The sequence below is a fragment of the Aotus nancymaae genome, unplaced genomic scaffold, assembly GCF_030222135.1.
Source record: "Aotus nancymaae isolate 86718 unplaced genomic scaffold, 86718_ANA_hifiasm-v0.15.2.pri h1tg000002l, whole genome shotgun sequence".
NCBI lineage: Eukaryota > Metazoa > Chordata > Mammalia > Primates > Aotidae > Aotus > Aotus nancymaae.
In genome coordinates this window covers 6367236-6439083 of record NW_026988413.1, presented here as the reverse complement: position 1 = coordinate 6439083, position 71848 = coordinate 6367236, and the positions used below count along the sequence as shown (strand labels likewise).

General features: G+C 46.6%; 1 long non-coding RNA gene and 1 other non-coding gene across 2 annotated transcripts; one reads left to right on the top strand and one right to left on the bottom strand.

Moving 5' to 3' along the window:
* Window positions 1–40909: 40909 nt before the first annotated feature.
* Window positions 40910–58980, bottom strand: LOC135271579 (uncharacterized). Its single transcript, XR_010339710.1, has 4 exons — window positions 58795–58980; window positions 44742–44815; window positions 43723–43900; window positions 40910–40973 (listed from the first exon to the last, which is right to left on the bottom strand). It is a non-coding gene; the product is annotated as an uncharacterized LOC135271579 (long non-coding RNA).
* On the top strand, window positions 40993–41099 carry LOC135274268 (U6 spliceosomal RNA). The gene has a single exon (XR_010342109.1). It is a non-coding gene; the product is annotated as a U6 spliceosomal RNA (small nuclear RNA).
* Window positions 58981–71848: the final 12868 nt, after the last annotated feature.

Here is a 71848-nt window from a genome sequence, read left to right as displayed (position 1 = left end):
TGGGGTTTCGGGGCCTGGCGCAATGTGGCTCACACCTGTAATCCCAGCACTTTGGGAGGCCGAGACAGGCAGATCATGAGGTCAGGAGATTGACAGCATCCAGCCCAACATGGTGAAACTCCATCTCTACTAAAAATACAAAAAAATTAGCTGGTCGTGGTGGCAGGCACCTGTAGTCCCAGCTACACAGGAGGCCGAGGCAGGAGAATTGTAAGAGGTGGAGGTTGCAGTGAGCCGAGATCGAGTCACTGCACTCCAGCCTGGAGACAGAGTGAAACTCTATCTTAAAAAAAAAAAAAAGTCAAAAAAAAAAAAAGAGAAAACTGGGGCTTCCTTTCTGAGGTCCTGATTTCAGGGAGAAAATGCAAAAGGCTAACAGGGACAACCAAGATCAGCCAGAACGACTTCGCTACCACGTTCATTTCCCCCTCATTTACATACTCATGAATATTTGCAGGGTGCATCGCCTGAGGACTAGAAGCATGTGACTGATTTGTATTGCAGCTGACACCATGGAAAGAGGGTGGAGGGGGACCGGGGGAACGTTTTTAGGTGTGATGTTATAAAACTCATCCAGAATGTTGGGCACAACTGAAAAACACCATCAGGCAGGCACAGGGGCTCATGCCTGTAATCCCAGCACTTTTAGAGGCTGAGGTGGACAGATCACTTGAGGTCAGGAGTTCGAGACCAGCCTAACCAACATGGTGAAACCCCATCTCTACTAAAAATACAAAAATTAGCTGGGCATGGTGGCAGGCGCCTGTAGTCCCAGCTACTCAGGAGGCTGAGACAGGAGAATTGCTTGAACCCAGGAGGCTGAGGTTGCAGTGAGCCAAGTGGAGTGCACCACTGTACTCCAGCCTGGGCAACAGAGAGAGACTCCATCTCACAAATCAAAAACCAAAACCAAAAAACACCACCACCACCACCACCACCTGCCCTGGGATGAGAAAGGTGATTGTAATCCAGGTTTAGGAGGTGGCCATTGCCGGGATGCCTGGGTGGCTGGAGGTGAGGCCGATACTAGTAAGCCTGCACTCTACTGCATACAAAAGTATTTAACTACATCTCTACCAGTCTTTAAATAGATGCTGCTCCATCTCTCCCCACACCCCAAAAGCTGTCTCTTCTGGCCCCCTTCTAGGGACCTCCTGGAACTTCTTAAAATCCAGCTGCTAAAGGGCTAAGTTTGGCATAGCTGGGGTCCAGGACCTTGTTTCAGAGTTAAATCTGGTATCCGTTGTTAGACATTTTGAATATTGCCCCTGCTTATACCAATGACTGTAATATGTGTTGGCAGAGGCATCTGGAAGGAGCTTTGCTATGGCAATGCTTGAAGGCTGATCCACTGAATCTGAGTGAGTTCTGGTACATGGGAGGGGGGGCCATGGCATGAAACCCGTTCCTAGACATCGAAATTTGATTTATTAACTTTGGCAACAGATACAGGCCATCTTGCCAACAAACTTTCTGAAATTGAAATCGCATGAAACTTTCCTAGTTCCTCCTGCTAGTGCCACATACGCCCTTTTCTTTCTAAGGCAGCAAATTCACTTAAAAATAATTAAAAAAAGATTGATGGGATTTTGGAATTGTAATGAAAAATATGATCTCATTAGTAAGTCATGAGTCAGGGCCAGGCACTCTGTCAGATGTACGCACTTCTGCATAATTAGAAGCTGATGCGGGGAGAGCTAATAATGGCATGAATTAAAAAATTAAAATGATTTCCCTTTATACTTTTTTGGCTGTGGTAAAATTCTTCCTTTTGCAAAGATTCAGAAAGAGATCTCTTTCAAAAGACCCTATCACATGCAACTGAGTTGATGACAAAGAAAATGGTGGTGAAAGAATTCAAAGGGTGGCTGGGCGCGATGGCTCAAGTCTGTAATCCCAGCACTTTGGGAGGCTGAGGCAGCTGGATCACCTGAGGTTAGGAGTTCAAAATCAGCCTGATCGATATGGTGAAACCCTGTCTCTACTAAAATTACAAAAGTTAGCAGGGTGTGGTGGCGTGTGCTTGTAGTCCCAGCTATTCAGGAAGATAAGACAGGAAAATCGCTTGAACCTGGGAAGGCGGAGGGTGCAGTGAGCCATGATCGCAACACTGCACTCCAGCCTGGGCGACAGAGCAAGAATACGTCTCAAAGAGAAAAAAAAAAGAATTGAAAGGGCTAAATGGAGGTCCACTAAATCCCCCAGGGAATTCTCATTTAGCCCACAAGTCCAGGGTGAGAAGTGCTCTAATTCACTTGTCTTCAAGAGGGTAAATACACACCTGAGGGGAATGTTTTGAAAAGAGCCACTGGCTTAATCGTGAAAATGCCACATCGTCCCTGACTTAACCACAGCATAAATCAAACAGTTACCCAGCAGAAGCAGGATTCATGCTTTTCCAGGCAACGGTGAGTCTGGAGTGAGACACAGCGGGCAGCACCCTCGCCTCTGCCGCTTCGGGCAGGGTGACCCTGACTGACGGCATTAGTCTAAGCCGTGACTTCCTCACTTGTAAAAATGAGAATAAGGAAACCAGCCTCTCAGGTTTACCGCAGAAACAAAATCACATAACATTTAGAGGGCAGGCATTCATTAAAAATTATTTATGCTTTCATGAAAAATACTGCAGAGGAAACAAACAAAATGTATCTTTTTCTTTTTTTTTTTTTGAGACAGAGTCTCACTCTGTCACCCAGGCTGGAGTACAGTGGTGTGATCTCAGCTCACCACAACCTCTGCCTCCTAGGCTCAAGGGATCCTCCCACCTCAGCCTCCCACATAGCTGGAACCACAGGTGTGTGCCACCACGCCTGGCTAATTTTTTGTATTTATGGTAGAGATGGGGTTTTGCCATGTTGGCCAGGTTGGTCTTGAACACCTGAGCTCAAGCAATCCGCCTGCCTTGGTTTCTCAGAGTGCTAGGATTACAGGTGTGAGTTACTATGCCTCTAGTAAAAATACAGAAATAGCAGAGCAAGAATACATCTCAAAGAGAAAAAAAGAAGAAAAGACTAAATGGATTTCCACTAAATCCCCCGGGGAAATCTCATTTAGACCACAAGTCCAGGGTGAGAAGTGCTCTAATTCTATAATCCCAGCTCCTCGGGAGGCTGAGGCAGCAGAATCGATTGAACCTGGGAGGTGGAGGTTGCAGTGAGCTAAGATTATGCCATGCACTCCAGCCTGGGCAGCAAGAGAGAAACTCAAAAAAGAAAAAGAAAAAGAAAAAAAAGTAGAACATTTTCTCTTCTTTTTTTTTGGATGGGGTCTCGCTCTGTGGCCCAGGCTGGAGTGCAGCGGCTCTGTCTGGGCTCACCGCAACCTCTGCCTCCCAGGTTCAAGTAACACTGCATTTCCCATCCCTGCCCTCTCCTCCACCCAGAATGTGAGCACCCTCTCTGTCTCCTGCTGGTGTCGCCTCCCTTCCCTTGACACGCTTCCTGTCAGGACCCCTCCTCTCTTTCCACAGAGCCTTCTAGCTAACACCCATCACCTCCCTTGTGCCAAGCCCTATGCTGGGGGCTCAGCACACATTATCTGATGCAAAACCGTTTTTGAGGCCGGGCGTGGTGTCTTACCTGTAATCAGTACTTTGGGAGGCCGAGGTGGGTGAGTCCCGAGGTGGGCGGATCCAGAGGCGGGCGGGTCTCGAGGTGGGCGGGTCCTGAGGTGGGCTGGTCCCGAGGTGGGCGGATCCCGACGTGGGCGGATCCAGAGGCGGGCGGGTCTCGAGGTGGGCGGGTCCTGAGGTGGGCTGGTCCCGAGGTGGGCAGATCCAGAGGCGGGCGGGTCTCGAGGTGGGCGGGTCCCGAGGTGGGCGGAGGCCAGGAGTTTGAGACCAGCCTGATTAACATGGTGAGACCCCTGTCTGAAAGGGCAGCTGGGTACAGTGGCTCACGCCTGTAATCTCAGCACGTTGGGAGGCCGAGGTGGGTGGATCACCTGAGGTCAGAAGTTTGAGACCAGCCTGACCAATATGGTGAAACCCTGTTTCTACTAAAAATACAAAAATTAGCCGGGCATGGGGTGTCTACCTATAATCCCAGCTACGTGGGAGGCTGAGGCAGGAGAATCACTTGAACCTGGAGGCAGAGGTTGCAGTGAGCAGAGATCACTCGAGACTTTATCTCAAAAAATATATATATGTAAATATAAATCAATCTCTTTTTAGAGGAAGCCTCCCTCCAGAGCTGTGCTGCATGGCGGTGGTTTGTTTCTATAAACTCCATGCACGAGAACTTGAAATCAGTATCCTGTTATTTGTTACCCACTAGCCTTTTCAGATCATCACATGTCACCTTGGTGTAAAACCCCACACACTCTTTTACAGTTTGTCTTTCTGTTTCTTACTTTTTACCTCTCCTCCTCCACGTCATCTACTCAAGTCCTGGTCATGACCATATTTATTGAAGGCTCTGGCATGGGCTGTCACAGTCTTTCATTCTAGCCCATGTCCCTGTCAGCCTCAGCGACTGCAGTGCCCGTTCATGTCTGCATGAAACTCTGGTCTCAAGTTTCCTTCCCCTCCAGGTCTGTCTTCACCTGCTTTCTCCTTTCTCCACCTTTCCAATGGTACACCTAAGCCTTGCCATTCCTAAGACTACAGGTCCACATCACAAATACATTCTCGGACTGGTGTGGAGGCTTGTACCTGTAATCCCAACACTTTGGGAGGCCAAGGCAAGTGCGATGCTTGAGAGGGGTCAAGACACTGTCTCTACAAAAAATACAAAATTAGCTGGGCATGGTGGCATGAGCCTGTAGTCCCAGCTACTTGGAAGGCTGAGGCAGGAGGTTGGCTTGAGCCCAGGAGGTGGAGGTTGCTGAGAGTTGAGATTACGCCACTGCACTCCAGCCTGGGCAACAGAACCAGACCCTGTCTCAAAACAAACAAACAAACAAAACAGACAAACAACCACTCTCAAACTCTACTTTCTTATTTTTGCAATTCCCCCAGGCTACCACCACCGCCTCCACAACCACCTGAAAAGAAGTGGTGAGAGTGAGCAGCTTTCCTCATTCCCAATTTCAAAGGGAAAAATGTTCAAATTTGTTATCTTTTTTTTTTTTTTTTTTTTTTTTTGAGAGTTTCGCTCTGTTGCCCATGCCGGAGTGCAATGGGCAATCTTAGCTCACTGTAGCCTCTGCCTCCTGGGTTCAAGCAATTTTCCTGCCTCAGCCTCCCCAGTAGTTGGGATTACAGGTGCCCGCCACCACACCTGGCTAATTTTTGTATTTATATTAGAGTTTCGCCATGTTGGCCAAGCTGGTCTTGAATTCCTGACCTCAGGTGAGCCACTTACCTCAGCCTCCCAAAGTGCTGGGATTACAGGCATGAACCACCGATCCTGGCCATTCCTTTTTCTTTCTTTTTTTTTTTTTGGAGATGGAATTTCACTCTTGTCATCCAGGCTGGAGTGCAATGGTGTGATTGCGGCTCTTTACAACCTCCACCTCCTGGGTTCAAGTGATTTTCCTGCCTCAGCCACCTGAGTAGCTGGGATTACAGGCATGCGTCACCATGCCTGGCTAATTTTTGTTTCTTTAGTGGAGACAAACTTTCGCCATGTTGGCCAGCCTGGTCTCGAACTCCTGACCTCAGGTGATCCACCCACCTCGGCCTCCCAAAGTGCTGGGATTACAGGCGTCAGCCACTGAGCCTAAGTCACTTTTTTTTTTTTTAGACTGAGTTTCTCTCTGTCACCCAGGCTGGAGTGCAGCGGTACGATCTCAGCTCACTGCAACCTCCACTTCCCAGGTTCAAGCAATTCTCGTGCTTCAGGCGATTCCCAGCCTCCCGAGTAGCTGGGATTACAGGCGCCCACCACCACCTCTGACTAATTTTTGTATTTTCAGTAGAGTTGGGGTTTCACCTTGGACCTTGCCTCGCTTGTGCTGCCGACATGTAATGCATCGCTGAGCCACAGTTGGCTAGGCTGGTCTCAAACTCCTGACTTCCCGATCCGCCTGCCTCAGCCTCCCAAAGTGCTGGGATTACAGGCATGAGCCGCAAAGCCTGGCCCACATTTCTCTATTCAGTATATTTGCATAGGTGAATTTTATCAAACGTTTTAATGCATCTATTGAGATAGTTTTCTCCTTTATTTTGCTAATGTGCTGAATGACACTGTTTTTAGTAAGCCAGTTTAACATTCATAGCATACACTCAAATTGGTCATGTTGCATTAGTTTTCTTATACGTTTGTAGGATTGGTTTCACAATATGTTATTTGGCATTTTTGCATCTCTGTTTAGGAATGATATTGGCCTGTAATTAATTTTTTTCTATACTTTTTTTTTTTTTTAACTTTTTTAAGAGATGGGGTTTCTCCATGTTGGCCAGGCTGTTCTCAAACTCCTGACCTCAGGTGATCCGCCCACCTCAGCCTCCCAAAGTGCTGGGATTACAGGCATGAGCCACCTCCCCTGGCCAATTAGTTATTTTAAAGGAATATCCTTGACAGGTTTTGCTACAAAGTTGTGATAGTCTCATAAAATGAATTGGCAAATACACTCTTTTCACTTCTCTGGGAGAATTTGTGTGAGACTGGTTTTAGTTCTTCCTTATACGTTGATAAAATTTATAGAAAAAGCCATCTGGGCTTAAAGTGTTATTTGGGGGAAGGTCTTTTTTGTTTTGTTTTATTTCTTTTTTATGGGGGAAGATTTTTAATCACAGATTTAACCTCTTTTATAGTTATAGGACAATTCAAGTTTTCTTTTTTTTTTTAATTTTTCCATTCCAACTCTAGCAGAGATAATTCAAGTTTTCTATGTCTTTTTGTGTTCATTTTGTTTTTAGTAAAAATTTTCAATCTTTACATAAAGTTATTTAAAGTATATGCCTATATATATTTTTAATATCTGCACGATCTGTAGTGATGTCCCTCTTTTGTTCCAAACATATTTTTTTGGTTCCTCTTCTCCCTTTTTCTTGAGCTGTCTCATCATAGATTTATCAATTTAATTTTTTTTTTGAGATGGAGTAAAATGGTGCTCACTGCAACCTCCGCCTCCCGGGTTCAAGCAATTCCCCTGCCTCAGCCTCCCGAATAGCTGGGACTACGTGCCCCCACCACCATGCCTGGCTAATTTTTGTATTTTTAGTAGAGACAGGTTTCACCATGTTGGCCAGGCTCATCTCGAATTCCTGACTTGGTGATCTGTCCACCCTGGCCTCCCAAAGTGCTGGGATTATAGGCATGAGCCACCACACCCAGCCAATTATTATTTTTTTAAAGAACCAATTTTTGTCCAGGGGCAGTGGCTCACACCTGTAATCCCAGCACTTTGGGAAGCCAAGGTGGAAAGATCACTTGAATCCAGGAGTTCAAGACCAGCCTGGGCAACATAGTAAGACCTGTTCTCTACAAAAAATAGAAAACTTAACTGGACGTGGTAGTGTGAGCCTATAGCTCCAGCTTCTTGGCCGGCTAAGATGGGAAGATGAGTTGAGCCTGGGAGCCTGGGATGTTGAGTCTGCTGGGAACCGTGATCATGCCACTGCATTCCAGCCTGGGTAACACAGTGAAACCCTGTCTCAGGGGAAAAAAAAAAAAAAAAAGAACCAATTTTATGCTTTACTGATTTTCTCTCTTTTCTCTTTGTTTTCTATTTCACTAATATATGCTTTCATTGGCCTGAAGCAGGAGCAGCAAGGAACAAACCTCTCGAACACCGAACTGGGAAGGAAGAGGCTTTTTATTCAGCTGGGAGTCTCGGGAGACTCGTATCTCGAGAACCGAGCTCTCCGACTAGAAAATCCTGGCCTCTTTTAAAGGCTCACAGTCTTAGAGGGTACATGTGAGAGGGTCGTGATCGATGAGGTAAGCGAGGGGTACGTGACTTAGGTGGGGGTCTAATCGTGATTAAGCAAGAACACCTTCCGGGGAAGATTCCTCCGTACCACGCCAGAGATCTGTAGATAGGACAGGAACTGGGGAGGGGGTTTCATCTGTAACCTCCAGGTCTGGCTAGTGGCACCTGTTCTGTCTCCTCTGCCGACCTTGTGCTTCTATTTGCAACTTTTACTTCTCCTTTTGAAATGCAAGGCTAAGGGGAAGTGGTCTTAGAAGCTTAAGAGGAAGGGGTCCCCTTCCTCACCACCCCCTTTGAGAGCCTCACCTATAACATTGGTGACAGTTCCATCCTCCTGATCCTCTAAAGAAACTGACTGATAATGATTCATATAATATACTTGTGATGTGGTTCTCTGACCACAGCAGTGATGAATCCTCTAATCATCTGAAGGAACAGGCGGAGCAAACAAGGGAGTAGCAAGCAAACACGTGTTATTATCACAACACTTATGAGGAGAGCCTTGAATCCTCCCAAGGATGAGGAGGACTCAGGGTTAAATCCGTGCCATACCTGCACAGGCACGTGTGCCAGTTTGGTCATGTCTTACAATATCCTCCACTGCTTGGCCCTGGTCGTCTATGTGTAGGCAGCAGTTGCTTAGATGGAATTTTCCCCAGACTCCTCCTTCAGCTGCCAGCAAATAATCTAAGGCCAACTGGTTCTGATAAATCTCATTTCTCATTTGAGTTTCTTGTCAGGCCAAATGGACAGAGCTTTGCCCATTTCATTAGTGAGTATTTCCAAGACAGTCAGCAACCGGATGATCCGATCGAGCATGTAAGTAGGAGTCCGGTATCCCCATGAGCCATCCTCCACCCATGTGGCCGGCCCATAATACTCAATAATTCTCCCCAGTGGCCACTCATCATCTTTCCATTCGCCTATCTTTAGACTTCTTTTCTCCCGGGCAGAGTAGACTGGATATCCTAACAGCTCACCTGTCTTAACAGGTAATAGGAAATGGTGCCGATGACACAGCTACCCGTCCATCTTTCAGGCAGTTGTACATATGCTCTATGTCCACGTATCCAGTACAACCCAGCTGGGGCCGTCCAGTCTCTCTGATACCCAGGATGGTTCCAAGCATCCCGTAATTTGGGGGATTTTAGGATGGGGTTTATGATTATTAATTCTACTGGATTACAGTGTCCCGACATGCAGGGGACATTACCCCATGGAATGGTGTCCCTCCCTTTTACAAGGTGAACGGGGTCATTTTTATCCTCTTTCCAAGTGGCCCAGATGACGCATGACCAGTAAGCCCATTCACTGCACCAGTAGGTTTCTAGCAGATACACTTCCGCTCTTTTGCTTCACTTTGTTCCTATCCGAGGGAACCACGGCCGTCCTCACTGGAATGATAGGCACTGGTGGCTGCACAGGCATCAAACCTTACGGTGACCTGCTTTGGGCTTCCCTTTTCCTCTGTTTTAGCTATTAACTTAGTGGGGCTATTCCATCGCCCTGCTAGGAGTTTAATTTCAAAAGTTGTATGCAAAGGGGGTTCTGATAGATAGTAGCAGACATTGGGTTGTCCATCCCCTGGGCGACACACCTTATACTGAGTACATTATATAAACAGGTTCCCTTCTGTGTCCCTGTACATTCATAATAACTGCAGAACAAAAGAATGGCAGTAGCTTTCCGTCCTACCTCAGTAACCTGGTGCACATACAAAGCATTCTCCAAAATCAGTTAATGTCCCTACTGTATAAGTCCAAATTTTAAGAAGAAAAAGTCCCACAGTGAGTTTCCTCATGCTTCGGCCGTGCATGGACCAGCTAGCTCCCGGGATGTGGCTGGAGCAAGGCTTGTTGTGGTCCTTCTCAAGGTGATTCTGCAGTCGTTGTCTGGGTCTGGTCTAGCCTCCCAAGTTTCAGGTGCTGCAGGCTTTACGCGGCTGTGGTGGATCCAGGCTGGGAGTCCCTCTACCTTTACGGCTGTGGGAGTGGTCAGGATCGTGGGCCGGGGTCCTTTCCACCGTGGCTTCAGAGGGACTACATTCCAGTCCTTTTTCCACACGCGATCACCTTTCCGAAACTCTGTGGTCGGTAGACGGCGTGCAGCTTCCAACTGATACCCAATGCCATTGCCATTTTCCGGATCAAATCGGCCACAAATGCTGGTCTGTTGTCTGAGCAGATGCGCAGTGGCAGTCCAAACCTGGGGATGAGATCTCCAAGAAGCATGCGGGTCACTTCATGGGCCTTTCCAGTGCTAGTCGGGAAGGTCTCTACCCACTCAGAGTATGTGCACACCAGGATCAACAAATACTTATGTCCTCCACACGTGGGCATTTCAGTGAAATCTACCTGGAGATCTTCAAACGGAGCTGCTCCATAAGCTGAACGCCAGGGGGACAGTTGGACCTTGCCCCGCTTGTGCTGCCGACATGTAATGCATTGCTGCACCACGGTTTTGGTCAGGGCGGACAAATGTGAGATGTAAAAATACCGGCCTAACAACTTCTCAAGTGACTCTTGGCCTAAATGAGTGGTTTCATGTACGGCCTGTATGACCACGGCCCCTAATAGCTGCGGCACGCTACTCTTCCATCTGGGAGCCGGATCTATCCCTCTTTAATTATTTGCCCCCCTTCTGCTTGGAGAAAGTTCTTTCTTCCTTAGAATAAGTGGGCACCAAGTCAGATATCTGGGGAATTAGAGGGGCTGTAACTGCTGCTCGGTAGGGAGTAGATGCTGCCTTATGAGCTGCTGAATCAGCTCGGGCATTTCCCGGGGCTGCGGAGGTATGGGCCCGCTGATGCCCTCATCAGTGCATGACTGCCACCCTTCTGGGCTTCCAAACTGCTTCTAACAACTGCAAGATTTCATGTCAGTACTTTATTTCTTTTCCTCCTGAATTTAGCAATCCTTTTTCTTTGTGCAGCACCCATGTACTTGAAGAGTTAGAAAGGCACACCGGGAATCAGTATAAATGTTCACAGCCTTACCTTCACTCAGTTCTAGGGCTCAGGTCAGAGCAATAAGTACCCTGAGGCAGTGGCATGGTCCCGATTACAGTGTCCAGAGTTAGCACTGCACAGTCTGCACACCTTTCTCCTCGTGGATTAACAGAACTGCTTCCATCCACATACAACTCCCAGTCTACTACCGTCTGTGGTTGATCCTGAAGATCTGGCCTGCTGGAATAAACTGAGTCCAATACTTCAACACAGTTGTGTTCCACTGGGCCTTCTGACACCAGGAGCAAAGTGGCGGGGTTTAAGGTGTTGCAGACCTCAATGGTGATGCAGGGATTTTCACATAGCAGGCTCTGGTATTTGGTTAGCCTAGCATTTGTCAACCAATGATGTCCTTTGGTATTCATTAGAGTCACTACTGCGTGGGGTGCCTTGATATTTCAGTTCTGCCCCAGAGTCAGCTCATCAGCCTCTTGTGCTGGCAGAGCAGTTGCTGCCAGGGCCCTTAAACATGGGGGCCATCCCTTGGAAACTCTGTCCAGCTGCTTGAAGAGATAAGCTACAGGCCTGGGCCAAGGTCCCAGTGTTTGTGTTAGAACTCCAACTGCCACTTTTTCTCCTTCTGACACATACAATGTGAAGGGCTTCGTTAAATCAGGTAACCCCAAAGCCGGGGCTGATGTAAGTTTTGTTTTCAGTTCCTGAAAGGCCTGCCACTGCTGAGATCCCTGCTTAGTAACTTCATATAGGGGTTTGGCCAGTACCATGAAGTTTGGAATCCATGATCTAAAGAAACCCACGGCTCCCAGGAACCCCCTCACCTGCCTTCTAGTCTCGGGTCCTGGTACGTTGCAAATGACTTGTTTCCTCTCTGCTCCTGGGCTGTGCTCTCCTGCCGGATGGTGAACCCCAGATAGCGCGCTTGCTGTCGGCAATCTGGGCTTTTCTTTTAGACACTTTATACCCACAGTCCTCCAGATACTGAAGTAAGGCATCTGTTCCTTTTGCGTACCCAACTGCCATGGGATGTCCCAATAAAAAGTCATCCGCATATTGGAGAAACATGCAGCCTAAGTCTCTAGCAGGAAACTTCTGGAGGTCATGGGCTAGTGCCTCCCCAAAGATGGTGGGAGAGCTCTTGAGCCTCTGGGGGAGTCAGGTCCAGGTATACTGGGTGGTTACACTGGTTTCTGGATTTTCCCATTGAAAAGCAAATAGTTTCTGACTCTCTGAGGCCAGCCTGATGCTAAAGAAAGCATCCTTTAAATCCAAGCAGATGAACCAACTATCCTCTGCTGGCAATAATCCCAGCACGTACGGGTTGGGTAAAGTTGGGTGCAAAGTCACCGTAGCCTGATTAACCAAACACAAGTTCTGCACTGGCCCGTAGTCTCTGGTCCCTGGTTTAGGGACAGGCAAGAGGAGGGTGTTCCATGGAGACTGGCAAGGAGCTATAATTCCATAGTCCTTTAAGCATTTAGGTGGACCTGAATGCCTTCTGGGGCCTCTCGGGGAACTGGATATTGCTTTTGCCTGACCAGCTGAGCCCCAGGCTTGACCTCAATGAGCACAGGGGCCTGGTTGATTGCCAGTCCTGGCGGATTCTCCTCTGCCCAGACCTTAGGCCATTGTTTGGCTAGAGCAGGGGTTAGTTCTCATCCTGGTTCAGTCAGGAAGAGCCTCCACTCCTCCTCCCGTGGGACTGTGAGAGCCATGATAAGCCCTGCCGGAGGCAGTTTTAGCTGCGGGAGCCCGTGTCAGTGAAGGTGATAGCAGCTCTTAGTTTGCTTAGCAAGTCTCTCCCCAGGAAGGGTAAGGACAGTCCGGCCTGTGCAAGAACTGATGTATAATCTCATGGCTTCCCACCAAACAGGTCCATGGCAGGCAAAAAGCCTGCTTTTCTGAAATTCCAGCTGATAAGATGTGGCCATCCTCATTCACTCCTATATACCTCTGCTCTCTTAAAGGCATCTGCACTCCTGCCTTGCAATCCCAGCACTCCTGCCCCAGCCGAGTAGCTGGGATTACAGGTGCCCTCCACCAAGTCCAGCTAACTTTTTGTATTTCTTTTTAGTAGAGATGGGGTTTCACCATGTTGTTCAGGCTGGTCTCAAACTCCTGACCTCATGATCCACCCTCTTTGGCCTCCCAAAGTGCTGGGATTACAGGTCTGAGCCATCGAGCTGGGCCCACCAAGTTGATTTCTGAGAGTTCCTGTTTATCTATAGTTCCTTGTATAAGAGCAGTGAATCCTGCCCTTGATGAAGCAAATGACCTTGACGTCCTCATACTTCAGTTCCTGCATATCCCTTCTGAACCACCCCTCCCCTATGGAACATAAGCCCCGGGCGCTTTTGTTTATAAGTCTGTATTAAGCGATTCTGGCCAAGAAACCAGATTTGTTAGGCTCTTTCTTTGGACTCTCAGCTTCCTCGGATTCTGGGCCCACCGCAGAACACTCTACAAGGTGGGAGTGGCAGACTCCACTGCAGCAGAGAATCTGTCTGTGTTCGTGCCCTGACCTAGGGCTGGGATGTGATACCCCTTGTCAGTTTTTAACAGGACAAGGCCAGAAGTGTGTCAAGAATCATTCATCTTGGCTGGGCGCGGTGGCTCATGCCTGTAATCCCAGCACTTTGGGAGGCCCAGACAGGCGGATCATGAGAGGTCAGGAGTTCAAGACCAGCCTAACCAACCTGGAGAAACTCCGTCTCTACTAAAAATACAAAATTGGCTGGACGTGGTGGCGCATGCCTGTAATCTCAGCTGCTCAGGAGGCTGAGGCAGGAAAATCACTTGAACCTGGGAGATGGAGGTTGCAGTGAGCCAAGATCACACCATTGTACTACAGCCTGAGCAGCAAGAGCAAACCTGTCTCATAAAAAGAAAGAAGAATCATTTAACCTTCTGCAGCAAAACAAACCAACCTCCCACCACTCCCTGGAGAACAAGACAGTTTCAGGAGGGAAAAGATGTGAGTTCTTCTGAGCTTTCAAATAACTGAATAGAGAGGCAAAAAAAAAAAGCTTTCATATAATGAAGGAAAAAATTCTCTGGCTAATCTGAATGTTAAAATGATTTACCGAATTAAAAAAACTCTCAAACATTTGATCATTCCTGCTCTTGGAGGTAATAATATTAAATGTATACTTGTAATATGATTGTTCATATTTTAATTATAGATTAACAATGGCGCGTGCATGCAGCGGTTGCTTGCTTGAAGAAATTGCTTTATAAGTGACATAGTATTAGCATATAATTTAAAACAACTGGCTGGGGCTGGGAGAGGTGGCTCAGGCCTATAATCCCAACACTTTGGGAGGCTGAGGCGGGTGGATTGCCTATGGTCAGGATTAAGAGACCCGCTGGTTAATATAGCGAAACCTAATCTCTACTAAAAATACAAAAATTAGCCAGGTGTGGTGGTGCACACCTGTAGTCCTAGCTAGTCAGGAGAGGCTGGGCAACAAGAGCAAAACTCTGTCAAAAAAAAAAAAAAAAAAGAAAGAAAGAAAGAAAAAAAAAGCATGAAAGATGTAATTTTTTAAAATTTAATTTCATTTAATATTTTTTAGAGATGGGGTTTTACCATGTTGCCAGGCTGGTCTCAAACTCCTGACCTTAGGTAATCCACCCACCTCAGCCTCCCACAATGCTGGGATTACAGGCGTGAGCCACCTCGCCTGGCCAGAAAGATGTAATTTTTTAAATAAATAAAATTAAAAATAATACTAAAACTGAGATTGACTTGTTAATTTATTCATCCACTAAGCATTCATTAATGGATAAGCTTCAAGGAGTTTCCATTCTAGTGAAACTGACCCTATACCAAAGCAGGGCTGACTTAGCAGACATGCTAAGCTCTGTCTGTGATTCGAAGGGGTTGCAAAAGGCCATCAGTGCAAAATATCGTCTCCTGCATTTTGTATTTAATATTATCGTAGACATCCTCTGCCTTCTAGCAGCACCTCCCAGCGTGTATGTAGTCTTCAAGGCTCCTTCTTCTTCACAGAGGCTCACTAATGGCCTGCTGGGTACCTGGCTGTGGCCTTCACAAAAACCTCCGTGGTCAAGTGAGAAATATTGGCATCAGCCAGCTGAGGCTTCTCACGCTCATCATGCAACATGACTTGTGCCCTTCTGAACCTCTTGTCATAGAGGCTTTACTTCAGAGGGGGCGATCACAGAGCCAGTGTCTCGCAGTACACATTTTGGGTTAAATTACTGAGGTCCCTTTTTCTGTTCTGGTTTGAGATGGAATTTCACTCTTGTTGCCCAGGATGGAGTACAATGGCAAGATCTTGGCTCATCGCGAGCCTCCCAGGTTCAAGTGATTCTCCTGCCTCAGCCTCCCAAGTAGCTGGGATTATAGGCATGTGCCACCACGCCCGGCTAATTTTGTATTTTTAGTAGAGATGGGGTTTCTCCGTATTGTTCAGGCTGGTCTCAAACTCTCGACCTCAGGTGATCCTCAGCCTCCCAAAGTGCTGGGATTACAGGTGTGAGTCATCGAGCCCAGCCAAATTACTGAAGGCCCTCTTAAAATGTAATCGTGTTGGGCAGTAGGGAGTGGGAATGAAATGAAAAGCTATGCATGCTCATATTGTCCAGCATCTTAAGTAGAATTAGAATAATGCGATTCTATCAAAGCTGTTTTCTCAGACACTTGCTTGAAGGTAGTCTCTTCCTTGAGATGGCATCCATTTCAGGACAGAATTGGAATATTAGAGGAACTAAAGTTGATTATTAAAGCCTTAGAAAAATTAGCTGGGCATGGTGGCGTGTGCCTGTAATCCCAGCTACTCAGGAGGCTGAGGCAGGAGAATTGCCTGAACCCAGGAGGCGGAGGTTGCGGTGAGCCAAGATCGCGCCATTGCACTCCAGCCTGGATAACGAGCGAAACTCCGTCTCAAAAAAAAAAAAAAAAAAAAAGAAAGAATGGGGCTGGGTCTCACCCTAACCAAGTGGCATGGTCTTTATTAACAATGAGGCCAGGCAGGGTGCGGTGGCTCCACGTGTAAGCCCAGAACTTTGGGAGGATAAGGTGGGCAGATTGCATGAGACCAGGAGTTTGAGACCAACTTGAGCAACATGGTGAAACCCCATCTCTACCAAAAAAAAAAAAAAAATTATCCAGGCATGGTGGCATGCACTTGTAGCCCCAGCTACTTGGGAGACTGAGGTGAGAGGATCTTGAGCCCAGGAGGTCGAGTTTGCAGTGAGCCGAGATCGAGCCACTGCCCTTCAGCCTGGGTGACAGAGCAAGACCCTGTCTCAAAAGCAATAGATATATAACAATGAGGCTATCATTTCTGCATGGAGGATGTCTCTGTCCCGTCTGCTAGAATAGAACTGGCCAAAATATATTAATTGGATGAAGTAGGAATTACAGGCATTTGGAAATGAAGCTGATGAAAATGCAGCCAATGCTAACCCAAGGCTAAGTATTCTACGTGGGGATGTGAGTTCCAGGAAGACACGGCAGTGGAGGAGGACGAAGGCCCACCACCAGGCCTGGATGCCACTGCAGGAAGGGAGGACGGGAGGCCCACCACCAGGCCTGGATGCCACTGCAGGGAGGGAGGACGGGAGGCCCACCACCAGGCCTGGATGCCACTGCAGGAAGGGAGGACGGGAGGCCCACCACCAGGCCTGGATGCCACTGCAGGAAGGGAGGACGGGAGGCCCACCACCAGGCCTGGATGCCACTGCAGGGAGGGTGGACGGGAGGCCCACCACCAGGCCTGGATGCCACTGCAGGAAGGGAGGACGGGAGGCCCACCACCAGGCCTGGATGCCACTGCAGGGAGGGTGGGCGGGAGGCCCACCACCAGGTCTGGATGCCACTGCAGGGAGGGAGGACGAAGGCCCACCACCAGGCTTGGATGCCACTGCAGGGAGGGAGGACTTTTCATTTTCTGTTGAGTGTTTCTGATTAGGCAAAAAATGTGTCTGGGTTTGTATCCTCTTGTTTACCAGATGAAGGGTGGCCCTGGGGGGCCTCTGGGCTCTGGGCTACAGTAATGATTGCGGTGTAGAGCATAACAATTTACATTTCTATGGTTCTCCCAAGAGGACTCAGCCTGGGGAGGAGTGTTCTGACTACATTTTAGTATTAGATGGTCAGATTAAAATGAAGGACAGAGAAACTCACAGAATGTGAAAGGGAGGACCTGCTGGTGAAGTGGGTGGGGAGGATGTTAGCGTGGACTGTTTCTAACTCTCTCATCCCTTAGACTCTTGTGCAGGTCAGCACTTCACCCACCAACTGCCCAGTTCTTGCCTCCCTGCAACCTCCACCTCCGGGTTCAAGTGATTTTCCCGCCTAAGACTCCCGGTGAGCTGAGAGCACCATCGCACTCCAGCCTGGGCGACAGAGCAAGACTCCATCCCCTCCTCAAAAAAACGGAATAGCAAGCACTGGCTATCTCAGGCAGGCCCTGAAAGCCAGGGCGGATTACAGGAAAACATGACCCCGCCTAGCCATGACTCCAAATCTAGCCGTGGAGATGAGCACAGAATTCTATCTAGGGTATGGCACCATCCATGTTTACATAGATTGTTATCTGAGTGCATTTACAGAGGATGCAATTACTCCAATTAATCGTTCTGAATATTTCTGCAAAGAAATTACTTGGCTTCTTAATTTTTTAGACTTGCTCTGTTGCCCAAGCTGGATTGCAGTGGCATGATCTTGGCTCACTGCCTCAGCCCACCCCCAGTAACTGGGATTACAGGCACATGCCTGGCTAATTTTTGTGCTTTTAGTAGAGATGGGGTTTTGCCATGTTGGCCAGGCTGGTCTCGAACTCCTGACCTCTGGTGAGCCACCTGCCTAGGCCTCCCATAGTGCTGGGATTACAGGCATGAGCCACTGAGCCCGGCCTTGGGGTCTTAATTTGTGGTCAGTTTTTTCAGGCAAACACTGAAGTTATGGCACTTCAACGTCAGTGGGAAGGGAGGGCTTTGTAATAACAGGGAGAAAAGGTGACTTGTAAATACAACGGCTCAGGAACCCTATGCGGCCAAATACAAATGTCAGCGGGAAAAGCAGGGATTTCGTCTGCTTGCACACCTGCTGCCTCAGCTGGAGAGGCTGTTTGTCCAGCAGAAAGAAGAGGGAAAGTAGACAGAGCTGATACACCTTCTCATCGGGCAATTGAGGAGCCATGGATGGGGGCTCGAACCGGTATTCCCAGCTACTCTGGAGGCTGTGGCACAAGAATCGCTTGAACCCAGGAGGCGGAGGTTGCAGTGAGCCCAGATCGCACTACTGCCTGGGTGACAGAGTGAGACTCTGACTCAAAAAAAAAAAAAAGAAGAGCCAGAATATCAACACAGAAGGAATTCAGAAGAAAACAAGTTACAAAAAACCATGGCATTCAATAGCACTCATGTAGCCAGCCTTCCGTGTGGTGCAGCCCTGCCTGCTCCCTGTGCCGCCCGCCCGTGCTGGAAGCATTTACTCAGGAGTTTAGGCGCTCCCTCCCGGGCAGCTGTAGTTTGTGATAAAAAAGTTCCTTCTTAGATTAGGCCAAATTTTACTTCCTGGTAACTTTGACCCTTTGGAGCAATAAGAGCCACTCCATTCCTTTTTCCTTCTACACCATTGCCTTCCTAATCGCTGAAGACAGTCCCTAGTCCCTGTAAACACTCTCTTCTGAAAGGCAGGGAAAGCCAGAGGCAGGAAAGCCTGAGTCGGGCACTCCCTCCCAGCATCCCAACTGGGACACGATTTCTGGCCTCTACCTCCTGAGGTCACCTTGCTGGCCAAAGCCTTTAGGAGATGAACGTGCCAAACAAATGGTGATAACATTTGGACAAAATAGTGTCGTTTCTTCTCTATTCTTGTCAAACCCCTGAGTAAAGGTTATACTGTGAAAAATTCTAACAAGGCAATGATTTGCAAATATGTGGTAAAGGTACACTCTTCTTAATGAAGCCGTGCGTAAAACTTATTTTAAGACTTTTCTTTTTTCAGGTGCAGCGGCTCACACCTGTAATCCCAGCACTTTGGGAGACGGAGGTGGGAGGATCACCTGAGCCTGGGAGTTCAAGGCTGCAGTGAACCATATTGCACCAGTGCACTCCAGCCTGGGAGACAGAGTGAAACTCTGTCTCAAATAATAATAAAATACAAATCGTTGTAAGATTTTTATTTTTTCTTTGAGACAGAGTTTCACTCTTGTTGCCCAGGCTGGAGTGCAGTGGCACCATCTCTACTCACTGTAACCTCCGCCTCCTGGGTTCAAGTGATTCTCCTGCCTCAGCCTCCCAAGTGGCTGGGATTACTGGCATGGGACCATGCCCATCTAAATTCATATTTTTAGTAAAGACCGGGTTTCACTATCTTGGCCAGGCTGGTCTTGAACTCCTGACCCTGTGATCCACCCACCTCAGCCTCCCAAAGTGCTGAGATTACAGGGCTGAGCCACCTTTCAAGGTGATTCTCCTGCCTCAGCCTCCCGAGTAGCTGGGATCACAGGCGTGTGCCACCAGGCCTGGCTATTAAAGTTGCTAACATTTTGCCAAACAAGAATTTCAGGGCCAGGTGCAACGACTCACGCCTGTAATCCCAGGACTTTGTGAGGCTGAGGTGGGTAGATCACTTGAGGTTGGGAGTTCGAGACAAGCCTGACAAACATAGAGAAACCCCGTCCCTGCTAAAAATACAAAATTCGCCAGGCAAGGTTACGCATGCCTGTAATCCCAGCTACTCAGGAGGCTGAGGCAGGAGAATTGCTTGAACCCAGGAGGCAGAGGTTGTGGTGAGCAGAGAGTTGCCATTGCACTCCAGCCTGGGCAACAAGAGTGAAACTCTGTCCCCCAAAAAAAGAATTTCAAAAGACCTCGGGCGTGATGGCTGACACCTGTAATCCCAGCACTTTGGGAGGCAAGGGTGGGAGGATTGCTTGAGGCCAGGAGTTCCGGACCAGCCCAGACAACAAAGGGTTATCTCTACATCTCTACAAAATAAATAAATAAGAAGAATTTCAAAAGAATTTTTCAGGCTGGGCGAGGTGGCTCTGGCCTGTAACATCAGCACTTTGGGAGGCCAAGGCCAGGGAGGGAAGATCATGAGGTCAGGAGATAGAGACCATCCTGGCCAACATGGTGAAACCCTGTCTCTACTAAAATACAAAAAATTACCTGGGTGTGGTGACAGCTACTGGGGAGGCTGTGGTACAAGAATCCATGGAACCTGGGAGGCGGAGGTTGCAGTGAGCCAAGATCACACCACTGCACTCCAGCCTGGCGACAGAGCTAGACTCTGTCTCAAAAAGTAAATTAATTAAAAAAAACTTTTTTCAAACCTGGTCACAGTGGCTGATGCTTGTAATCCCAGCACTTTGGGAGGCTGAAGCCGGCAGATCACCTGAGGTCAGGAGTTCAAGACCAGCCTGGCTAACATGGTGAAACCCCATTTTTACTAAGAATAAAAAAAATTAGCCGGGTGTGGTGGTGCAGGCCTGTAATCCCAGTTACTGGGGAGGCTGAGATAGGAGAATCACTTGAACCCAGGAGACAGAGGTTGCAGTGACCCGAGACTGCACCATTGCACTCCAGCTTGGGCAACAAGAGCAAAACTCCCTCTTGAAAAAAAAAATTTCATATGTGTTTGTGATAGAAGTGGGAAAAAATCAAGTTTGGATATAAGAATAAACCACTGTCTTCTCATTGTTCTGAGAAATGATTGTAAAGATATATGCCGGGCGTGGTGGCGCATGACTGTAATCCCAGCTATTCAGGCGTGTGCCATCATGCTTGGCTAATTTTTTTTTTTTTTTTTAGTAGAGATGGGATTTCACCATATTAGCCAGGATGGTCTCAAAATTCTGACCTCATGATCCGCCCACTTCAGCCTCCCAAAGTCCTGGGATTACAGGCGTGAGCCACCTCGCGCAGCCTTTTTTTTTCCTCCGACCCTTGCCTTCCAAAGTGCCAGGCTGGGCACCGTGGCTCATGCCTGTAATGTCAGCACTTGGGAGGCCAAGGCGGGCAGATCACCTGAGGTCAGGAGTTCGAAACCAGACTGGCCAACATGGTGAAGCCCTGTCTCTACTAAAAATACAAAAATTAGCCAGGTGTGATGGGAGGCTCCTGTAGTCCCGGCTACTCCAGAGGCTGAGGCAGGAGAATCATTTGAACCCAGGAGGTGGAGGTTGCAGTGAGCCACAGGCCATTCCATGCTAGCCTGGGGGACAGAGCAAGACTCTGTTTCCAAAAAAAAAAAAGATATATGCCAAGCTGTAACTGGTGATTAGTGAGGTAATGGTGATTTTGATTTTCTTCTTTGAGTCTATTGTATTTTTAAATTCAACACACAAAAATTTAGTAATAAGAAAATAAACATTATTTTTAATTAAATATAGTAAGCAGAACATTTCAAAAGAAAGCACCTACTGGGACTTGGCTTTGAGAACCTCAAATAGCCCATCTCCCATGGGACCTCGTTGTTGAATTCCACAGGGGGTCTCTGAAAAATGATGACGACACTTCTGTCTCACTGTGAACACACAAATCCCATCAGAATGCAGTCATTTTCTTGTAAGGGAGAAAGTTCTCAGTAAGCAAACCACAAGTAGAAGTAGTTTTCCATTTTTCTTTAGTTTGTCCATGAATGTTTTATACCAGAGTATGGACTCTCAACTAGGTTTCCTAAGGAGGTCAAAATGCTGATGGTGAAGTTTCTGTCTCTGTTGCCCCCTAGGACCACCGCCTTTATGCGGACTGAGAGACTCCAGGTAAATTCTACTTTTAGTGGTTTTTTTTTTTTTTTGAGATGGAGTTTTGCTCTTGTTGCCCAGGCTGGAGTGCAATGGCGCCATCATGGCTCACCGCAACCTCCGCTTCCCAGGTTCAAGTGATTCTCCTGTCTCAGCCTCCTGAGTAGCTGGGATTACAGTCATGCGCCACCATGCCCAGCTAATTTTGTATTCTTAGTAGAGACACGGTTTCTCCATGTTGGTCAGTCTGGTCTCGAACTCCTGACCTCAGGTGATCTGCCCGTCTGGGTCTCCCAAAGTGCTGGGATTACAGACATGAGCCACTGCACCCGGCTGGAAATTCTACTTTCTAATGAGATGTTTTTCCTTTACCAGATGACTCCTAAGCTGAACAAAAATCTGTTCTGTTAATAAAGGTGGCAAATGCTTCAGTCTGTGCTCCTGGGTCCTGCTGGAAGCAGAAGAACACGAGTGGCTCTTGGCGATGTACTTTGGGCCAGGGTGTGTCTTGGGCATCGGTGGCTCAGCACGGACTGCCGGCACCCCACATCAGGGAGGGCTGATGGCAGCTTTCTGGACAGCTTGAAGCTAAGGATACACACGGGGTCTGTGCTGGACCTGCTGGTAGAAGCAGTGCTCTTTCACTGAATGGTTCTGTTTCTTGAACTTGCCTATAGCAAGGGCAGAAAAGAGACCTGGGCTTTGGGGTGTGGGCTTCTCAGTCGGGTTGTCTATCTCTTCACCGATCTTCCCTCCCACTCTCTCCACCCGGATGGTCCAGGCTTGCTCATTGCTCATTTCCACGGCAGGCATCACAACCCACAGTCCTCAACAACCCCAGGCTCTGCCACCGGCCATCCTGCCAACTCTCCCCCGAAGACATCCTTCTCCATGTTCATGCCGACGTTGCTTTTCTTGTTTGTATTTTATCCACCAGTAAAATACAAGGTTCAAGGCCAACTAAGAGGACAAAGAAACTGCTTCGGGCTGGGCGCTGTGGCTCATGCCTGTAATCCCTGTGCTTTGGGAGGCCCAGGTGGGTGGATCACTTGAGGTCAGGAGTTTGAGACCAGTGTGGCCAACACACAGTGAAACCTTGTCTCTACTAAAAATTACATAAATTAAGGCCAGGAGCAGTGGCTCACACCTGTAATCCCACCACTTTGGGAGGCCGAGGTGGGCAGATCATCTGAGGTCAGGAGTTTGAGACCAGACTGACTACATAGAGAAACCCCATCTCTACTAAAAATACAAAATTAGCCAGGCATGGTGGTGCGTGCCTGTAATCCCAGCTACTTGGGAGGCTGAGGCACAAGAATCTCTTGAACCCAGGAGTTGGAGGTTGTGGTGAGCAGAGATGGCGCCATTGCACTCCAGCCTGGGCAACAAGAGGGAAACTCCATCTCAAAATTAAAAAAAAGGCTGGGCACAGTGATTTACGCCTGTAATCCCAGCGCTTTGGGAGGCCAAGGCAGGTGGATCATGATGTCAGGAGTTCGATATCAGCCTGGCTGACATGGTGAAACTGTCTCCACTAAAAATACAAAAGATTAGACAGGCATGGTAGCAGGTGCCTGTAATCCCAGCTTCCGGGGAAGCTGAGGCCGGAGAATCGCATGAACCTTGGAGGCAGAGGTTGTAGTGAGCTGAGATCAGGCCACAGCACTCCAGCCTGAGTGACAGAGCAAGACTCCGTCTCAAAAAAAAAAAAAATGACCAGTTGACCCAGCATGATGGCTCATGCCTCCCGGCATTTGGGAGGCCAAGGTGGGAGGATTGCTTGAGGCCAGGAGCTTTGAGACCAGCTTGGGCAACATCGTGAGACCCTACCTCTACAAAGAAATAAAAAATAAAAATAAATAAAAAGACCACGTCAATGTGTTTTGCAATTTACAAGTGTTTGTCTCATTGTGGCAGGATCCTGTTCTAGGTTGTGTGTTTAAGCAGACAAAGGCTCAAGATAAGAAATCAGCTTGGCAGGTAGGTATGGAAGAAGGTCAGGTGGCAGACAAAGTTTAAGGTAGAACAGAGGACTTGGTGCCAAGGGTGGCAGGGAAATCCCATGGACTCAGTCTGGAATTACCAGACTAGATTTTTTTTTTTTTTTTTTTGAGACAGTCTTGCTCTGTCGCCCAGGCTGGAGTGCAGTGGTGAGATCTTGGCTCACTGCAGCCTCTGCCTCCTGGGTTCCAGCAATTCTCCGGCTTAGCCTTCTGGATAGCTGGGATTACAGACACATGCCACCACGCCAGGCTAATTTTTGTATTTTTAGTAGAGAGGGGGTTTCACCATGTTGGCCAGACTGGTCTCGAACTCCTGACCTCATGATACACCCGTCTCAGCCTCCCAAAGTGCTGGGATTACAGCTTTGAGCCACCACGCCTGACCTCCCATTCATCTTCGAATTTAGCTGCCAAGCAACATGGCTGGATATAAAGAAGGAAACCCCTCATGCCTGTAATCCTAGCACTTTGGGAGGCCGAGGTGGGTGGATCATCTGAGGTCAGGAGTTCAAGACCAGCCTGGCCATCATGGTGAAACCCCATCTTTAAAAAAATTAAAAAAAAAAGGAAAACCCGTAAGTTACTAGTACATAGTTTGTCTCATGCACATTTTGACATTAGATATATTAACACTGACAAGTCCTTCCCCGAGGTACCGGTCGGATGAGTGCATCTTGCACTGTTCTCCAGCAAACTCTCCTGTTCATGCCGGCCTAGTCATTTTGTCATTCTCAGCACATCCCCACACTGGCCTGACTTCTCTGCCTTTACACACAGTGTCTTCAACACTGAGATGCTATTTCTTTTCCTTCTCTCTATGGACGGCCAACCCATGCTTCAAATTCCAGTTCAAATATCTTCTGAAGTCTACCGAAGTCCTCTCCCTCCTTCCTTTGATCTGCAAAACTTGCTGTATATTTCCAACTGTATATACTTCCGTATATACTGCCCCATTTTCTGTTATTTCAGTTGTTCATGGAAGCTAGCCCTGTTTCCTCAGCCCCATTCCCCATCTGCCAGATGGGACCATGGGTCTTCTAATTCCCCAATCCCCTAACACAAAGCTAGACTTAGCAAGCCTGCAGCATAGAGACGGTGGAGAAAAGAACCCACTCCAGACTGCACACATACCTGCTCATTTTTGTCACTGTCCTGGTCACCACCCACACCTGGCACCAGCCCACCTTGTCCCCACCCCAACATATGGCTTAGCCAAGAGTTGTAGACCTTTTCTTTTTTGAGACAGAGTCTCGGTCTGTTGCCCAGGCTGGAGTACAGTGGCACAGTGGCACATCTCAGCTCACTACAACCTCCACCTCCCGGGTTCAAGCGATTCTCCTGCCTCAGCCTCTTGAGCAGCTGGGATTACAGGCGCCCACCACCATGCCTGGCTATTTTTTTGTATTTTTAGTAGAGATGGTGTTTCACCGTATTGGCCAGACTGGTCTCAAATGCCTGACCTCATGACCCACCCACCTCGGCCTCCCAAAGCCCTGGGATTACAGGTGTGAGCCACCGCGCCTGGCCAAGAGCCATAAACTTGTGGAATTTCCCCAGTGTAGCAGACATTAGTTGTTTTTTGACTGCCCCTGATCCATTTCTCCTACCTGTTAAACAAACCCTGGTTTGGGATTTGGGATTTGGGAATCTTCCATTTCTTTGCCTATAGAGTTCCTTAGAACTAGAACAAAATTTTATTGTTCAAACTAGGATGATTTTATTTTATTTTATTTTTTGAGACAGGGTCTCACTGTGACACCCAGGCTGGAGTACAGTGGCACGATCACAGCTCACCGTAGCCTCAACCTCCCCAGGCTCAAGGGATCCTCCCATCTCAGCCTCCTGGGTAGCTGGGACCCCAGGCATGCTCTACCATGCCCAGCTAATGATCTGTAGTTTTTATAGAGATAGGTTTTTGCCATGTGGCCCAGGCTGGTCTTGAACTCCTGGGCTCAAGCAACCCTCCCGCCCTGGCCTCCCAACGTGCTGGGATTACCGGAGGAAGACATTGTGCCAGGTCTTAGGACACTTTTGAGGGTAAAATATGTCCTATAAATAATTCTGCCAGCTCCATATGGTGTAAGCCGGGATTGTCCCTGACAAAGTGGGACGCTTCATCATCCTATTGGGAGCAGACTCCACAGCTGGGTGCAGGGGTGGCCTGTGGCTCCTGCCTGTCCGATGACAGCCTCACACTCCCCCCAGGATAGAGGTGGCTCAGGGATAGTCACACGACTCCACAAAGCCTATCGGGTACCAGGAGAATTCTGCTGAGGGCGCTGGGATTATGGCAAGTGCTCCTCCCTGCGGGGCTTGATTTGAGAGCATTAAGGTCTGGAGCTAAATAGCCACAGACAGGGTTGGGCTCTGTGACTCACCCAAATCTCCTGTTGAACTGTAATTGCCAGTGTTGGAGAAGGGGCCCGGCGGGAGGTGATTGGATCTTGGGGGTGGATTTCCTTCCCCCTTGCTATTCTCGTGATATCGAGGGAGTTCTCGCGAGATCTGACTGTTTAAAAGCATGTAGCCCCTTCCCGCTCACACGCTTTCTCCTTCCCCAGTCACGTAGGTTGTGCCTGCTTCCCATTTGCTTTCCGCCATGATCGGAAGCCTCCTGAGGCCTCCGCAGCCACGCGAATCAATTCAACCTCTTTTCTTTATAAATTATCCAGTACCAGGTAGTTCTCTATGGCACTGTGAGAACAGACTAACACAGCCACCTTGTGAGCATAAGGGAGAAGCCTGCTGGGGACGCGGCCCCCCAGATCCCTGCCTCCTGTGGAGGGAATGGCATGTGTGAAGGAAAAGTCCTGGCATTCGGGGAGATGAAAGATGACGTGTGTATGAAATATTGTAGTGGAAAGAGGCAGGTGGGAATAGGATGGGGAGAGGCTCTACATGAAGGAAGGTAGGCAGGGGCCTGATCACATAGGACTTTGAGGAAATCAAAGGACCTTGTCCCTTACTACCCTGAGCTTACATTCTAGGAGCTCTGGGTTAGACAGGCCCAGCGCAGGCCTGTGAGCTCCTGGGGGAATGCAGATATGTTCTTGGGTGTTTGAAAGAGTTCTATGAGAATTTTGCAATTTTGTATTTTAGTTTTGAAAAACAATATGACTCTAACTTTTTTAAATTTAAAATTTTATTTGGCAAATAAAAATTGTGTGTATGTATGTGTGTGTATATATGTATGTATGTGTGTGTATATGTATATATGTGTATATGTATATATACACACACACATACATACATATATATACACACACATATACATACACATATATATGTATGTGTGTGTGTGTGTATATATATTTACTTATTTATTGAGACAAGGCCTTGCTCTGTTGCCCAGGCTGGAGTGCAGTGGCACCATCTCAGCTCATTGCAGCCTCAACCTCCCGGGCTCAAGTGATCCTCCCACCTCAACCTCTCAAGTAGCTGGACCCACAGGTGTGTACCACCATGAACAGCTAACTCTTTTGTTTTTATTTTTTGAGACAGAGTTTCTGCTCTTGTCACCCAGGCTGGAGTGCAATGGTACAATCTTGGCTCCCCACAACCTCTGCCTCCCAGGTTCAAGCAATTCTCCTTCCTCAGCCTCCAGAGTAGCTGGGATTACAGGCATGCACTACCATGCCCAGGTAATTTTGTATTTTTAGTAGAGACAGGGTTTCTCCATGTTGTTCAGGCTGGTCTCGAACTCCTGACCTCAGGTGATCTGCCTGCCTTGGCCTCCCAAAGTGCTGGGATTACAGGCGTGAGCCACCGCGCCTGGCCAATTTTATTTTTTGTAGAGATGGAGTCTTGCTATGTTGCCCAGGCTAGTCTCAAACTCCTGGACTTAAGAGATCCTCCCACTTTGGCCTCCTAAAGTGCTGGGATTACAGGTGTGAGCCACAGAGTTGTATGGCCTAAAAGTTGTATGTATTCATTGTGTATACCATGATGGGTTTTTTTGTTTGTTTTATGAGACAGGTCTTGCTCTGTTGCCCAGGGTGGAGTGCAGTGGTGTGATCTAGGCTCACTGCAACCTCCTCATCTTAGGTTCAAGCAATTCTTGTGCCTCAGCCTACCGAGTGCTGGGACTACAAACACATGCCACCACACCTGGCTAATGTTTGTATTTTTTAAGTAGAGACAGGGTTCTGCCAAGTTGGCCAGGCTGGTCTTGAATTCCTGACCTCAAGCAAGTCCCCCACCTTGGCCTCCCAAAGTGCTGGGCTTATAGGCATGAGCCACTGTGCCTGGCCAACCAAGATGCTTTGAATAGAACGTCTACAGCAAGCTAATTGACATATGCATTACCTTCTGTACGTGTGTGTGTGTGTGTATACAATACTTTTTCTTTTTTTTGAGATAGAGTCTCACTCTGTCGCCCAGGCTGGAGTGCAGTGGGACAATCTTGCTCACTGCAACCTCCACCTCCCAGGTTCAAGCGATTCTCCTGCCTCAGCCTCCTGAGTAGCTGGAATTACCGGCGCCTGCCACCGTGCCTGGCTAATTTTTGTATTTTTAGTAGAGATGGGATTTCACCATCTTGGCCAGGCTGGTGTTAAACTCCTGACCTCTCGTGAACCACCCATCTAAGCCTCCCAAAGTGCTGGGATTACAGGTGTGAGCCACCACACCCGGCTGACAATGCGTTTTCTAAACTAGCTGATGATCACCCATGACTGAGTGTCCCCACACCGTATCAGGCTCGTTCGTGAGTCCCTGTACTGGTCGTCGTTCATTTGCCTTCCTCCCTCTCTGGTCTCTGTCCCCGACCCTTCTCCCCCTGGAGAAAGCTGACCAGTGTGGATGAAATCCACGGGCTCCCTTGTCTTTTGCTTTCTGGTGTGAGGACAGCAGCAGGAGTGAGGCCTCTCCCAGCAAGCTGCCCCGGCTGTCTGTGCCCTAGACCAACGATCTCATCTCCTCACACGGCGGCTTCTCTCCTTGACTCCCCTCTCCTGTTTGGGGGTGATCACCATCCCGTGTCCTGTAAGTCAGCAGCTCCTCTGCCAGCAGCCCCGGGTTTCCGTACCACCTCTGTCCTATGGCTCAGCGGTCTCCTTGTAAGTCAACCCTTCTCCCATTACCCAAGGCTTGGTGAGCCCGCCACCTTCTACTGGGATCCTGACTGAGACGGGCACCAAGTAGGGTGACTTTTACTTTTCCACATTAATTACGAGAGAGAGAGTTGGACTGAATCTGGGAATGATTCATTCAAATGGAATGAAAGTTTGATGACATCAACAGCCCCGTGCCTCGCACTGTTCACGTGAGGATACTGAGCATTCTGAATGGAGAAAAGCAGGAGAAAACCCGGCTTCACACAGCAGTTGCCGGCGCCTGCCAGACAGTGGCAATCTCTACTGTGTTCTTGTATGGACAGTGATTCCATTTCAGCAAAACATCAACAGTTACATTCAATTAGAGCTGTTAATTTAACTTCTATTTGCCTTTTACTTGGGTTTATATATTATTTGCAAATTGGTTTTATCCTAATATAAAATTCATAATTTTAAGAGTTTATACCTAGGTTCATGTTTATTACTTTTATTTTTTTTCGCTCTTGTCGCCCAGGCTGGAGTGCAATGGCGCGATCTCAGCTCACTGCAACCTCCGCCTCCTGGGTTCAAGCAATTCTCCTGCCTCAATCTCCTGAGTAGCTGGGATACTACCTCCGGCTAATTTTGTATTTTTAGTAGAGATGGGGTTTCACCATGTTGGTCAGGCTGGTCTCGAACTCCTGACCCGAGGTGATCCAGCTGTCTTGGCCTCCCAAAGTGTTAGGATGACAGGCGTGAACTACCGCACCTGGCCTGCCTGGTATTTTTTTTTTTTTTTTGAGATGGAGTTTCGCTCTTGTTACCCAGGCTGGAGTGCAATGGCGCGATCTCGGCTCACCGCAACCTCCGCCTCCTGGGTTCAGGCAATTCTCCTGCCTCAGCCTCCTGAGTAGCTGGGATTACAGGCACACGCCACCATGCCCAGCTAATTTTTTGTATTTTTAGTAGAGACGGGGTTTCACCGTGTTGACCAGGATGGTCTCGATCTCTTGACCTTGTGATCCACCCGCCTCAGCCTCCCAAAGTGCTGGGATTACAGGCGTGAGCCACCACGCCCGGCCTGCCTGGTATTTTTAATATTTGTTTCCTCTGAATCAGAAGCCGGGTTCAGGCTGCTGTCCAGCACCACCCCTGCATGCCGTCTCTTCATTTGCAACCTTAAACTTCTCTGTGCTAGAGAACACCTGTTTATAAAGCACCAGAATTTCCTTGTGCCCTCCTCCCTCGTACTCCAAATGGAGTCTGACATCAGCCTTTTTTTTTTTTTTTGAGATGGAGTCTCACTCTGTAGCCAAGGCTAGAGTGCAATGGCACGATCTCGGCTCACTGCAACCTCCGCCTCCAGGGTTCAACTGATTCTCCTGCCTCAGCCTCCTGAGTAGCTGGGATTACAGACATGTACCACTAAAACCAGCTAATTTTTGTATTTTTAGTAGAGATGGGGTTTCACCATGTGGGCCAGGCTGGTCTTGAAATCTTGACCTCAGGTGATCCACCCTCTTTGGCCTCCCAAAGTGCTGGGATTACAAGCATGAGCCACCACACCTGGCCAAGCCTCTTTTTACTGAGTATCAATCCTCAGAGTAGCATTGTTCTGTGATAAAGGGAAGGTTGATAAAAAACAATTCAAACAAATACACCTTTCAGGAATTTACACTGTATAGAAAAAAACAAGGCGTATTCATGCTAAATCAAAATGAAATCTGCAGGCATGAGTAAGCCAACCTTTGCTTAGAATGCATGTGAAAACATCTAAGCACCTATTCCCACAAGTAGAAAAGCGATGAAAGGAATGTGCTATCAAGGAAATGTACAAAACTTGAAGCTTTTTTTTTTTTTGAGGTGGAGTCTTGCTCTGTCATCCAGGCTGGAGTGCAGTGGCATAATCTTGGCTCACTGCAACCTCCGCCTCCCAGGTTCAAGCAATGTTTTTTGTGAGACGGAGTCTTTCTCTGCCTCTCAGACTGCAGTGCAGTGGTGTGATCTCGGCTCACTGCAACCTCTGTCTCTCGATTTCAAGTGATTCTTCTGCCTTAGCCTCCTGAGTAGCTGGGAATACAGGCGTGTGCCACCACGCCCAGCTAATTTTTATATTTTTAGTAGAGATGGGGTTTCACCATGTTGGCCAGGCTGGTCTCGAACTCCTGACCTCAAGTGATCCACCCTTCTCGGCCTTCCAAAGTGCTGGGGTTACAGGCATGAGCCACCGCACCTGGCCCAAAACTCAGAACTTTAGGAGAATAGATAGGGAGTCACTGATTATTTATTTTACAGCAGATTTTGTTTTTTTGAAATTCACCTGGGTGCAGGTGGGCTAAGGCCGAAAAGTGTGTTTGCCTTTACAGCAGATTTTTACAAATACCTGGTTTCTCAAGTTATTTGAATCCTCACTGATTTTAAGGCGGGATAGTCCTCAAAGGTTATATCTATAATACTTTAACACTTAATGTTTTACAAGTGAAGAAATAAGCCATCTGCTTTGTTCAGTTTTATTCCAGGACTTCAACCCTGTGGGCGAAAAATCACAGAGCCAAGCAGATGAATGTCATTGCCAAGCAATGTATGTTATCACTAAGTTGAAGACCAGCTTCATTTGGTGGCCTCAGCACTACTGGGTGATTGAGCAACCTTTTAATTTCCCTTTGCTCACCACTCCTGGGCCACAGAGCAAGACTCCATCTCAACAAAAAAAAAAAAAAAAAAAAAAAAAAAATCAGACATAATCCTTTAAAAAGAATACCAGAAAGAGAGGCTGGAGTAGAGAGAAGTAATGACGTAACAATCACAGAATTTCCTAGAACACAGTTCTCATATTAAGGATCTCACTGAGTCCTGAGAAGAATAAAAATAATCAAAAAACCCCACACCTAAATAGGGGGTAGTTAAGAATAAAGAGAAAATCCTAACAGCTGTCAGAGACAATCAGGCAGATTACCTACCAAAGAATAAGAATGAGACTGACATCAGCCACGTGGTCTCTAAGAAGATTTTAGTGACACCATCAAAGTGCTGAGGAAAATATCCTTGATCTTAGAATTTTATTCTCCATCAATCTCCTAGTCAATATTAGGAGTAAAATATGACATTTTGGATCTTCTAAGAGTAAGACACTTTAGGACCTACAAACCCTCTCTGAAACAATGAATAAAGGACATTCTCCAACAAGAGGAATGAACATTGGAAGATATAATGGATCGCAAGAAACCAATGTGTGCAAAGAAGTTAGCAGGCTCAGTGTGGTGGCTCACACCTATAATCTCAGCACTTTGGGAGGCCAAGGTGGGTGGATCACTTGAGTTCAGGAGTTCAAGACCATCCTGGGCAACATAGTGAGACCCTCACCTCTGTTTTAAAAAAAGACAGGGCTGGGTACAGTGGCTTATTCCTGTAATCCCAGCACTTTGGGAGGCTAAGGCAGGCAGATCACCTGATGTCAGGAGTTAGAGACCAGCCTGGCCAACATGGTGAAACCCCATCTCTACTAAAAATATAAAATTAGCTAGGTGTGTTGGTACATGTCTATAATCCCAGCTACTTAGGAGGCTGAGCAGAATTGCTTAAACCCGGGAGGCAGAGGTTGCAGTGAGCCAAGATGGCACTATTGCACCCCAGCCTGGGTGACAAGAGCAAAACTCTATATAAAAAACAAAAAAAGACATTAGGCTAGGTGCGGTGGCTCCCACCTGTAATCCCAGCACTTTGGGAGGCCGAGGCAGGTGGATCACCTGAGGTTAGGAGCTCAAGACCAGCCTGGCCAACATGGTGAAACCAAATCTCTATAAAAATAGAAAAATTAGCCAGGCATGATGGTGGGCACCTGTAATCCCAGCTACTCGGGAGGCTGAGGCAGAAGAATGGCTTGAACCCTGGAGGTGGAGGTTGCAGTGAGCTGAGATCAAGCCACTGCACTCCAGACTGGATGACAGAATGGGACTCTATCTCAAAAAAAAAGAAAGAAAGAAAGGCCAGGTGCAGTGGCTCATATCTGTAATTCCAGCACTTTGGGAGGCAGAGGCAGGTGGACCACCTGAAGTCAGGAGTTCAAGACCAACCTGGTCAACATGGTGAAACTCCATCTCTACTAAAAATACAAAAATTAGCCCAGTGTAATGGCACACTCCTGTAATCCCAGCTACTCAGGAGGCTGAGGCATGAGAATCACTTGAACCCAGGAGGCGGAGGTTGCAGTGAGCAAAGATCACACCAGTACACTCCAGCCTGGGTGACAGAGTGAGACTCTCATCTCAAAAAAAGAAGATAATAACTTTAGCAAAAGTTATTTGTCTAAATAAATAAGGATTGTGAATTGTTTTGACCTTTTAAAATTATAATCTGGCCAGGCCCGGTGGCTCATGCCTGTAATCCCAGCACTTTGGGAGGCTGAGGCAGGCAGATCACGAGGTCACGAGTTTGATACCAGCCTGACCAACATGGTGAAACCCTGTCTCTACTTAAAATACAAAAATTCACTGGGCGTGGTGGCACGTGCCTATAATCCCAGCTACTCAGAAGGCTGAGGCAGGAGAATTGCTTGAACCGGGAGGCAGGGGCTGTAGTGAGCCAAGATCGTGCCATTGCATGCCAGCCTGGGTGGGTGACAGAGCAAGACTCTGTCTCAAAAAACAAATTATAATCTGTAGCTAGAAGGAAACAGGGACTTAGAGAGAAGACAAAGAAAAGTAGCTCTCCCAGAGCCAAAACTTTTAACCACTTGTTTTTCATTTTTTTTTTTTTGGAGAGTCTCACTCTGTCACCCAGGCTGGAGTGCAGTGGTGTCATCTCGGTTCACTGCGACGTCCACCTCACAGGCTCAAGTTGAGCCTCCCACCTTTGCCTCTTGAGTAGCCAGGACTACAGGTGCATGTCACCACCCCCAGCTGATTTTTGTATTTTCAGAAGAGACGTGGTTTCACTATGCTGCTCAGGCTGCTCCCGAACTCCTGAGCTCAGGTGATCTGCCCACCTCCGCCTCCCAACGTGCTGGGATTGCAGACGTGAGCCATGGCGCCCGGCCTCAGCCACTTGTTCTGCAGACCTGGTTCCTCAGTGTCTAGCCCAGAGCCCAGCACAAAGCAAGCGCTTCACAACCACTTGCTGCAGGAACGACGAACAGACTCATGAACGCTGCTATCAGTATACATCTTTTCAGAATACTGCCATTTTCAGAATGAGATTGCCACCTCTGTGAGTCCACTGAGGTCCCTGTAGCCATGAACCGGGACGCAGGCAGCCAAGAGGGCTTTGCTGCAGACTCTTCTAGAAACAAGTTTGGATTGCGCTCCTTCCAAGGCCTTCTGGGAAAAATGCTTCTCTGCTGGCAGCTCTGCCCTTCCGCCCAAGGCCAAGAACCCTCTGAACAAATAGCAGCTTAGTGAGAGGGCAGGAGGGGACAGCCACATGTCTGGAGAGCACACACTTCCTGTTACCTGAGTGCTAGGTGGGCTGTCTTCTACTTATTCCAGAGCACGTCTAGATTCCTGACAAAACAAATAGGCCACCCCTATGTGCAAGCCCACTTCCTGACCTATGGGGAAAAAACCCAGCAATGAATCAAAAGTCTATGCTGCAATATTTCCTGACCCCATTTAATTCTGATGCTCCGAGCCTGAGCTTCGTAAATACATAATGACTTAGAAACCAGAGGATGCTCTTAAATGCCATTTGTTCCAGATGCAGAGATGTGTTTCAAGGCAAGGCAAATAAATGAAGTTACTAACCTTTTTCTAATGTTGGGATGAAATATGGCCACAGGGAGGGCAAACTCCAATCATTATTTCCCAGGGAGAGATCGTGATAATATTTTAGAAAGGGTGGAGAGAAGTCTTGAACACCCCAACTAATGTCTAACACAACAATTGCGTTTCCAGAAAAGTTCAAACCAAGGGCAAGACAAACAGGAGATGTGACCTGGCTTGGTCACGGACTGCCAGTGTGGACAGCCTTGGCGACTACCTTTCGGGACAGGACTCCCTTTTCTAATCTATGGAGCCCATGTGACTCCATCTTTAAAGTTCTTTCTAGGCTGAAAATTGTACAAGTTGCCGTATTTTGGCTGCAATAATTTCCTAGTCTCCCCTGGCCATTGACTCACTTTTACTTAAACGGTGTTACCTGAATGCAGCCTTGTAGGAACTGTACATAGTCGCATTGCTACTTTTCCAGCCATGTTCCTGCATCAACCAGCCACCAGCCCCCTCAATTCCTGCACAGCCACCAGCCAGCCAACAAATATTTATCAAGTTCCTAACATGAACCAATCAGTGTTGGACAACAAAGAGCGCAAACGGACCCTGCATCCAAGGAACTTACATTTCAGTGGCGGAAAACAAACAGTAAACGTGTAAACAGATACATCCGTGGAATGATTTCAGGTACTAGCAAATACCAGGAAGAAGATGTGGGTGATGAAAGCAGCCATGGTGGCGAGCCAGGGGAAAATCTTCTAAGCATGGGAACGGCAACCACACGTGTCCCGAGACAGGAAGCAGCCCAGCGCCTCTGAGGATGGAGGGGACTGCAGAGTGGCCAGGGCACAGTATATGAGGGAGAAAGTGTAGGGAGAAGGGGTGAGTGCCCCGATCACGCGGGCCTGTGAATTTTATTCTGAGGACTTTGGTCTAAGTGTGATGGTAACTGGATGATCTTAAGGAGGGTTGTGGAGAAAGATCACGCTGTCTGCTGTGTAGAGGGGTGGGCTGGAGAGCAGGGTAGGGGACCACGCAGTCACCTTAAGAAAAGTTCTTGTTTGCCTGGGCTACTGTTAGCATTGGAGACAGTGAGAAGCGATTTGGGACACAGGACACACAGCACACAAAGGCCGCTGAGCACAACTACAGAAACTCACGGGCTGGTCTCATTCTCCACTAAATTCTAGGTAATGCTGGCATGTTTCCTCCTGTCCCTGCTCGGGACACTCTCAGCACGTTCTCCCTGAAAGCCTTCTACCCTGCCTCTTCCCTCTTCCCACCAGGCGTTAGCTTGCAGCTTCTGTAGAGTGAAAGGGTGCCACCCACCTGTGGGGTCACGCTCCACTTCGTGTCCCATACATCCTCCACTGGGAAGCTTGACTCCATGTTTTCAGGCTCAGAGGCAGTCCCTGGGAGGACCCTCTTGCTGATGTCATCTGAGCCGCTGCTCCTCCAAGGGGCCTTCTCTCTTTTTTTTTAAATAAAATTTTTTTATTTTTAAATTTAAAGTTATTTTTAAATTTAAATTTAAAGAGTGTCATGCTGTCACCCAGGCTAGAGTGCAATGGCACGATCTCGGCTGACTGCAACCTCCGCCTCTTGGGTTCAAGTGATTCTCCAGCCTCAGCCTCCCAAATAGCTGGGACTACAGGGCAGAACTTGGGAGTGGCAGCCAGCTGGCTTCGGGCTCCGGGGAAGCCAGAGGTGCACAGCGGTCCCAAAGTCAGCAAAGCCCTTCTTTGGGCTAACTTGCCGGGGAGCTGAAATAAGAGGAGAGAAAGAGTCCCATGTGTCCATTTATAGACGGTTACCAGTGAGGATTAGGAGGAATGGCTGCAGGGAGGACGAACCGAGGAGAGAGTGAGAGGCGAGGGCGTGGAGACGCAGCGAGGAGGGAATGAAGGGAGGGCAGGAAGCAGCTGCTGGTTTTTAAATTTGGGAGCCACTTGGCAAGTTCCTAAGATGAGGTGAAGGAACCAACAGAGTTCAGGAAGTGGCACGTGCAGAAGAGAAGGCCACATGGACGGACTCACGCCTGTAATCCCAGCACTTTGGGAGGCCAAGGCAGGGGAATCACCTGAGGTCAGGAGTGTAAGACCAGCCTGGCCAACATGGTGAAACCCCGTCTCTACAAAAATACAAAAATTAGCTGGGCTAGAATCTTTACATCTTTCACCTGGTCTGTCTCTTTTAACCTCATCTCCTACCATTTCCCACCAAGCACCTGTGCCCACCACCTGTTGGGAATTTTCTGAAAATGCCACACTTCTCAGAAGCACAGGTGAGATAAATTGCGAGGCTTTTATTTCAGCTTTCCGGCGAGTGAGACGTGTTTCTGTGAGAAGTGCTTTGCTCACTTTCAGGACTCAACGTACCTCTGGCTTCCCTGGAGCCTGAAGCCAACCGCACTGCCACTCTCACACTCTGCCCCTTCACCTCCGCTGCTGTTCCCAGGGTCCTGGGCTTGCTTCTTTGATTCTTGTTAAGAAATCATTGGCCAGGCGCAGTGGCTCACGCCTGTAATCCCAGCACCTTGGGAGGCCGAGGTGGGTGGATCACAAGGTCAGGAGTTTGAGACCAGCCTGGCCAACATGGTGAAACCCCATCTCTACTAAAAATACAAAAATTAGCTGTGCATGGTGGTGCATGCCTGTAGTCCCAACTACTCAGGAGGCTGAGGCAGGAGAATCACTTGAACCAGGGAGGCAGAGGTTGCAGTGAGCTGAGATTGTGCCACTGCATTCCAGCCTAGCGACGGAGCGAGACTCCATCTCAAAAAAGAAGAAAGAAATCATCAAAAAGTTCGAGGGTGACAGTAGCGCATTAAAGGGAGCACAGTCCCTCTGAGTATTGGACTCTGACCGCATAGGTCACATGCCCAGGAAGCCAATTTGCTTCTTTCTAAACTGTTTGCCGTGCTGGAAATGACCTTTCCTGTGTTGCCTACCTGGCAAACTTTTAGTTACACTTCTGGACCAGCGTAGGTAGCTCTTAACTGCTTGAGGTAGTCACTAACCCTCACAGAATGTGTTGGGGCTGGGCACAGTGCCTCATGCTGATAGTCCCAACACTTCAGGAGGTCGAGGCAGACGGATCGCTTGAGGCCAGGAGTTCAAGACCAACCTGGGCAAAACCTCATTTCTACAAAACAATACACAGAAAATTAGCTGGGGATGGTGGCAGGTGCCTGTAGTCCCAGCTACTTGGGAGGGTGAAGTAGGAGGATCGCTTGAGCCCAGGAGGTTGAGAGCCAGTATAGCACCACTGTACTCCAGCCTGGCAACAGAGTGAGACACTGTCTCAAAAAGAGAGAGAGAAAAAAAAGAGTATATTGGAAAGTATGGGCCGTCCATATGCATACAACATAAGGTTTGGAATACAGCTGAAGAGACCTCATATGCTCTCTGATGCCCATAACCTGAACCTATAGAGGCTCATGAACTCAGATTAAAACTCTCACTTGAGATTCAGTTCAAATGTCACCTTCTCTAAGCTTTTCTGGCCCCTGCTGGGCAGGAGAAAGCACTCCTTCCCCTGGAGGGCCTCATCTGCCCCTTTGTTGTTATAATAATCATCATAAATTATGGATAACAGTTACTGTTTCTAGAGGGCCCGCCATCTGTTAGACACATTTCAGAACTCATGGTGACTTGGCCCATTAGGTATCTCATCACCGTCTTCACAGATGAGGGCCTGAGGTTCAGAATTTAAGGACTTGAGCTTAAGAAAAAGTACAGGGTCCCTGAAGACTGCAGAGTGCGCCTCGTGGCTGTGGCACCCCACCCAAATCACCTGTCCTGCTAGAGTGACTGATCTCATAGGCTGAGCCCTGGGAAGGTGCGCTGATCGTGCTGTTTACTTCCGCACTCCCAGAGCCTTTCCAGATGGTCGGTACTAAATGAATGATTGGGGATAAATAAATACTTGACTTTACCCACAGGTCTTTTTTTTTTTTTTTTTTTTTGAGACAAGGTCTCGCTCAGTGGCCCAGGTTGGAGTGGAGTGGTGCAATCTTGGCTCACTGCAAGTTCCGCCTCCCAGGTTCAAGTGATTCTCTTGCCTCAGCCTCCTGGGTAGCTGGGATTACAGGTGTGAGCCACCGTGCCCGGCCACCACAGCTCTTTTTATAGTCCTAGATCAGTCAGTGCCGGGCATCCACCAACAATGATTGGAGAAAACCTTCCACAAAGATGCCACATCCTTTTATCTGGGTTCTGGGATTCTCTTAGACTTGAACCAGTACCAAGTGACTGCTTACAGATAGCTTTGAGTCAAACCGCATAACCAAACCCTCAGGTGACCAGGCCCGCGTTTTTCTCTTCTCTGGGGCATCCTCCTCTCGACCATGGGTCTGCCAGCTCTTCCATTTGTTCCTCAGGCATTTCTGATCAGATGGTGGTGGTTTTCATTTTTGTGGAGAATGGGGTCTTGCTACATTGCTCAGGCAGGTCCTCCCATCTCTGCTTCGCTAAGTGTTGGGATTACAGGAGTGAGCCAATGCATCTGGCTTCTAACGTATTTTTAAAAATAAGTAAACAAATTCTAATCACTTTGGGGGAATATTTACCCTATAAACATTACTGTGATTTGGGGTTTAGGTTCCTAAATGTCTTGATATTCAGGTTTAACTGACTTAATATTTGGATTCTTGCTGATTTTTTTGTTTTTATCTGAATGCCTAGTTACCAGGGTATCCAATCTTTTGGCTTCCCCAGGCCACACTGGAAGAAGACTGTCTTGGGCCACATATAAAATACACGAACACTAACGATAGCTTATGAGCTACAAAAGAAAAACAATCACAAAAAAATCTCATAATGTTTTAAGAAAGTTTATGAATTTGTGTTGGGCTGAATTCAGAGCGTGCCTGCAGCCTGAAGGCTGTGGGTTAGACAGCTTGGCCTGCAAGTATAAAATTGTCCTATGGATGGAATTAGAAATGATTGTTTTTCGGCTTTGGGAATATTCATTGAGGTGCTGATTACAATATCTGATCTATATTTGATGTAGCTGACTCTGATGTATCCATCCATGGCGCTAAGATTCAGGAAGAGAATGGACATAAAACACTCACATGTTTGTGAAACCAATGATTTCATCCTTCTCCTTCCCAGACTTGAAAACCCACCCCTCCTGTTGAGTTTTCCTAGCTGGCACAGCTGAACAAGATTCCCCTGGGAGCTGCTGGGACACTCAGGCAGCAGCTGGGGTTCCGGGCCTGACTCTGGCTTCAGGGACCCTCTGTTTCAGGTCGGCTGGTCTTCAGCCGCTGCAGGGAGCTGCTCTGGCTGGTTCAGTGTTTTCCAGGACAGACTTGCAGAGGCGGGGAGGACTGAGTTGTTGGGGGTAGAAGCGTTGGTGCTTAATTCGAGATCCTGCTTTTCCTCTTTCAGAAGCTTCACCCACTGTAGTCAGCAACGACCAGCTCGAGACCAAGACCAAGGCCAGTTGATTCTTTTTCTTTGAGACAGATTCTCACTCTGTCGGCCAGGTTGGAGTATAGTGACACAGTGTCGGCTCACTGCAACCTCCACCTCCTGGGTTCAAGTGATTCTCCTGCCTCAGACTCACAGGCACCCGCCACTACGCCCAGCTAATTTTTGTATTTTTAGTAGAGATGGGGTTTCACCATGTTGGCCAGGCTGGTCTCGAACTCCTGACCAGCCTGCCTCCACCTCCCAAAGTGCTGGGATTTGTGAGTCACTGCGTGCCCAGCCTCAATTGATTCTTTTAAGTCGCTGCTAAGAAAAAAATAGATTGAGGCTGGGTGCGGTGGCTCACACCTGTGATCCCAGCACTTTGGGAGGCCAAGGCGGGCGGATCACAAGGTCGAGAGATCGAGACCATCCTGGCCAACATGGTGAAACCCCGTCTCTACTAAAAATACAAAAATTAGCTGGGCGTGGTGGTGTGCGCCTGTAGTTCCAGCTACTCGGGAGGCTGAGGCAGGAGAACTGCTTGAACCCAGGAGGCAGAGGTTGCAGTGAGCCAAGATTGTGCCACTGCACTCCAGCCTGGTGCTTGGCAACAGAGTGAGACTGTGTCTCAAAAGAAAAGAAAAAAGAAAAAAATAGATTGTAGGTGGGTGCCTTTTGGGAACGTTTTGTTATTGCTGTTAACGACATTAAAAGACTTTTCTTAGGTTTTATGTAGTGTCACAAATGATGCAACAGCGATAATAAAAAGCTCTGGTTTATTTGGGAGTTTACCACGTTCCAAGTACGGTGCTAAGGCTTTTAACACACATTTTCTAATTCTCACAGAAACCCGACGAGATGGGCTGTAGACTTTCATATCCATATTTTATGAAGCAGAAAACCAAAGCACAAGGTTAAGTAATTTATTCAAAGTCATGTGATTAGCAAGGGGCTCAGCTGGGGCTGGGACTCACTCGACTTGGTCTCAAAGCCCATCTTTCCCACTCCGGTGACCTATTGTCTCTTAGTTGTAGAAAAGCCACCTCCCTCAATACTGATGTGCCCACCTCCCACCTTCCTCCTCCCCATTACGTCCATTCTACAGACCAAGGCCAGATTAAAATTTCCTGAAGTATTACTTTAATCCTTCCATTGCCTCCTGGAAACATTCCTGTTACCTGGAGGAGCAGGATCATGTTTGTAAGGCCTGACCGCGCCGTGGATGGCATGGCGACCCCGTGAATCGCAGGTACACCTCTGGAGGGCTTCTGGAATTAGAAAACCTGAAATGGCCATAAGATCCTAGAAAGAGGAAGAAATGGTGCTCGTTTCGGCAGCACATATACTAAAACTGGAACAATACAGAGAAGATTAGCATGGCCCCTGTGCAAGGATGACACGCAAATTGGTGAAGCCTTCCATATTTAAAAAAAAAATAAGAAAGAGGAAGACGTGATCAACCCCAGCAGAGCCCCCGCTTAACTCTGAGACACCTTCTACTATTTCTTATTCCCGCCTCAATTGACAAGGCCACTGGACTTTGTAACTGACCTGGGCCAGTCTTGATGCCACACCCTGCGACCCCCTCCCAGCTTGCAAACCCACTTGCCAGCTTGCAAAAAACCTCCCTAAATTTAACTTTTGTAACTTTCCACTGCCCACCCCAAACCTATAAAACCAACTCCTATCCCACCGCCCTTTTCGGCCTCAGCCCACCTGCACCCAGGTGAATAAACAGCCCTATTGCTCACACAAAGCCTGTTTGGGGGGAGTCTCTACATTCAGAGCGCCAGGTTTTTGTTTTTTTTAATCTTGAGACAGGGTTTCACCATGTTGGCCAGGATGGTCTTGATCTCTTGACCTTGTGATTTGCCTGCCTCAGCCTCCCAAAGTGCTGGGATTATAGGTGTGAGCCACCGCGCCCAGCCTGAGCGCATGCGTTTTAACAATGTTCTCATTCCTTCTGATAATCAGTTGTCCTCATCTTGCAGAATATCCCTTCCATAAGGTCTCCAGCTTGCAGTGGTCCCTGCTAATCAGGACTGTAGTCCCCACTAATCAGGAGGCTGAGGCAGGAGGATGACTTGAGTTCGGGAGTTTGAGGTTGTAGTGAGCTATGAATGCATCAGTGCACTCCAGCCTGGGTGACAGAGCAAGGATCTCAACTCAAAAAGCAAACAAACAAAAGAAATCCAGAGATGCTGGGCATGGTGGCGATGCCTGTAATCCCAGCTACTCGGGAGGATGAGGCAGGAGAATCACTTGAACCCGAGAGGCAGAGGTTGCAGTGAGCCGGGATCGCACCACTGAACTCCAGACTGGGTGACAGAGCAAGACTCTGTCTCAAAAACAAAAACAAAAATAAAAAAACTAGAGCTAAAATTAGGAGGGGGAGGAGGTAAACTTTGAATGAACATATATAAAATTATGAATCTTTTCTACTGTCATTAAAATAAGACACTAAAGGAAGCATTTTATTTTTATTTTTTATTTTTTTGAGATAGAGTCTTGCTCTGTTGCCCAGGCTGGAGTGCAGTGGGTGTGATCTTGGCTCACTGCAACCTCCACCTCCCAAGTTCAATTGATTCTCCTGCCTCAGCCTCCTGAGTAGCTGGGGTAGCCGGGATTACATGCACACACCACCATGTCCAGTTAATTTGTATTTTTAGTAGAGATGGGGTTTCACCATGTTAGCCAGGCTGGCCTTGAACTCCTGACCTCAGGTGATCCACCCTTCTAGGCTTCCCAAAGTGCTGGGATTACAGGGGTGAGCCACCACCCATGGCCTAAAGGAAACATTTTGAAATAAACAGTACATAAGTGACATTTTCTACTTCTTAAATTACTAATGTGGCTAATGCACAATTAACTTCTCTTTACCACCTGCTGCTTGCTAAAAACTTTAGTGTGTCTTTCCAAGGAAATTTTAATGAGGGGCTTGGAATAAAAAAGACAATTTTTTTTTCCAGGTGTGTATTCTACATTTTTTTCTTGTGTGACTCTCTATGGACTGTTTAAAGCTGTTTTGATTAAAGTTGTGTTGATTGTAAAATGTATTTGAAGAGCCTCACAACTGGAGCAATGTTGCTTTAAATACTCTTCCGTCGAACAAAAGTCATGAGAAAGTCAATGTATTTTTCATTTGCTATGTTATGGTTCAAGCAATTTTCTCTGATTGTTACTAAACTCTCTTTCCAATAATCTATTGAATCTCCTCTGTGTTTACTAAATATTATTTTTATTTTCTAATTTTTTTTCTTTGAGTGAGAATGTCTCTCTGTTACCCAGGCTGGAGTGCTGTGGCATAATCTCGGCTCACTGCAACCTCCACCTCCTGGGTCCAAGTGATTCTCCTGCCTCAGCCTCCTGAGTAGCTGGGATTACAGATGCCCACCACAAAGTCCAGCTAAGTTTTGTAGTTTTAGTAGAGATGGGGTTTCACCATGTTGGCCAGGCTGATCTTGAACTCCTGACCTCAGGTGCTTCGCCTGCCTCAGCCTCCCACAGTGCTAGGATTACAGGCATGAGCCACCTTACCCAGCCTTTTTTAGTTTTTTTTTTTTTTAATTGTATTTATTTATTTTTACTTGAGACGGAGTCTTACTCTGTTACCCAGGCTGGAATGCAGTGGCATGATCTCAGCTCACTGCAACCTCCACCTCCTGGTAAATATAATTTTTGCAAAGCCACAGAAAAATTATGTTGAGAACAAATGCTGTCATATGTATTTTTTTGTGTGTGGGAGAGGGGTAGCTTTAACTTTTTTTTTGTCTGTGTTGAAGGTGGAGAGATCATGGCATGTTTGACCTGACAAGGGGGGACTGAGCCCCGTCTACCCACTCCATCCCTACCACAGACCCTGGCTGAGACAGGAACCTTCCCAACCAGCACTCCCAAGGGGAGCAGCCATAATTTGGTCCTTGCTGGACTTAGGCATTCCTGCATTAGGAAGAAGGTCAAACCTAATCCCATGTCTTCTCACCCCAAGGTGCTGTGATCTGGTCCTTGCTGGCCATTATGGCAAGTGACCATGGCCCGGTCATTTACTTACTTAGGCCTCAGTTTCCTTGTCTGTAAAAGTAGCATGTTTGTTCATGTTATCTCAGAGATGTAACAGCAGAAGCCATGGAAAGACAGCAGAGGCCAGGCGAAGGCTCACAAAGGCGCTGGGTGTGGGTGGCTTCGCTTTGTCCATTAGGTCTTCTGCCCGCAGGAACTTTCCAGAGTGCCTGTAATTAACACAGTGGGAGAGCAGAACCGCAGTAAACCCTGTTCGAGCAGGAAGGCAGTGGAAGGTCCAGGCGCCCGACTGCAGCCGCAGCTGTGCTCGCTCTGCCTCGGGGACTGGTTCACGGGAGAAAGTGCAAACGGGGTCCTGTCGTTTTTTATCACTCAGAGCCGCTTTCACTAAGCTGGAAAGCTTGTCTCTTGGTCGATGAAAAGTCTTTTTACCTTGGACCCCAGAGTCTGGGCTTCCCCTCACTAACCAGCTGTGTGACCTGCTGTGTGACCTGGGGCACATCAACCTCTGGGCCTCACTTAATGGTTATATGATTCACTGTCACCTGAGGCCACATTGAAAAATAGTCTTAGACCCCTAAGCACCACCGTTGTCTCCAGAATCATCCTCGGACCACCCACCCACATCTGCCCTGGGGGGTTTAAATGCACCTCCCAGGCTTCAGCCTCTTACAGGCTGGGTCATGCTGCCCCGGGCAAGTCTTTGTGGCTCCTTCCAATAGAGAGAGCAAATCCCTGCCACACCTCTGTGAAGCCCAGGACCAACCTCTTTTATCAATGTCTAGTATCAGTCACAATAACCTGAAACAGACTCTCAGCGTCTCCCCCCCAACTCCTGCTCCAACAGAAATAAAATAAAAAGAGGCTCACACCTGTAATCCCAGTGCTTTGGAAGGCTGAGGCAGGTGGATCACCTGAGGCCAGGAGTTCAAGACCAGCCTGGCCAACATGGCAAGACCCTGTCTCTACAAAAAAACACAAAAATTATCTGGGAATGGTGGTGCACACCTGTAATCCCAGCCACTTGGGAGGCTGAGGCTTGAGACTCACTTGAACCTGGGAGGCGGAGGTTGCAGTCAGTTGACATCTTGCTACAGCACTCCAGCCGGGGCAACAGAGAGACCCTGTTTAAAAAGAAAGAAAGAAAGAAAAGAAAAAGAGAACTGTACTTCTGTTCAGCTGCAATTTACTCAGCAGAGTGATTAATCAATTAATTATTCCATTCACTGAACTATTCAAAAGCATTTGCAAGTGTTTACCATATGCCCTTGTATTGTTGGGAGGGTCTGAACAGCTAGAGCCAGGAGGCTTGTGAGGAAAGTGATCTGGAGGGATGTCAGAGACACATTTGCAAGTGGGCCTGGGGGCTGAGCACCCAGCCTCTCACCCCGAACACCTGTAATTTTTTTTTTGAGATAGAGTCTCGCTCTGTCGCCCAGGCTGGAGTGCAGTGGTGCTATCTCAGCTCACTGAAACCCCCGCCTCCCGGGTTCAAGCGATTCTCCTGCCTCAGCCTCCTGAGTAACTGAAACTACAGGTGCATGCCCAGCTGATTTTTGTATTTTCAGTAGGGATGGGGTTTCACCATGTTGGCTGGGGTGGTCTTGATCTCTTGACCTCATGATCCACTCGCCTTCGCCTCCTAAAGTGCTGGGATTACAGGCATGAGTCACCGCACCCAGATGTTTTTGGTTTTTTTTTTTTGAGACAGAGTCTTGCTCTGCAGGCTGGAGTGCATTGGTGCAATCTCGGCTCGCTGCAACCTTGGCCTCCTGGATTCAAGTGATTTTCTTTCCTCAGCCTCCCAAGTAGCTGGGAGGTGCGTGCCACCATGCCCAGCTAATTTTTGCATATTTAGCAGAGACGGGGTTTTACCATGTTGGCCAGCTGGTCTGGAACTTCTGACTTCAGTGCTGGGATTACAGGCGTGAGCCATCACACCCAGCCAAACACCCAAAATTCTAAGGGGTTCTTAGGCTGTCCCCACCTCCTCTGTGACCCTCCAGTTTGTCTTTCTTACAACCAATAGAGTGATCACTTGAAAGTGAGAATCTGCCTAAAGCTCTTCCTTGCTTTTCTTGGGTTTCTCCTGCCGATAAAGGAAAAGAGCACTTCTGCACAGACGTTGGAGGCCCAGCACGCAGGGGCTGCAGCCAGCTCGCAGCCACATTGCCATGCTCCCTGCTTCCTGTGTGTTCTCCTGATAACCAGACTGTGAGCCTGCGGCTCTTCACCACTATGCTGAAGCCCCTCTCCCAACCGCCCCTCCCAAACCACCAGCAGAAAGCCTGGCTAAGAAATCCTTAACCTCCAGGATTTTCCAGTTCTTCAGAAAGCTGCTCCTGCCATCACCTTATGGGTTCTTCCTGACCGCTGTAAAGACTAAACCAATGCCCTGAGACCAGACTGTGGCACTGCTGCAGAGAGATTTTTTGTTTTTTTTTTTTTAAAGACGGGGTTTCACCATGTTGGTCAGGCTGGTCTTGAACTCCCGACCTCACGTGATCCGCCCACCTTGGCCTCCAAAGTGCTTGGATTACAGGCGTGAGCCACCACACCCAGCCAATGCTGCAGAGAGATTTTAATTGGAGGTCTGGCACTATGGCTCACACCTGTCATCCCAGCAGGGAGGGTGTGATGGGGAGGCCAAGGTGGGAGGACTGCTTGAACTCAGGTGTTGGAGACCAGCCTGGGCAACATGAGAGTCCCAGTCTCCTAAGTTTAATCAAAGCTGGTCACACTATGAGGGAGCTGGAGCTGTGTCATTCAAATGACTCTCCCCTGAAGGCTCTAACCTTAGGGCTTTTATGGGCAATTTGTTGGGCAGGGGACTAGGGAATGGTTGCTGCTGATTGGTTGGTGATGGAATCACAGGGGTGTGGAAAATAGTCCTTCGTGCTGAGTCTGCCTCTGCATAGGGACACAGGACTACGTAAGTCATGACTCCCAAGTCCAAGTGGGGTCAGTCTGAAAAATATTCAACAAACCAACCTTAGGTTTACAGTAGTGATGTTATCTGGCTGCATAATCCCTGAGCATTAGGCGATTATAGAAACACCTACCTGGCCGGGCTGGATGACCTGTGCCTGTAATCCCAACACTTTGGGAGGTCAAGGCAGGAGATCACTTCAGGTCAGCAGTTCAAGATCAGTTTAAAGACAACAAGATCCCATCTTTACAAAATGTCAAAAAATTAGCTAGGCATGGCGGGGCACACCTGTAGTCCCAGCTACTAGGAGGCTGAGGTGGGAGGATCACTTGAGCCCAGGGAGGTCAAGTCTGCAGTGAACTGTGATTGTGCTACTGCGCTCCAGCCCCAGCAACAGAGCCATAACTTGTCTCAAAAAAAAAAAAAAAATTAAATAGAAATTTTTTTAAAAAAGGAAACTATGTCTATCTTATGGCCTTTCACTAGTCTTACAAAGCCAGTTCCAGCAGCCCAGAATGGGGAAGGGATTAGTTTTAGGAAGGGCCTATTAGCACTCTTGCTTCAAGGTTAAGCTATAAACAAAATTTCTCCCAAAGTTAGCCTGGCTCAGGCCTCGGAATGACCAAGGACGCTTGGAAGTCAGAAGCAAGATGGCGTTGACTATGTCAGATTTCTCTCTCATAATTTTGCAAAGGCGGTTTTGCTCCGACCTTATTAACCCACTTTCTGCATACCTCTACCCCTCGCCCTACTGCATGCCACTTATATGCTTATTTTCGTGTCTTTTCTAGTCCTTGCAGCCTAGAGGGCTGTTCTTATTTTTAACTCCAGTGCCAGGCATGGATAGGTTTGAATTAAAGTAAGCCCTCAATATGTGTGTGTTTTTTTTTTTTTTTTTTAATAGAGATAGGGTGTCACCATGTTGGCCAGGCTGGTGTCGAACTCCTGACCTCAAGTGATCCACCCATCTCAGCCTCCCAAAGTGCTGGGATCACAGGCTTGAGCCATTGCGCCCGGCCTCGATATGTGTTTGTTGACTGAATTAATTTGGGATGTGTAATTACACATCTGTGCCTATGATTTTTGGTTTGAAGAGGCCGAGGCAACAGTCTATACCTCTGAATCCAGAAGGTAAGAAGACAAACTAAGATTTTGAGAGCCTCAGGCAGGTCAGAAAGCCAAGCCAGTCTACATGTCAGGGCGAGAAGATGTTTATTTGCCTTTAAGTGCCTGCAACACTCTAAAAAAATGTGTCATATTATTATTATATGCCCAGGCCAGGTTATTTTCCTTAATTTCTCTGGAATCAGAGTTAAAAAAACCCAAAGGACCATTCTTGGGTGTCTTGTTCTTCATTCAGGAACAGAGCTGGCAATGTCCTTCCACCAATGCCCACTCCATAGACAGTTAAGATTAGGTCAAAGACGTCTTTGCAGGATTTGGCATCACATCTGGCCTGTAGCATGTGCTCAGTAAATGCTGCTCTTATTATTGCTGTGATTGATGAGGTGTGCTGGCAATTTTGTTTTGGCTCCTCTCCAGGACCCTGGTCATCCTTGGGATATGAAGCCTGTTCGCCAGGGAGGCCGTTTGCGAGGTTCCCAGACTCTCTGTTCCTGCGTAGAGCTGGTAGAGAAAGCACTGCTCCAACAGCTTCACGCTGCCACCATCCCTCCCGGGAAGAAGCCCCTTGATCGTAAGGGACTTGCTAGCTGCTAATGAAGACCATCCAGCCCCACTCTTTCCAGTGATCTAACTTCACCATCTCAGGTAACAATGCCCAATGTCTCTGTCTTCATTTTCAATTTTTTTTTTTTTTTTTGAGACAGTCTCACTCTGTGGCCCAGACTGGAGTGCAGTGGCATAATCACAGCTCATTACATCCTTGACCTCCTGGGCTCAAGTGATCCTCCTGCCGCAGCCTCCTGAGTAGCTGGGACTACAGGCATGTACAACCAGGCCTGGCTAATTTTTTGTATTTTTTTGTTGAGATGGGTGTTTCACCATGTTGGCCAGGAGGGTCTGGAACTCCTGACCTCAAATGATGTGCCCACCTTGGCCTCCCAAAGTGCTGGGTTTACAGGTGTGAGCCGCTGCACCCAGCCATTCACTCCATTTTGGACATTCAAATCTAGCCTCACTGATTTCTTTAAAATCTAGCATAGCCCCTTGGGTATCTGTTTTGTGTGCTTTTTCCTGTTCATGAATGTCCCAGACAACTGGAACGGTGATTAGGCTGCTCTCTGCCTCTTCACATTGTACGTGGATGTGCACGGGGGTCAGGGAGGAGGAAGAAACGTAATTCCGGGGATAGACTGTGGGTGTCAGCTCACTTGCCCCCTTTTCACTAGGGGGAAACATGTACATGGGTTACATGTACTAGGGGTTAAAATGTACATAAAATTTACATGCGGAAACATGAGCTAGGTGTCAAAATATATATAAAAGGAGATAAAACTGAAAAAGAACAATTCAGCCTGACAGGTACATGTGAAAAGGAAGTAAGAGTGGCGCCGCTCTTTTATCCTGGGGACGGTGCAAATATTCTGGACTGATTTTATTTTGAAGAGCCCATTTGTTAAAACAACCCAGCTGAGCCCATTCTTCACCGTTGCCAACTGGTCCCAGCGTGGGGAATCCAGGAGGCCTCCCAGGCTTGGGACTTGAGCCTCATCCTGCTGCTGCACCCACAAGTCTCCCCAGCAATCTCCATTTGGACAGTGGTGGCAGCCTCCTCAGGGACTCCCTGAAATTGACTTACACTCTTGATGGAAAAACATCCTTCCTCGATCAAGGAAGATTGTTCTCTGTAGACAAATGCTCAGGAGAGTTACTGTGCCCCACGAGCAATGTCCGCTAAATACATCCATCCAGTGAAAGGCCCATATGGGAGCAGAGCCTGTGCTCAGACCTTCCACGGAAGCGGAAGTACCCTGTGCTGGAGAATCACACCAAGAATACTTCATGCCTGGGGGCAGGGGTTGGGGGAGTAGCGTGAATTTAGTCTCAAAGGTGGGAAATAGTCATGGCATTGGTATAGGGCTGTCAACTTACATTCAGGTTAAAATTCCAAAGCAAGACCCCCAGACGGTGCATAGGTTGAAACGGCAACTGAAATTGCTCAGAACCCTACCATTCCAGCAGGTTTTATATAAAAATGGCTTTACTGAGGTACAATTAATGGATGATAAATCACACATACTTAAGGGTACAATTGGATAAATTTTTACATATGCATATACTCATGAAACTGTGGACACCACCAAGAAAATGAACACGTTCATCACTCCCAAAAGTTTCCTTGTGGCCTTTCGTAATCCATCCCTCCTGCCTTTTCCCTCCCCCTCCCATCACCACGCTCTCAGCCATGTCCCCACAGGCTCTTATAGATGAGTTGGTATTTGCTAGGAGTTTGTATAAATAGAACCATACAATATAGATTCTCTTACATCTGTTTTTTTTCCCGCATAACACAGTTATTTTGAAATTAATCCATGCTGTTGCCTGAACTTCACTGTAGGAATGTACTAGTTTACCCATCAACTGTTGAAGGACATTTGGGTTGTTTCCAAATTTTGGCAATTTTGAGGAGCGTGGCTATGAATATTTGTACACAGGTCTTTGTATGGACATGTTTTCATTTCTCTTGGGTTGATGGCACATCTACTCAGTGTATGTTTAACTTAAAAAAACCCACCCAACTGACTTCCAAAGTGGTTGTTTTATTTTACATTGCCAACAGCAGTGTATGAGAATTCCAGTTCTCTATTAGCCTCATTAATGCCTGATGCAATCAGTCGTTTAGCCATTCTAATAAATGTATGGTGGTATCTCATTGTGGTTTTAATTTGCGTTTCCCTAATGGCCAATGACTTGAACATTTTTTCATGTGCTATTTGCCATCCACCTATGTTCTTTGGTGAAGTGTCTGTCCAAATCTTGCACCTTTTAAAAAAAAATTAGGTCGTTTATTTTCATATTTATGTATTACTAGTAATTATTGAGAGTATTAATAATTATTAAAAATCACTATTAATTATTGAGACAGAGTCTTGCTCTGTCACCTAGACTGGAGTGCAGTGGCATGATTTTAGCTCACTGCAACCTCCACCCCTTGGAGTTAAGCAATCCTCCCACCTCAGCCTCCTGAGTACTTGGGACCACAGGCATGCGCCACCACGCCTGGCTAATTTTTTGTATTTTTTGTAAAGGTTGAGATTTAACATGTTTACCATGTTGCCCAGGCTGGTCTTGAATTTCTGAGCTCAGATGATCCATCTGCCTCGGCCTCCCGTAGTGCTGGGATTACAAGTGTGAGCCACCATGCTTGGCCCTCATTCTCTAATATGCCATTTGAAAGTCAAAAATTGTTAACTTTTCTGAAGTACAGTTTATAATTCTTTTTTCATTTATGGATTATAGTTTTGGTTTTCTGTCTAAGAAATCTTTGATTTAGGATCAATAGATTTTTCTTCTAGAACTTTTATAGTTTTAGGTTTAACATTTAGAGTTAATTTTTATATATGATGTGAGGCAGGGATCTAAATTATTAAATATATATATTTTTAAAATTAGAGATAGGGTTTGGCTATGTTGCCCTGGCTGGTCTCAAACTCCTGAGCTCAATCTGCCTACCTTGGCCTCCCAAAGTGTGGAGATTATAGGCATAAGCCACTGCGCCCAGCCTCAAATAACTTTTTGAATGTGGATATCCAAGCATTACAGCACCATCGTTGAAAAGATGATTCTTTCCCTTGGCTGCCTTTGCATATCTCCTGAAAATCAATTGAGGTTCACATATATGTATGGATCTATTGCTACACTTTTATTCTGTTCTATTATTCTGTTTGTTTTTATACTACTATCACATTACTTTGATTACTGAAGCTTTGTAATAAATCTTGAAGTCAGGTCCTTTGCATTTCCATATGAATTTTAAAATCAGCTTGTCAATTTCTACAAAAAAACCTGCTGAAAATTTAAGTGAGATTGTGTGGGATCTAGCAATATTGAGTCTTTTTTTTTTCTTTGAGACACAGTTTCACTCTCATCGCCCAGGCTGGAGTACAATGGCACAATCTCAGCTCATTGTAACCTCTGCCTCCTAAATTCAAGTGATTCTCCTGCCTCAGCCTCCCTAACTAGCTGGGACTAAAGGAATCTACCACCACACCCAGCTAATTTTTTTGTATTTTTAGAAGAGACGGGGTTTCACCATGTTGACCAGGCTGGTGTTAAAACTCCTGACCTCAGGTGATCCACCCACCTCAGCCTCCCAAGGTGCTGGGATTATAGGCATGGGCCACCATGTCCAGTCCTTTTTTTTGTTTGTTTGTTTGTTTTGAGGCTGAGTCTTGCTCTGTTGCCCAGACTGAAATGCAGTGGCACAATCTCAGCTCACTGTAACCACCACCTCCTGGGTTCAAGCGATTCTCCTGCCTCAGCCTCCCAAGTAGCTGGGATTACAGGCACAAGCCACCACACCTAACTAATTTTTGTATTTTTAGTAAAGATGGTGTTTCACCATATTGGCCAGGCTGGTCATGACCTCCTGACCTCGAGTGATAGTGACCCACCTGCATTGGCCTCCCAAAGCGCTAGGATTACAGGTGTGAGCCACTGTGCCTGGCCATCAAGTCTTCTAATTGATTAATAAATGTATTTCTTGTCTGGGCATGGTGGCCCACACCTGTAATCCCAGCACTTTGGGAAGCTGAGGCAGGAGGATCCCTGGAGGCCAGGAGTTAGAGACCAGTGTGAGAGATGGGAAGTTCTTCTTCAAAGTTTATATCTTAGACTACATTATCAGGAGCTGTAGGCTGGATGCAGTGGTTCACATCTGTAATCCCAGCACTTTGGGAGGCTGAGGCGTGCGGATCAAGAGATCAGGAGTTTGAGACCAGCCTGGCCAACATGGTGAAACCTTGTCTCTACTAAAAATACAAAAAATTAGCCAGGCATGGTGGTGGGCGCCTGTAATCCCAGCTACTCAGAAGGCTGAGGCAGGAGAATTGCTTGAACCTGGGAGGCAGAGGTTGCAGTGAGCTGAGATTGTGCCACTGCACTCCAGCCTGGGTGACAGAGAGTGATTCTGTCAAAAGGAGTTACAATCTTCTATGGCCATTATCCGCTATTAGCATAAACATATACCCACGTGTATATATTCTCTAAATCAGCTATGTCTTAAATCAGCTACCTTGACACACTCCGGCATGTCTGAACAGAACTGGGCAAGCTCCAAACCCTGGTGCGTGCCATTCCTTATTTGGAAACCCTCCTGACCTTCTCCTGACTAGCTTCCTCTTCTTCCTTGTCTTATTCCTCATCTTCTTTCCCCTTATCTGTTCAGGAAATTTCCAAGTTTTTAGCCAATCGGGTCAAGCATAGAATGTGAGGTCCCGTTCCGGCCAATGGAAACTGGACACAGCAGTAGGGCAATTGCATCAGGTTATGAAAGTTATAAATGTCCCTGCCTCCTTTGTTCATGTGTGTTCTCGTGGCAAGACTGCTGGCGAGTTGCACCCTTCCTGCAGGAAGTAAACTGGCTTTGCTGAGTCATCCATTGTCTCGGTGTGGATTTTTCCCACTGTTATAAACCCGTTTCCAACAACCAGCCTGGGCAACACAATAAGACCCGTGTCTACAAAAAAAAAAAAAAAAAAAAAAGTAAAAAATAAAAAACTGAGTAAAAAATATACATTTCTCAATTTATTTAGGCATTTGATTTCTTGCAGCAATGTTCTGTTAGTTTTCAGTGTATGTCCTTTGTTCATCCTTTGGAAGATTTATCCCAAGTGTTTCATGTGTTTTAATGTTATTGTGTTATTATTTATAAAATTTCGGCTGGGCATGAGATCGGGAGTTCGAGACCAACCTGACCAACATGGAGAAACCCTGTCTCTACTAAAAAATACAAAATTAGCCGGACATGGTGGCGCATGTCTGTGAAACCAGCTACTCGGGGGGCTGAGACAGGTGAATCGCTTGAACCCAGGAGGCAGAGGTTGCAGTGAGCCGATATTGTGCCATTGCACTCTAGCCTGGGCGACAGGAGTGAAACTCCGTCTCCAATAAAAAAAAAATTTTTTAATCGGTTTTATGTCTTTTGAATCAGTGTCTAACAAAGCCACATTATTTTTTGTTTTAAAAGTCGCCTCTTAGTAACAAGGTTTTTCTTGGAGGTCAGTTTAAACCTCTGATCTATCCCAGTACCTTGGAGCGGCTGCTGGGACCCTAGATGAACGTCCATGTGTGTAGCGGCGCACACGTGCTCACTCGGGACCTTCAGTCCAGGCTACTACTTGCCCTCCCTTTTGGTGGTTTACCACAAACAAATATCCTCAACATATTCCACTGCTATCAAATCTAACAAAATTATTGATATAGCAGCTTTGGGACTGTCACTTTCCAAAGACAATAAATCACTTACAATGTCATGGCCTAAATAAAATAGATTGGTTACTCACTGCATACACATAAATCTAAGTTGGCCAGGTGCAGTAGCTCATGCTTGTAATCCCAACACTTTGGGAGGCTGAGGTGGGCAAATCACTTGAGGCCAGGAGTTTGAGACCAGCCTTACTAACATGGCAAAATCCTGCCTCTACTAAAAATACAAAAAAAGTTAGCTGGATGTGGTGGTTAGTATCTGTAGTCCCAGCTTGGGAGGCTGAGGCACAAGAATCCCCTGAACCCAGGAGGGGGAGGTTGCAATGAGCCGAGAATGCACCACTGCACTCCAGCCTGAGCAACAGAGAGAGAGTCTGTCTCAAAATAAGTGAACAAATAAATAAATCTAAGCTATTAATTCCTTCAGGTTTCACTTAATGAGCTATGCAAGAAGATCATATTTTAAATGAATTGTAATTTGAGTTATTTACATGGTTTTAAAAACACACTCTTGTTATATACAAACAATCTGCATAGGATGTCTCCTTTTGCCTGGATAAGACAAAGCTCTTTACTTTGGAATTAGCAGAAGAATTCTTTGGCACAAGGCAGAGGACATTCGTTATTACTGAAGTAAAGGGGTCCCAAAGGCCAGCGCTGTAGGTAGGCAGTGTGCATGCAGTACCATGAACTGCCCTAGTTAACAGTTTGTATAAAGTAATAGGAAAAACACTAAAATTCAATAGAAAAATTGGCCCAGTGTGTAAACACGTAATTCCCAGAAAGTACACAAGTAACTTTAAAAATCATTGAAAATGGTCAGCTGGGCCGAGCATGGTGGCTGTAAGGCCAGCCCTTTGAGAGGCTGAGGTGGGAGGATCACTTGAGCCTAGGAGGTCAACACCAGCAAACATGGTGAAACCCTGTCTGTACAAAAAATATAAAGACTAGCTGGGCATGGTGGTACACACCTGTAGTCCTAGCTACTTGAGAGGCTGAGGCAGAATTGCTTAAGCATAGGAGGTCAAGGCTGCAGTGAATCATGATTGTGTCACTGAACTCCAGCCTGGGTGACAGAGCGAGACCGTGTCTCAAAAAACCAAAAATGAAATATAAATAACATGCAAATGGTCAACCGAAGTGCTAATCCAGAAATGCACGCTAAAACAATATGAAACAGCATTTAGGCATTCTAATTAATGATACTAATGTCTGGGAGAGTAGAATTCAATTTTCATACACGGTAGGAGGGGTAAATCAGCACAAATGTGAAAAGCACTTTGGAAATCCTTAAAATCCATAACCTTTGATCTAGAAATTCCCCTTCTAGGAATCTATTTTAAGGAAAGTTTTAAGCAACAGAAAATTTTATATTAAAAAAGACCATCAAGTTATTTATAATAGCAAATATAACTGAAGACAACTTTAGGAAATTGGATAAAGAAGTTACAGTCCTATATATCTATATACTCAAATATGATGCAGCTGTTTTTTTTTTTTCCCACCTGGCAACTTTCATTTAAGATGCAGCTGTTAAAGTGACGTCCTTGAGCCATCTTGCTTTTGACACAAACTCTTTCGAAACTGAGTTCTCCAACTCTCTGACATCTACCTAACACCTAGATTTCCTGTCTGTAGGTGTATCATGATCAGTTCAGAGTTTCTCCTGCTGCAGACAAAATTTAGGGTATTTCCAAGGTTTTTTCCCTTTTAAACAGCACTCAAGCAAGCATTTATGTGGATCTTCAGATGTATACTAAAGACCAAGAAACATCTTGAAAGACAGCTTCAAAGCAATTCTGGCCTGGGGACCTCGTTGAGAGCAGCTAGGTCCCCATGCCAGTCCCACAAGCCCGCTGAGAGCCACAGCCACACAGGGCCTTCCAGAACTGGAAGCAATGTTCACAGCCACGTTCATTATCACAACTCCCAAGTCGTCAAATTTGTATCAAAATTTTCATGTTTATCTTCCCTAAAGTCTCCAAAAACAAATCCAGAAACTGCTCAGGGACAAGCTTATTTGCTCCTGGGAAGAGAAATCCCTCCCAGGCATGTGCAGGCAGGCTTGCCACAGGGGACAAGGAACAAACAGAAGTTTTGTCCAGGAGTAGAGTAACAAATGCCCTGGCTTAGTTGAAGATGCAGAGGAAAGTAGACAGCAGACAGGATGCCGCGGCGTGGGCCAGGCGGGACAGCACAGTGACAGCCTCGTAGGCCTGCGTGTACTTTTGGTTGGTGTGTTTCTCACTGGAGCCAATTGTTCTTCTGCACCCTCCACCACTGTCACTAATGCAAACCAGGAGGGCCAAGGAGGGAGGTGACAGTGGTGAGGGCGCAGGCTGGGTTTGGCTGTGTTCTTTTTTTGTTTTGACACAGAGTCTCACTGTGTGCCCAGGCTGGAGTGCAGGGGCGCCATCTCGGCTCACTCCAACCTCTGCCTCCTGGGTTCAAGCGATTCTCCTGTCTCAGCCTCCCAAGTAGCTGGGATTACAGGCACACGCCACCACATTCGGCTAATTTTTTTTTTTAAGACTCAGTCTTGTTCTCGTCTGCCAGGCTGGAGTGTAACGGTGTGATCTCAGCTCACTGAAACTTCCACCTCCTGGCTTCAAGCGATTCTCCTGCCTCAGCCTCCCGAGTAGCTGGGATTACAGGTGTGAGCCACTGCACCCGGCCTAATTTTTGTATTTTTAGTAGAGATGGGATTTCACCAACTTGGCCAGGCTGGCCTCCAACTCCTGGCTTCAAGTAATCCATCTACCTTGGCCGCCCAAAGTGCTGGGATTATGGGCATGAGCCACCATGCCCAGCCAGTTTTGTTTTGTTCTGTGTTGACAGCAGAACTGATGTTACAACAGGAGCCTGAAGAGGCAATTCTGTTAGTTAGACTCTGGGGGCAAGTAAGAACACCAGCTCAGTAAGAGACAGCCTGGAGGCTGGGCGTGGTGGCTCACGCCTGTAGTCCAAACACTTTGGAGGCCAAGGCGGGCAGACCACCTGAGGTCGGGAGTTCAAGACCAGCCTGACCAACATGGTGAAACCCTGTCTTAAAAAAAAAAAAAGAGACAGCCTGGAATCTGCTCACCTGCTTGGAGGTGGGTGAGAGCTTAGCATGAGGACAGCTGGCTCCTCCTCACCTGTGACAGTCTTGTGAGCCTATTATGGGGTCTTCAAGCTTCATTAGATAGAAAGGGGGCAGTTTGACTGCAAGGGGCGCTTTGTGGGTCGGGGATACAGCAAGCTCTAGGTCCCAGACCTCTCTGCATGGCCCCGTCCAAGCCATAGGACCCCGCGGAGTCTTCCTGATGGGAGTGCTAATGTTGACGGAATAACAGTGCACAGCCTGTTACAGGTTGTAAACAGTAGGCAGGACCCAGAGCTGCACAGACCGGGCAGCCATGCTGCCATTGTTGGAGATTCCCATTCAGTAGAGTCAGAAACTCCCCAGTTCTCTGAAAACACCTTAAGCCAAAATTTAAGACTTATTGTCTCCAGTGTTTTTTTTTTTTGAGACGGAGTTTCATTCTTGTCACCCAGGCTGGAGTGCAATGGCACGATCTCGGCTCACTCCAACCTCCACCTCCCGGGTTCAAGTGATTCTTCTGCATCAGCCTCTCAAGTAGTTGGGATTACAGGCATGTGCCACCACGCCCAGCTAATTTTGTATTTTTAATAGAGACAGGGTTTCATCACGTTGGTCAGGCTGGTCTTGAACTCCTGACCTCAGGTTATCCCCCCACCTCAGCCTCCCAAAGTGCTGGGATTACAAGCATAAGCCACTGCACTTGGCTGTATTTTTTTTTTTTTCCTTTTGAGACAGAATCTCACTCTATGCCCTGGAGTGCAGTGGTGCGATCTCGGCTCACTGCAACCTCCGCCTCCTGGGTTCAAGCAATTTTCCTGCCTTAGCGTCCCAAGTAGCTGGGATTATAGGCACCTGCCACCACGCCTAGCGAATGTTTGTATTTTTAGCAGAGACAGGGTTTCACCATGCTGGCCAGGCTGGTGTCGAATTCCTGACCTCAAGTGATCCGCCTGTCTCAGCCTCCCAAAGTGCTGGGATTACAGGTGTGAGCCACTGTGCCCGGCCCTGAATTCACACTTCTTGGTAAGGGCGACCTGGTTGATAACATGGAAATTTAACTGAAGAAAGGCACCCAGAGAGTGATGGGAAACCTCACATGTGACAAATACCTACTGGTGTGATAGAGCTGAAATGGTCACATTAGTCTACTGGGTCTAGTTGAGCAGGTCTTGTCATCTCTCAGAAAATAGCAGGTGGGAGGGAGATACCTAAGGGGTTGGGCGTCTTCCAAGCAGTGCATTGTGAGAGTTCTATGTCTGAGACAATTCATCTGTACCTGAGAATTCTTACCTAGCACATCTCCAAGTCCCAGAGTTCTAATACTATATATTTCTTTTCATGTAAATCCATGATACTGAAGCCGGGTGTGGTGGCTCACACCTGTAATCCTAGCACTTTGGGAGGCCTAGGTGGGAGAATCACCTGAGATCAGGTGTTCAAGGCCAGCCTGGCCAACATGGTGAAACCCTGTCTCTAATAAAAATACAAAAATTAGCCAGGCATGGTAGCATATGCCTGTAATCTCAGTTACTCGGGAGGCTGAGGCAGAAGGATCACTTGAATCCAGGAGGCAGAGGTTGCAGTGAGCCGCGATCGTGCCATTGCACTCCAGCCTGGGCGGCAAGAGCGAGAGGAAAGAAGGGAAGGGGGAGGGGAAGGGGGAGAAGGAAGGAAAAGAAAAGAAAGAAAAGCAAACTAACCTGTCCATTATTAGCATCACCTCCATGGAGCATTTAGTTATGGGAGTTTCTGTTGATGGGGCATCCGAGGTCATGAGGTCATGAGAATGACGGAGGAACAACCTGGAACACTGAGCCAGGAAGTTTCCTGGAGACCCACAGCCGGGATTCCAATTGTAGGTGTATGACACACGTGCCTTCATGACATTACAGTTTCTGGGAAGCATGAAAGGGATGAGAGACATGAATGCATGACCTCACAGAGGCAAGGGACATTCAGTGGCAGGGGTCAGTTTGGTGAGGATCCAGAGCCGCAGAGCAGCCACTAAGAAACCTTCACTGGAAACGAGTGGAAAACAAAACTCCAGATCCCCGTCCACGCAACCACACCCTAACATCGCTGTGGGCTCTCTCAGTACGCTCACAGATTACCAGTGACATGAATGTTAATATTTGATGGCCCTAACTTGCACTTCTCAAACTTCTAATGAATCTCACTAGATGCAAGCTGGCAAGCACGCTGGTACAAAGGAGAAGCGCAGTCTCCTAATGTCTGTGTGCCAGCTCATCTGGGATCCTACAATGATTTGCCCTAACTGTCTCGGCTCCATAAAGGGGCCAGTAATTAGCATTTGGAAGCTAAGCCACACTTCCCCACTGACTGCCATTTGCGGATTGTTAATTAATTCATTAATTGATTGATTAGCAGCTTCCTCTAGCACTGGCTAGTAAAGTCCCCTTCAAGGAATTCTCCCCAGTTCTCCCCTCTCCCCACCTCCACACACTCTGGTAGAAAGATTTCCATAACATCCTTGAAAGTAGGGCGATACCTTGGACATTGTTTCTGTAGCTTGCATGGTGCCTTGCACACAGAAAATATTTATAGAGTAAATGGATGGAAGATTGGTGGATAGATTGACAGATATGATCCTGCTGAGCAGTCTAGAAAAAAAAAGATTGATAGATATGAAAATGTATGATATACTTCCTATTTTTCTTTTTTTTTTTACTGGGATGAAGTCTCACTCAGTTGCCCAGGCTGGAGTGCAGTGGCACAATCTTGGCTCACTGCAACCTCCGCCTCCCAGGTTCAAGCAATTCTCCTGCCTCAGCCAGGCAGGAGCCACTGTGTCCAGCTATCTGTGTTCTTAATAGCCGAGCACATGTATACATTCTTTTTTTTTTTTTTAAGAGATGGGGTTTTACCATGTTGGCCAGGATGGTCTCGATCTCTCGACCTCGTGATCCTCCTGCCTCGGCCTACCAAAGTGCTGGGATTACAGGTGTGAGCCACTGCGCCCGGCCATGTATACATCCTTTTAATCTTTGTGGGCCTGTTTCCTTATCTTTTTGCTCCTATTTATTTGTTTTTTGAGATGGAGTCTTGCTCTGTTGCCCATGCTAGAGTGCAGTGGTGCAATCTCAGGTCACTGCAACCTTCGCCTCCTGGGTTCAAGCAATTCTCCCTGTCTCAGGTTCCTGAGTAGCTGGGATTACAGATGTGTGCCACCATACCCAGCTAATTATGTATATTTTTGGTAGAGACGGGGTTTCATCATGTTGGCCAGGCTGGTCTCGAACTCCTGACCTCATGATCCGCCTGCCTCATCCTCCAAAAGTGCTGGGATTACAGGCATGAGCCACTGTGCCCAGCCTTCATTTCCTATTTTTCTCTCACATTATGCAATTTTTTTCTAAGCTTAGGTCAGAAGAGAATTTAAATATTATCCAGCCTAATTTCATTTTAAGGATAAGGAAACAGACCAGGTGCACCTGTAGTCCCAGCACTTTGGGTGGCTGAGGTGGGTGGATCACTTGACGCCAGGAGTTAGAGACCAGCCTGGTCAATAACGGCAAAAATCTGTCTCTCCTAAAAATAAAAAAAAAACTAGCCAGGTGTGGTGGCAGGCACCTGTAATCCCAGCTACTCGGGAGGCTGAGACAGGAGAATTGCTTGAATCCAGAAGACAAAGTTTGCAGTAACCTGAGATTGCACCACTGCACTCCAGCCTGGGCAACAGAGCAAGATTCTGTCTCAAAAAGAAAACAATTCACTCTTTGAGAAGGACGCAGTTGAAGGTTGGTGAGCAGCTCGCATCCGCCTGCTCCTGCTGCTCACTCACCGCTGTTCGCTCTCGCCCAGGAACAAGTCGGTCAGGAAGCCCCACAGCAGCCGTGGCTTTTAAAGATACCAGAAAAACACCCGTGGAGCCAAGGTGGAAATTCACCGAATTCATATCACTCTAACGAGCCACAAGGTAAAATCCCCGGAGAAGGTGTGTGCCGACTTATCAGAAGAGCAAAGGAAAAGAATCTCCAAGTGAAGGGATAGGTTGGAATGCCTACCAAGACTTTTGAGAATCACTGCAAAAAACTCCTTGTGGTGAAGGTTCTAAGACATGGGATCATTTCCAGATGAGAATCCATAAGCAACTCATTGACTTGCACCGTCCTTCTGAGATTGCTAAGCAGATGACTCCATCAGTATTGAGCCAGGAGTTTAGTGAGCAGTGAGCCAAGATCGTGCCACTGCACTCCAGCCTCAGCAACACAGCAAGACTCCATCTCAACAAATAAAAATAAAAAAAGTATCTATCCGAATACCTCTTTTTGAAGATGAGAAAACTATTTTCTTTTTCTTTCTTTCTTTTTTTTTTGGAGACAGAGTTTTGCTCTTGTCATCCAGGCTAGAGTGTAATGGTACGATCTTGGTTCACTGCAACCTCTGCCTCCTGGATTCAAGCGATTCTCCTGCCTCAGCCTCCCGAGTAGCTGGGATTACAGGTGCACACCACCATGCCTGGCTAATGTTTGTATTTTTAGTAGAGACAGGGTTTTACCATGTTGGCCAGGCTGATCATGAACTCCTGACCTCAGGTGATCCTCCCACCTTGGCCTCCCAAAGTGCTGGGATTACAGGCGTGAGCCACCACACCCAGCCAAGAAAACAATTTTCAATCCTCTCTTTAATCTCAAAATAACTCTAATATAACTTTTCTCTGGATATCATCATTTTTGCCATCTACAATAAATGACCTTGTGTGTCATTAGCAACTAACCAACCTAACATCGCTTAGAATGAAACGAAGGCTGTACTGAGAGTTCTCGTCATTCCTGTGTCACCCAGGCTGGAATGCAGTGGTGCAATCTTCTCACTGTAACCTCACATTCCTGGGCTCATGTGATCCTCCCACCTCAAGCCTCCCAAAGTGCCGGGATTTCACTGCGTCCAACCAAAAGATAATTTTAAAGGTAAAATTATAATTGCTGCGCAAATATAAAATGTACTTGTGTCAGGGACTTCATTTAGCTGATTATCTAATGAGAGAACGAGTAAAATGTTACAACTGATTCAAAAGAAATTCGAACAACAGGCAATAATGTAAAATGATTTTATGATATATGTAAGATAGGTCTAACCACAGGGCAAAAATAAATTGCATCCCACCAGACACAACTAGTTTGCATTTCTATGGACAAGAATCAATTTTCTACAATTCACAGAGTTGTAGGCAGCCCTGAGACAAAGACAGGCTGAGACAGCTTAGGAGCTGAGCTAGACAGATCTACTTTCTCATCTTTTCAGTCCATTCCAGTATTGCACGATTTTTTCCTATGCTAGTAAGAATTCATTCCTGAATTCCACAAATACTGAAGAAATAAATAATAGTAATTCTACACAAACTCTTCCAGAGAATTGAAAATAGGAAGAACCACTTCTCATTCCCTCATTCTATGAGGCCAGCATCACACTGCTATGAAAACAGACGACATTAAAAGAAGACCATTGACCGATATTCCTCATGAACATAGATGCAAAAGCTCTCAATTGAATACACCAATACGTAAAAAAGATCAGACATCATCACCAAGTGAGGTTTATCCCATAAATGCAAAGTTGGTTTAACATTTGCAAATCAATCAATGTAGTTAACTCTATTCATAGACTCAAAAAACATTATCTCAACACACATAGAAAAGGCATTTGACAAAATCCATCATCCATTCCTAAGAAACTCTCAGCAGACTAAGAATAGAAGGCTACTTCCTCAACCTGAAAAAGGGCATCTATGACAAACATACAACTAAGAACATCATACTTCACAGTGAGAGATGAATGCTTTCCCGCTGAGGTCAGGAGCGAGGCAAGGGTGTCCACTCTCGCCACTGCTATTCAACAGTCACCGGGTGCTCCAATGGAGCAAGAAGGCCTGAAAAATAAATACATAAATAAAAGGAAGGAAGTCACAAAACAAAGGAAAAAGTAAAACTACACTCACAGGTAACATGATCAGCTGTGTGGAAAATCGAATGAATCTACACAAAGGCTAGTTAGCAAGAGTGGAGGGTTCAACATCACTATACAAAAACAACTATTTCTGCATTCAAACGATGAACGATTGAAATTTGAAAATTTTTTTCTTTTTTTGAGACAGAGTCTCGCTGGAGTGCAGTAGCACGATCTCGGCTCGCTGCAACCTCTGCCTTCTGGATTCAAGTGATTCTCCTGCCTCAGCCCCCACTAGTAGCTGGGATTACAGGCATGTGCCACCATGCCTGGCTAATTTTTGTAACGATGAGGTTTCACCATGTTAGCCAGGCTGGTCTTGAACTCCTGACCTCAGGTGATCCACCCACCTTGGCCTCCCAAAGTGTTGAGATTACAGGCATGGGCCACTGCACCTGGCCCATAAAACTGATTTTTAAAAGAGGCCATAGGAAGAGCACAAGCTTAGTCTTGAGTAGCAGAGCTTCATTGACTAGCCAGCTCCAGGAACTAGTCAGAGTTGGTTGCGGACTGGTTCTCAAGTCTTCCCCACGTTTACCTGAGTGAGCTTGTGGTTAATAGTTGTGCACGAATGGAAGATGCCTTCACACTGCCTTTTGTGACCTTTCCTGTCACCACCCTCTTTGGGCAGAGGCAAACTACATGCAGCAACTCAGTTTTCATGCAGCCAGTTTTTCTTGCCACCTTTTTTTCTTGAGTAAATGCTACCCTCCTTTTACTGGGATGAAAGCCTTTGTGGTCATCCCTAACTGATGTAGTCACCCCTAATTCTTTCTCTCCCATTCTACATCCATGCCATCAGCCTAACATGAAACGTGTGTCTGCCATATGCCGCCACTCCTCCCTTTCCACGCTCTGGCTGCCTGTCTAAGCCACCAAGCCCATGCATCTTCTCTGCAGAAATGGCATCCTAACTGGCTCTTCTGTGTCCACTCAGGCCCTGGCAACCGACTCTATGCACAGCAGCCAGAATGATCCTTCTAAAGCATGAGTCAGGGAATGGCGGTGCCCAGGACAAAACTTTCAAATGACTGCCAACGACTTTTATTAAATTAAAAATAAAATTCAAAGTCTTTACCACAGCCTCTCAGGTTATCCCCGCGCTGGCCTTGATTCCCCCTGAATTCACCTCCCAGCCTTCCCTGTTGCTCCCCGAGTCTCTGCTGCCCCTTGAGAAGGCCAGGTCCCCTCCCATCCAGTGCCTTACAAATATCTGGGCTTTGCTCGAATGCTCCCTCCTCAGACTTGCATTCCCTCACCACCTCATCTAAAACAGCACCCTCATCACCAGCTGTCACCTCTCTATTTCTCCTCCTAGCACCTGTCCCCACCTGATGTTAGATTGTATACCTGTCTGTTGAGGTACTTGTTATTATCTGCGTACCCCCCACTCCCATCTTGTTCACTGCTGTACCCCACCACCAAGAACAGGATCTGGCCATAGTACGTGCTCAGTAAGTTCAGTATTAGTTGAATGAGTGAATTTTTTTCCTTTTTCTTTTTTTTTTGAACATAAACTCAAGATTTTATTATGTCTCCATAATAAAACAAAAGATGGCACTTAGAACTGGATCCCTTGGGCCTTTCTCTTCTTACATCCACCCAGTTCAAAATGCTTGCATCTTTTCATAGCCAGCATTCTCTTAGACCTGCAGTTGGGCTCAATGCACTCAAGCCTCTGCACAATCTTTGTAGTTTTAGCCTTTTTCCAGAAAATTGCCTTAGTCAGCCCACCACAGCCACTCTGCTTCCTGTCATAACGCCGCTTTCCCTGGGTGTACAGAGAATCCTTGCCCTTCTTGTACTTTGTTGCTTTGTGGGGATGGTGTCTGCCACACTTCTTACAGAAAGTCTCATGGGTTGGCCAGGCGTAGTGGCTGACACCTATAGTCCCAGCACTTTGGGAGGCCGAGGTGGGCAGATCATTTGAGGTCAGGAGTTTGAGACCAGCCTGGCTAACATGATGAAACCCCATCTCTACTAAAAATACAAAAATTAGCAGGGTGTGGTGGCGCACACCTGTAATCCCAGCTATTCAGGAGGCTGAGGCAGGAGAATCGCTTGAATCCGGGAGGCAGGAAGTTGCAGTGAGCTGAGATCTCACCACTGCACTCCAGCCTGGGTGACATAGCGAGACTCTGTCTCAAAAAACAAGCCAACAAACAAACAAAACACGAGACTTTGTCTCAAAAAAAAAAAGTCCTGCAGGTTTTAGGAACCTTCACCGTGTTTGCAGGAGCTCTATTGGCACAGAAGGTAAATTTTTTCTTACTCTCAAATGTGAGAGTAGAATGAATTTTTGAATCCACTTTTATGTTTTCTACCTTTAAATCTGAGTGGATAGAGACTGTCTCAACTTTTGAGTGACCTAGGTGATAAGATGGATAATGAGAGAATTTCATGTCAAAGAAAAGCATCCAAATGTGGAATGTTGTGGGCAGCGTGTGGGAGGAAGGTTAAGCAAGACGGCAGAGCTGAAGCGAGTGGGCAGGAGAGACTCCAGAGGGAAACTTGGAGAACTCTGAAACTATGAACTGAGCTTTTAATTCTACCTTAGATGATGCCAGAGAAATGAAGCAGTGAGAAGATTTTGATCATTTTGTGGATGTCGTTGCTATTGTATCATTTTCAGCAAGAAAATTCGTTAAGTATTGATCATTTTGTGGATGTCGTTGCTATTGTATCATTTTCAGCAAGAAAATTCGTTAAGTACTTAATTGGTAGACAGGATTTTCTGGGTAGCTACAAAAAACAAGACAGTCGGTAGAATAGCAGGATCCAGTGGAACCACTAAACTGAAGGGCAAAGGAATAAAGAAAACCCAATCAAAGCAGCAAAACACAGGAGGGGGAAAAAGCCAAACCATAAAAAGCTAAACAGAGAATATGAGGATATTAAAAATTAGACCAGCCACAGCAAGGATCATTAAAATTTTAAATAGATTAAATTCTATTAAAGTACAAACAATCTCAGATTGCATTAAAAAGTTATAAGTTTTTTACAAGACATACATCTAAACAGAAAACATGAAGATATTAAAAATTACACCAGCCTTATCAAGGAGCATTAAAAATTTAAATAGGCTTCTGCAGGCACTTTCTCACTTAGAGATTAAAAAAAAAATTAAATAGGCTAAATAAAGCAGTTAAGTAGACCAAATTCTATTAAAATACAAAGAAACCTACATTGCATTTAAAAAGTTATACTCTTTACATGAAGTACATCTAAAACAAAAATTTCACAGAAGGGCTGAAAATATAGGATGGACAAAGACAAGGAAAAATAAAGAAAGCAGGACTTGCTTTGGATATGGCATTTGATATGGCAAAAAGCACTAATGGGACTAAAATTGATATTACATTAATAAAAGATATTAAGATATAATAATAATTCTTTATGAATTGAGCAGTATAGCTTTAAAATAATAAGGTAAATCCTGTTGGAAATACTAGAATTTGACAAGGCAATGACAAATAGAGACATTAAACACTTTAAAAAAGTTAAAAGATCGCTCTTGGCCTTAGCGCCATGTTTTTTGGAAACCTCTGCGCCATGAGAGCCAAGTGGAGGAAGAAGCTAATGCGCAGGCTGAAGCGAAAAAAAGAAAGATGAGGCAGAGGTCCACGTGAACCGCTAGCTTGCTGCACTGTGGAGGCCACAGGAGCAGAAACGTGGAATGCCAGGCGCTGGGGATGCTGGTACAAGTTGTGGAACTGCATGCTACTGTCTAGAGCTTGTCTCAATGGATCTACAACTTCATCGCCATCTGATCGCCAGTCACCTCTGAGACCCACCTTGCTCATAACCAAAACTGCCCATGTTGGACTTTTGCCCTGGACCTGTGACATTCTGGACTATTTCTGTTTACTTGTGGCCGAGTGTAACAACCATATAATAAATCGCCTCTTCCTCTGTCTTAGCTGAAGAATTAAAAAAAAAAAAAAAAAAAAAAAGTTAAAAGATCAAGCAAATAAGGAAAAGAAATTGACTGTAAGTTTAATAATAAATTTGAAAATACAGATGATAGTTTGAAACAATTTTGTTTGGAAAACATAAATTGATCAACAATTATAGAAAAAAATTGAAATGTAGTCAGATTTATTCCCCAAAATATTCCAAGCAAGTTTCATATTAAATAGGTACATTCTATCGAAACTTCCGAAAAGTTATAGGTAACATAGTTTTTTTGTTATTCAGCTGCTCCAGAGAATAGGAGGAAAAATGAAAAGAATTTCAATTCATTCTATAAGGTTAGCATAACCTTGATAACAAAATTGGGCAAAGATACACTAAAAAGAAAATTATAAACATTGATTTTAAATGCCAGATAGTATATTAGCAAATCCAATACAGAAATCAATTAACATGTAATATGTAGGGAGACATAAAATTGTGAAATCTACTACCAATGTAATTCACTATATTCATAGATAAGCATAGAAGAACAAAATGATTTCAATAGATGCAACAATCAGTCCTGAAAAATTCTTAGTAACCTCAGAATACAAGGGACCAGGCTCAGTGGCTCAGGCCTATAATCCCAGCACTTTGGGAGGCCAAGGCGGGTAAATCACCTGAGATCAGGAGTTTAAGACCAGTCTGACCAATATGGTGAAATCCCGTCTCTACTAAAAACACAAAAATTAGTTGGGTGTGGTGATGCATGCCTGTAATCTCAGCTACTTAGGAGGCTGAGACAGGAGAATCACTTGAACCCGGGAGGCAGAGGTTGCAGTGAGTCAAGATCAAGCCACTGCACTCCAGCCTGGGTGACAGAGGGAGACTCTATCTCAAAAAAAAAGGAATACAAGGAAACTTTGTCACTTTGAAGTCAACAGCAGCAACCACACTTAAAGGTGAAAACACCAAGCCATTCTCCTTAAAGTCAAGAATAGGATGAGGATGCTGCGTCGCACTACCACTAATCAAATCTTACTGTAGGCCCTAGACACTGCGAGAAGATAAGGAGAGCAAACTAAGTTTATAAAACGAAGTGACAAACTTATTGCTTACAGATGATGTGATTGTTATGTATGAAATCATAACAATCAACTAGCCAGGTGCAGAGGCTCACACCTGCAGTCCCAGCACTTTGGGAGGCCTAGTGGGCAGATCACTTGAGCCTAGGAGTTTGAGACCAGCCTGGGCAACATAGACACTGTCTTAAAAAAAAAAAAAAAAAATCACTGGGCATGGTGACACATGCCTGTAGTCCCAGCTACTCGGAAGGTTGAGGTGGGAGATTACTTGAGCCCAGGAGGTCAAGGCTGCAGTGACCATGATCATGCCACTGCCTTCCAGCCTGGGCCACAGAAAAAAAAAGAAAAGAAAAAAGAATAACTCAACTAAAAAACTGAAGATTTTTCAGATAAAAAGAGCACAATAGGATAATCAGTTATGAGTAAAACACAATTATTAATAGCATTGGCAAGCTGAGTGCAGTGGCTCACACCTGTTATCCCAGCACTTTGAGAGAATGAGACTGTCTCAATAAAATAATAACAACATTGGCAATAACAATAAATTAGAAAACTTAATGGCAAAAAATAATTTTATTCAGTAGCAAAACAAAAGTCCACCAAATAAATTATTTAGGACTAAGCATAACAATGAATGTGTTAGGTTTATTTTTCCTGTTATGTTTATTCTCTAAAACTCAGGAACATGAAGAATATCTGAATCAACAGAGCTCTGCACTGGTTCCTAGTCAAGAAAGATCATTCTTAGGAAGATGCGAATTCTTTCTACATTGATCCATAAATTCAATGCAATTTTAAGATGAAATCTGACTCATTTAAAATTGTATCTTTATAAGTTGATTTAAAAGTTTATTTGGAGACTGAGGCAGGCTGATCACGAGGTCAGGAGTTCAAGACCAGTCTGGCCAACATGGTGGGACCCTGTCTCTACTAAAAATACAAAACCCAGGCGCGGTGACTCACGCCTGTAATCCCAGCACTTTGGGAAGCCGAGGTGGGTGGATCACAAGGTCAAGAGACCGAGACCATCCTGGTCAACATGGTAAAATCCCGTCTCTACTAAAAATACAAAAAATTAGCTGGGCATGGTGGCGTGTGCCTGTAGTCCCAGCTACTCAGGAGGCTGAGGTAGGAGAATTGCTTGAACTCAGGAGGCGGAGGTTGCGGTGAGCCGAGATCGCGCCATTGCACTCCAGCCTGGGTAACAAGAGCGAAACTCGGTCACACACACACACAAAAAAATTAGCTGGGTGTGGTGGCTCATGCCTGTAATCCCAGCTACTTGGGAGGCTGAGGCAGGAGAACTGCTTAAACCAGGACCCGGAGGCAGAGGCTGCAGTGAGCCGAGATCGCGCCACTGCTCTCCAGCCTGGGATATAGAGTGAGTCTCCGTCTCAAAAAAAAATAATAATAAAAAATAAAGAATGATGGTGGGGGAAACTTACCCTCTGCAATACCAAAATTTACTATGCAGTTGTAATAATTAAAACTAGCATAGGAATAAAGAATGAGACAGAAAAAAATTCTAGAAACAAGTCAGTTCATAGTAGGAACTTAACATTTGATAGATATTAATTTTCAAATTTGTGAGGAAAAGGTGAAGATTTATTTTTAATTATTTTATTTTTGAGTCGGAGTTTTGCTCTTATTGGCCAGGCTGGTGTGCAATGGTGCAATCTTGGCTCACTGCAACCTCCACCTGCTGGGTTCAAGCGATTCTCCTGCCTCAGCCTCCAAAGTAGCTGGGATTACAGGGGTGTGTAATCCCGGCCTGTGTGTAATCCCACACCCAGCTAATTTTGTATTTTTCTTTTTTTTTTTTTGAGACGGAGTTTCGCTCTTGTTACCCAGGCTGGAGTGCAGTGGCGCGACCTCGGCTCACCACAACCTCCGCCTCCTGGGTTCAGGCAATTCTCCTGCCTCAGCCTCCTGAGTAGCTGGGATCACAGGCATGCGCCACAACACCCAGCTAATTTTTTTTTTTTTTGTATTTTTAGTAGAGACGGTGTTTCACCATGTTGACCAGGATGGTCTCGATCACTTGACCTTGTGATCCACCTGCCTCGGCCTCCCAAAGTGCTGGGATTATAGGCGTGTGCCACCGCGCCCGGCCTTTTCTTTTTTTTTAAAGACAGGGTTTCACCATGTTGGCCAGGCTGGTCTTGAACTCCTGACCTCAGGTGATCCGCCCACCTCGGCCTCCCGAAGTGCTGAGATTACAGGCATGAGCCACCATGCCCGGCCTAATTTTGTATTTTTTTAGTAGAGACAGGATTTCACCATGTTGGTCAGACTGGTCTTGAACTCCTGACTTCAAGTGATCCACCTGCCTTGGCCTCCCAAAGTGCTAGGGTTTCAGGCTTGAGCCACTGTGCCTGGCCAGATGCAAAGATTTGAATGTTAAAAATAAAACTACAGGCCAGGCGCGGTGGCTCACACTTGTAACCCTAGCACTTTGGGAGGCTGAGGTGAGCAGATTGCTTGAGCCCAGGAGGTCAACATCAGCCTGGGCAACATGGTGAAACTCTCTCTACTAAAAACACAAAAACAGAGGTGGGAGGATCACCTGAGCCTGGGGAGGTCAAGGCTGCAGCTGTGATCGCGCCACTGTACTTCAGCCTGGACGACACAGCGAGACTCTATTTGAATAAATAAGTAAATAAAACTACAAAAATAACAGAAGGAGATGTAAGAGGATGTTTTTGTAATGTTGGTGTGGGGAAGTCTCCCCTATACAAGACATCATCCAGAACCCATAAAGAAAACATTTTTAGATTTGGTCACAGGAAAAATTATAAATTCTATTCAGTAGGAGATATCATAAGCAGAATTAAAAGATGACCATCTAGGAAAGGCATATGTAATAACAAGAACCAGCATGAATATAGGGGTTACTATGTGCTGGAATGGGGCTAAGCATTTTACACCTGGTAGGTATTATTATTGTTCCATTTTACAGATGGAGAATGAGGCCTAGCAAGTTCACATAGATGCTAAAAGGGTTAGTAGTATACTGAGCATCTGCTGTATTGGGTTGTTCAGCATCCCCTTTCCCTAAGGAGAGTCTCTTTTTGGCTTTGGAGCTCAAGAAGAGTGGACCTTACCTTTGAGTGTAGAAAGCTTGAAGGATGGAGGTGTCCTGTGGCTGCTGCTGATTCTGGCTACAGAAGGAAATGCTAACTGCAGAAGGATGGCATCAAGGCAAACAGAGGTAAACGAGGAGAAAGGTTTGAGTTACTGTTAGGGTCCCTGGATCCTGTAGCACCTGAGTGTAGGTCTGCTCTTGGGCTTCCAGTTATGGAGTCAATGAGTTTCCCCTTTTCTCTCTCCTTCCTTCCTTCCTTCCTCCCTCCTGCTCCTTCCTTCCTTTCTTCCTTCCCTCCCTCCCTCTCTCCCTCCCTCCCTCCCTCCCTTCCTTCCCTTCTTCCCTCTCTCTTTCCTTCCTTCTTTCTTGCTTGCTTGCTTTTCTTTTTTTTTCTTTTTTGACAGAGTCTCGCACCATCACCCAGGCTGGAGTGCAGTGGTGCAATCTCGGTTCACTGCAACCTCCCCCTCCCAGGTCCAAGTGATTCTCCTGCCTCAGTCTCTCGAGTAGCTGGGACTATAGGCACCTGCTACCATGCCCGGCTAATTTTTGTATTTTTAGTAGAGACAGGGTTTCACCATGTTGGTCAGGCTGGTCTCAAGTTCTGGCCTCAGGTAATCCACCTGCCTCAGCCTCCCAAAGTGCTGGGATTACAGGCGTGAGCCACTGTGACTGGCAAAGTTCCCTCTTAAGATAATTTGGGTGGTTTATTTGACCCTAAGA